Raw genomic sequence first — 63243 nt, forward strand, 5'->3', positions numbered from 1 at the left:
TTTATGTTTGAATTCCTTACTTGCAAGAGCAACCACCATTCACAATGTAGGTGTTAATAGTCAATAGAAACTGCAAGATAGCAATCAATGATACTTCGAAGTTAATAAAGCAATTGTCCCTTCGTTGGTGTGTGTGTGTCACGTCCTTCCGTTATACACATTTCAGAATGCGTAGCATACTGTAGTGTAGCGGTTAGTGCAACACTATTACAGCTCAGGGCCTCAGATTTCAGAGTTCAAATCCAACACAGTCTGTAAGGACTTTGAACACCCTCGCCCGTGAACTTGTGGGCTTCCTCCAGGTGCTCCGGTGTACTCCCATATTCCAATGACAATGAATGAGGATCCCAAACTCTAGGCCTTGAATTCCAGACTCACAGATGACAGTGCCTCAAACTCCATTTTCACGACTCACATACCTAGGAGATCACTAGCCCTCTTGCCTGCACAGAGCTCTGATCATGGAACCCACTGACAACACGATGACCTCGTGGGGGCCAACCATGGATGTCCCATATTCATATCACTGGCCTTCAAACATGGAGAGGAGGTCTAGACTCTAGCTTAACATCTATTTCTCCCACATCCCTGTCCCTAAAAGCTAACTTGATCTCTAACATCCCTCTCAGTCTTAAACACCATTCCTAAAACCTAAGAAACAATTAGAAAGATCTAACTCTGAGCATGACCTAACTGGAGAACACAGCTTGGTAAAACGAAAAAACCACAAAACATAGGAGCAGAATTAGGCCACATGGCCTATTGAGTCAGCTCCACCACTCCATCATGGCTGATTTATTATCCCTCTCAACCTCATTCTCTTGCCTTCTCTCCATAACCTTTTATGCTCTGACTAATCAGAAACCTATCAGCCCCCACAGCCATCCATGGCAATGAATTCCATGGATTCACCACCACCTGGTTAAAGAAATTCCTCCTCATCTTTGGTCTAACTGGCCAGCTTGCTGTTGAATACAGTCTATTCTGAGGCTGTGTCCTCTGGTTCTAGACTCACCCACTATAGGAAACATCCTCTGCACATCTTCTCGAGCTAGGCCTTCCAATATTCAATAGGTTTCAAATAGATTCCCCCCCACCCCATTCTTCTAAGCTCCAGTGAGTACAAGCCCAGAGCCATCAAATGCTCCTCACATGTTAACCCTTTCATTCCCAAAATCATACTTGTGAATATCCTCTGGACCCTCTCCAATGCCAGCACACCTTTTCTAGATAAGGGGCCCAAAATACCAATGCTTTATAAAGCTTCAGCATAACATCCCTGCTTTGATATTCTCATTCTCTGGAAATAAATGCTAATATTGCATTTGCCTTCCTTATCACTGACTCAACCTACAAATCAACCTTGAGGGAATTCTGCACACCCAGTCATTTTGCATCTCTGATTGTTGAATTTTCTCCCCACATGGAAAATAGTCTACACCCTTATTCCTTCTGCTAAAGTGCATGACAATAAATCTTCCTACAAAATTTTGCATCTGCCACTTCTTCGCCATTCTCCAAATCTGACTAAGTCCTTCTGCAGACTCTCTGCTTCCTCAATGCTACCTGCCCCTCCACCGATCTTTGAATTGTCCGAAAACTTAGCCACAAAGCCATCAATTGCATTATTCAAATTGTTGACATATCATATGAAAATCCCAGTCCCAATACCAACTTCTGTGGAGGACTAGTCACTGGTACCAACCAGAAAAGTCCCCCTTAATTTCCATTCTTATTCTCCTGCCAGTCAGCCAATCTTCTATCCATACTAGTATCTTTCCTGTAATTCCATGCGCCATTATCTTGTTAAGCAGCCTCATGTGCAACGCCTTGTCAAAGACATTCTGAAAATCCAAGTAACCTACATCCGCTGACTTTGCTTTGTCTATCATGCTTGTTATTTCCTCAGTGAATTCCAACAGGTTTGTCAGGCAAGCTTTTGCCATCATGCTGACTTCATCATGTGCCTCCATGTACCCCAAAACCTCATCCTTAATAATGGGCCCCAACATCTTCCCAACCACTGAAGTCAGGCTTATTGTCATTTAACTTCCTTTCTTCTGTGTTCTATCCTTTTTAAAGAGTGGAGTGACACTTGCAGTTTTCCAGTCCTCCAGCACCACTCCAGAATCTAGTGATTCTTGAAAAATAAATACCAGTGTTTCCACAATCTCTTCAGTTACCTCTTTCAGAACCTTGTGGTGCAGTCTCTCTGGTCCAGGTGACTTATCTACCTTCAGACCTTTCAGCTTCCAAAGCACCTTCACTAGAAACTACACTCTCTTCTGCCCCCTGTCACTCTTGAATTTCTGCCATGTCTTCCACAGCGAAGACAGATACAAAACACTTACTAAGTTTGTCTGCCATTTCTTTACTCCCCATTACTAATTCTGCAGTGTAATTTTCCAGTGGTCCAAAATCCAATCTCACCTCTCTTTTACTCTTTATATGCCTCAAAAAACTTATGGTATCCCCTTTGATATTATTGTCTAGCTTATCTTCAAATTTCATCCTTTCTCTCCTTATGGCATTTTCAGTTGCCTTCTGTTGATTCTTAAAAGCCTCCCAATCTTCCAAATCCTACTAATTTTTGTTATATGCTCGCTATTTACATTTATGCAATCTTTGACTTCCCTTGTCATCCACAGTTGCCTCATCCTCCCACTAGAATACTTCTTCACTGTTGCAATGTATCTATCCTGCACCTTCTGAGTTGCTCTCAGAATTTCCATTGCTGTTCCACCATCATCCCTGATAGTGTCCCCTTCCAATCCACTTTGGACAGCTCTTCTCTCACATCTCTGTAACTCCCTTTTCTCCACTGTAATACTGATACATCTGGCTTTATTTTCTCCCCCTGAATCTGCAGGGTGAATTCTATCATATTATAATCATTGTCTCCTAATGGTTCCTTTACCTTAAGCTCCCCAATCAAATCTAGTTCATTACACAACACCCAATCCAGAATAGCCTTTCTCCTAGTGGACACAATCAGAAGCTGCTTTAAAAAGCCATTTCACAGGTATTCCATAAGTTCCCTTTCTTGGGATCCACCACCACCCTGATTTTCCCAATCTACCTGCACATTGAAATCTCCTATGACTATTGAACTATTGCCCCTATTACATGCCTGTATTGGTGGGAAAACTCAGTGGGTTCACCAAAAAAAGATGGCAGCAATAAAAGTGAAAAATGAGCTTCCATTTTTTAAAAATTTGCTTGTGGCTTTTTTTGGATAGTTTACTTCTGAAAATATGTACTGTATGTTTATTGTGATAACTGTCAGGTAGTAAGGGATTACCAGGTAGTAAGGGAGACAACAATATCTCTGTCACAATCACAAAAGTAAGGCAGAATAAAAATCTGATCAGGTTGTATATGCTCCATCACTGGTACAACCCTCCCCACCATCAAGGGCATCTTCCACAGATGGTGTCTCAAGAGGGCAATACCCATCATTAAGGATCCTTACCATCTTCTCATTACTGCCATCATTAAGGATCCTTACCATCTGTGCCATACCCTCTTCTCATTACTGCCATTTGAGAGGAGCAGGAAAACTCACATTCAGCATTTTAGAGTTTCGTACCCTTGGCAATTAGATTTCTCAACAGCCCATGAACATTATCTCACTATTCCTCCTTAGCATTATTTATTTATTTTTATCATAGTGGAAAGTGGCCAGAGCGTGAGTGGGCCAGTGAAGGAGTGGAGCTTTGAGGCTTTGACTGGAGAGATTTTGGCAGTTGGTCTGTGCAATCAAGTCAATCAAGATTTGAATAGATCAGCAAAAAGTCATTAATTAGACAATCAAGATTTGAATAGATCAGCAGTAATCATTAATTAGACAATCAAGATTTGAATAGATCAGCAGAAAGCCATTAATTAGACAATCAAGATTTGAATAGCTCAGACTCAGCAGAAAGCAGCTGATTGGGCAATCGAGGTCAGGTGACCAAGCATTTTGAAAAGCTCAAACAGATCAATAGAGCGATAGCTCAAGCGAAGCGGCCTGTGGAAATTGGCCAGAGCGTGCTTGGGCCAGTGAAGGAGTGGAGCTTTGAGGCTTTGACTCGAGAGGCTTCGATGAGAAGAGGCGGGGGACAAGCTAGCTCGCAGTTAGTTTTTACAATGTCCCCTGAGATGGTGATGTGCCTCTCATGTGAGATGTGGCAGTCTTGGGGGAACACCCTTCTCCCGCAGAGTCACATCTGCCAGAAGTGCATACGGCTGGGCGATCTGGAAGACCGTGTAAGGATTCTGGAGCAGCAGCTGGATGACCTTCGACTCATAAGGGAGAATGAGGCAGTCATAGATGAGAGCTATAGGAAGGTAGTCACACCTAGGTTGTCGGAAGCAGGTTGTTGGGTGACAGTCAGAGGGGGGAAAGCGAAGGTGAGCAGACAGGTAGCGCAGAGCACCCCTGTAGCCATTCCCCTGAATAATAAGTTTACCGTCCCGGATACTGTTGGCAGGGACGACCGACCAGGTGTGAGCCACGGTGGCAGGGCCTCCGGCACTGAGTCTGACCCTGTGGTGCAGAAGGGTGGGACGGAGAAGAGGAGAGCTGTCGTCATTGGAGACTCTAAAGTCAGGGGAGCAGACAGGAGATTTTGTGGATGTGAGAAGGACACCCGCATGGTTTGTTGCCTCCCGGGTGCCAGGGTCCGGGATGTCTCTGACCGGGTGCATGACATCCTGGTACGAGAGGGAAAGCAACCAGAAGTCGTGATACATGTTGGGACCAACGATATAGGCAGGAAGAGGGATGAGGTCCTGAAGTGTGAGTTTCGGGAATTAGGCAGAAGGCTGAAGAACAGGACCTCAAGGGTGACGTTCTCAGGATTGCTGCCAGTGCTATGTGACAGAGATGGTAAGAATTGGAGGAGATGGCAGTTGAATGCGTGGCTGAGGAGTTGGTGCAGGGGGCAGGGTTTTAGATTTTTAGGTCATTGGGATCTCTTCTGGGGAAGGTGGGACCTGTACAGATTGGATGGGTTGCACCTGAACTCGAGGGGGAGCAATATCTTTGCAGATAGGTTTGCTAGCATGGTTCGGGAGGGTTTAAACTAATTTGCAAGGGGGATGGGACCCAGAGCGATAGAGCAGTGAAAGAAGTGCATGGAGTAAAGCCAGATCTAACATACAGAGAGGCTTTGAGGAAAGAGAAGCAGAATAAATGGTGTAAAGACAGTAAGGTAGAAGGGCTGAAATGTGTGTATCTCAATGCAAGAAGCATCAGGAACAAAGGTGATGAACTGAGAGCTTGGATACATACATGGAATTATGATGTAGTGGCTATTATAGAGACTTGGCTGGCACCAGGGCAGGAATGGATTCTCAATATTCCTAGATTTCAGTGCTTTAAAAGGGATAGAGATGGCGGAAAAAGGGGAGGAGGGGTGGCATTACTGGTCAGGGATACTATTACAGCTACAGAAAGGGTGGGTAATGTAGCAGGATCCTCTTTTGAGTCAATATGGGTGGAAATCAGGAACAGGAAGGGAGCAGTTACTCTACTGGGGGTATTCTATAGGCCCTCTGGTAGCAGCAGAGATACAGAGGAGCAGATTGGGAGGCAGATCTTGGAAAGGTGCAAAAATAACAGGATTGTTATCATGGGTGACTTTAACTTCCCTAATATTGATTGACACCTCATTAGTTCCAAGGGTTTAGATGGGTCAGAATTTGTTAAGTGTGTCCAGGATGGATTCCTGTCACAGTATGTGGACAGGCCGACCAGGGGGAATGCCATACTAGATCTAGTACTAGGTAATGAACCGGGTCAGGTCACAGATCTCTCAGTGGGTGAGCATCTGGAGGACAGTGACCACCGCTCCCTGGCCTTTATAATTATCATGGAAAAGGATAGAATCAAAGAGGACAGGAAAATTTTTAATTGGGGAAAGGCAAATTATGAGGCTATAAGGCTAGAACTTGCGGGTGTGAATTGGGATGATGTTTTTGCAGGGAAATATACTATGGACATGTGGTCGATGTTTAGAGATCTCTTGCGGGATGTAAGGGATAAATTTGTCCCGGTGAGGAAGATAAAGAATGGTAGGGTGAAGGAACCATGGGTGACAAGTGAGGTGGAAAATCTAGTCAGGAAGGCAGCATACATGAGGTTTAGGAAGCAAGGATCAGATGGGTCTATTGAGGAATAAAGGGTAGCAAGAAAGGGGCTGAGAAGAGCAAGAAGGGGGCATGAGAAGGCCTTGGCGAGTAGGGTAAAGGAAAACCCCAAGGCATTCTTCAATTATGTGAAGAAAAAAAGGATGACAGGAGTGAAGATAGGACCGATTAGCGATAAAGGTGGGAAGATGTGCCTAGAGGCTGTGGAAGTGAGCGAGGTCGTCAATGAATACTTCTTTTCGGTATTCACCAATGAGAGGGAACTTGATGATGGTGAGGACAATATGAGTGAGGTTGATGTTCTGGAGCATGCTGATATTAAGGGAGAGGAGGTGTTGGAGATGTTGAAATATATTAGGACAGATAAGTCCCCAGGGCCTGACGGAATATTCCCCAGGCTGTTCCACGAGGCGAGAGAAGAGATTGCTGAGCCTCTGGCTAGGATCTTTATGTCCTCGTTGTCCACGGGAATGGTACCGGAGGATTGGAGGGAGGCGAATGTTGTTTCCTTGTTCAAAAAAGGTAGTGGGGATAGTCCGGGTAATTAAAGACCAGTGAGCATTACGTCTGTGGTGGGAAAGCTGTTGGAAAAGATTCTTAGAGATAGGATCTATGGGCATTTAGAGAATCATGGTCTGATTAGGGACAGTCAGCATGGTTTTGTGAAGGGCAGATCGTGTCTAACAAGCCTGATAGAGTTCTTTGAGGAGGTGACCAGGCATATAGATGAGGGTAGTGCAGTAGATGTGATCTATATGGATTTTAGTAAGGCATTTGACAAGGTTCCACATGGTAGGCTTATTCAGAAAGTTAGAATGCATAGGATCCAGGGAAGTTTGGCTGGGTGGATTCAGAATTGGCTTGCCTGCAGAAGGCAGAGGGTCGTGGTGGAGGGAGTACATTCAGATTGGAGGATTGTGACTAGTGGTGTCCCACAAGGATCTGTTCTGGGACCTCTACTTTTCGTGATTTTTATTAATGACCTGGATGTGGGGGTAGAAGGGTGGGTTGGCAAGTTTGCAGACGACACAAAGGTTGGTGGTGTTGTAGATAGTGTAGAGGATTGTCAAAGATTGCAGAGAGACATTGATAGGATGCAGAAGTGGGCTGAGAAGTGGCAGATCGAGTTCAACCCGGAGAAGTGTGAGGTGGTACACTTTGGAAGGACAAACTCCAAAGCAGAGTACAAAGTAAATGGCAGGATACTTGGTAGTGTGGAGGAGCAGAGGGATCTCGGGGTACATGTCCACAGATCCCTGAAAGTTGCCTCACAGGTGGATAGGGTAGTTAAGAAAGCTTATGGAGTGTTAGCTTTCATAAGTCGAGGGATAGAGTTTAAGAGTCGCGATGTAATGATGCAGCTCTATAAAACTCTGGTTAGGCCACACTTGGAGTACTGTGTCCAGTTCAGGTCACCTCACTATAGGAAGGATGTGGAAACATTGGAAAGGGTACAGAGGAGATTTACCAGGATGCTGCCTGGTTTAGAAAGTATGCATTATGATCAGAGATTAAGGGAGCTAGGGCTTTACTCTTTGGAGAGAAGGAGGATGGGAGGAGACATGATAGAGGTGTACAAGATAATAAGAGGAATAGATAGAGTGGATAGCCAGCGCCTCTTCCTCAGGGCACCACTGCTCAATACAAGAAGACATGGCTTTAAGGTAAGGGGTGGGAAGTTCAAGGGAGATATTAGAGGAAGGTTTTTTACTCAGAGAGTGGTTGGTGCGTGGAATGCACTGCCTGAGTCAATGGTGGAGGCAGATACACTAGTGAAGTTTAAGAGACTACTAGACAGGCATATGGAGGAATCTAAGGTGGGGGCTTATATGGGAGGCAGGGTTTGAAGGTCGGCACAACATTGTGGGCCGAAGGGCCTGTACTGTGCTGTACTATTCTATGTTCTATTATAACAAATTTCATGATTTACGTCAGTGACAATAAACCCGATTCTGATTCTGATTGCTATTTACATAGCTGTCAAAAGTAGATAAATGGAGAGAAGTGTGGCTATTGTTCTGAACATATCCTATACTGTGGGTAGATAGAACAATAACAACATGGGCTGTGAACATTCTTAACTACATTCATATTTTAAGTAATGCATGATGAAACACTGATTACTATCAAATTATTTTAACCCTATTGTTTATTAAACAATAAATATGCACATTTTTCTTAAACCCAAGTGATTTCATTTGATATAAACTATCTTTAATAAATTATGTCTTACACTGTCTTACAGACGTATTATGTTTTTGAATGATGTCATCAGAATAAAAATTAAAATCTGTTGAAATTGTTTCTCCTTATTTCTATTTCAAATCAAATTGTTAGCTCTCCTTAATAAACGTTGACAATGACGTGCGAAGGATTACATCAACACAAAAATTTTTGTTTTCTGTCCTCAGAGTGCGAAGGAAATATAGAAAAAAAAACCCAGATGACTGGAAAATGATATATTTACCTTAGTAAGAATGATAAAGAAACCAAGAGTGTTCATAATGTCAGTTTTAGAGAAAGAATGACTGATCTATTTTCTTTTAAGTTCTGCAATTTGGCTTACTTTCTTTGCTTCCCTTTTAACCAAGCATTAATCTTGCCTTAAATTTTGTATGTAGCTTTACATACTGATTGGCAAACTCTGCAAATTCTGTAAAATAAGGCAATTAATGGACAACTGTGTTTCTGTTCATTTAATCTGTGACAGTGGGGATCCCCTCTTTGCAGAAATGGGTACAGAAATGTATCTGCAATCCTCTTACTGTATTCTATTAACAGTAGATTCCCTTCTTTCTAGTTTTGAGTTCCCTCTCTCCCCCCCTCTCTCCCCCCCCTCTCTCCCCCCCCCTCTCTCCCCCCCTCTCCCCCCCCCCTCTCCCCCCCTCTCTCCCCCCCTCTCTCCCCCCCCTCTCCCCCCCCTCTCCCCCCCCTCTCTCTCCCCCCTCTCTCCCCCCCCTCCCCCCCTCTCCCCCCTCTCTCTCCCCCCTCTCTCTCCCCCCTCTCTCTCCCCCCTCTCTCTCCCCCCTCTCTCTCCCCCCTCTCTCTCCCCCCTCTCTCCCTCTCTCTCTCTCATTCTTTCAAAAATAATTTTGCTTTATTGACCAAGAGCCTCATTTCTTCATTTACAGCATGAAATAAGTCTTGTCATACACATTTACTTTCATGAAGTTTGAGTAATACCTTGAATGGAATTTTAACATAAATTGACAAACCTTGTCACAAATGTTATCTGCATCAATATGGTATTGAAATGTTAAGATGCATGAGAAATACTTTAAAATAATATATACCTTTAAAGAATTTTAAATGCTACCTCTTACAATGTTTCTTGCATGGAAGTCCTGAGCTACCCCTTCAGTTATGACAAAGATGCTGTTTGGGAGTGTTGCCCCCTCATTTGTGCACACATCTCCAGTTCTTGGAGAGGGGAATGGGCCTGAACTTTACTTTTTCCTTTCACTGGCTGGACTCATGCCCTCTGTTACAATGCTGGAATTATTGGCAGCCAGTGTTGCTTTTTGAAATATTTTCTTCTGTTTTGAGCTCTTATTTCACTGGCTCCTATCCGACGTGCCACTAACTTCTAAATCTTTATTCCGGCCTGTAATTTCTTGCAAAGTGAGTTAATTATAGGTTTCTAAATAATTATTCTTCATCCATTCCTTTATCCCAATGCACCTGCTTTCTACAAATTCACGTCCACTGCAGTCACATCTGTCATTCTCTCAGGAGTTCTCCATTTGGATCTTCTTGTCTTACATCATCTTCCCAATGCCATTTATTTTCCCACAATTGAAAATTTACTACTAACACCCAGTTTGGGTCAATTCTTTCTAGCTTAGATTCTTAAACTTTCTTTTTCTGAGTCATCATTTGTTCTCCTTTTTGACATTAAAATGTGCTGCAGTAAATCAAGTTGTTTTTGGGGTTTCTTAATCCATGTTACCGTTGAAGATAGTAAAGAAAGATGGAGTTGGGGAATACAGGAGGACAATATATTTTCCAAGGAATATTTGTGCCATAGCAAGAGAGTATGACATAAAAGATGAATGTTTCTGTTTATTCACTACACATTATGTTAATTTTTGACCTGAACTGGGTTATATGTAAGCCATATTTACCTATCTATGCGGTTATTTCTGGTTTGTTTATTGTTTGTGTTTCTGTCTGTGTGTTAATATGATTAAGCTGCAATGGGTTAAGAAAAATATCTGCTTACTTACTTGATGTTCTTTAACCAAACTGGCATTTAACTCACAGTTTCAATGCAGATAAGATTATGTTTTTAGTGGTAAGATATGAGTTTTACTCCTTCAGCTTTTACAGACCTTGAAAGTTTTAAGGAATCATCATTACAGTATGTATTACCTGGGTGAATATAATAGGCTTAATTTTTAATTTTAATTTTAATTTTTATGTAGTTTGCTCTTAAGGCTTTTTCTGCCAATGAAGACACCTCTCCTCAAGCAATTCTTGTTTAAACTTAATTTTTGCCTGCAGGGGGAGGGGGACTTTAACACTGTGGTGTTTCATTCATAGATATCTGCTAGCTATTAGCAGCAACTCAGAATTTCAGTAATAAACTGTTGCAAGATTATTTTTAAATGAACAGCATATTAACTTTTACTGAGGAGTTAACCATACTAGAAATTATTAAATTCACTATATGAAGGAACACCAGTCAATGAATCATAATTGTATCTGGATTTGAAGCCTTTGTTGCCATCAGTTGACAGAAGTAACACGTAGGCTCTGAAAGCTTTTCTTCAAGGAATAGCAGTTCGGGGTTTAGGTCAGAGGGATAAAAATATAGTACAGATCACCAATGTATTATCAGTGAAGAAGCAGCATTAAAGAAACAAATGGCTCTTTAGTTTTCAAAATCAGCTTACATTTTTATCTCACAGGCTTGAAGAGTAAATTTGGCAAATCAGGGTAGTTGAGAAAGGCTTGCATAGCCATTATAATATGAAACCCAGACTGTCACATGTAGGTGCTGTCATAAGCCACTAAGGCAGTAGCATGTCAGAGTTATCACTTTTGAGAAGAAAGAAAAACAAAAGGTCTCCATCTCACATCACCAGCTATAACTATTATCAGCCCAGCTACCATATCTCGAGCCGACCATTGGAAAGTAGTTCAACAGAATGGAAAGCTACAGTACATCAATAATACAAAGGAGTCACTTTTCAAGAATTGTCCCCTTAGACGTTCCTTGAAGATCTGTTGGTTAGCTACATTAGTCATACAGCAATGACATAGCTCCTTTGGTCCATTGTGTCCATGTTGTCTATCAAGTACAAATCTCTACATCTATACATCGAGTCATACATCATAGAAATAGGTTCTTTAGCTCACTGTATCTAAGTCTGAGAAATTATGGAAGCTACTTGTGTGAAGTGCCAAAGTTATTCACAGGATACTCCAGCTCTCAGGTATCTTAAATATAGATTTGTTGACAGTGTTCTTGCAAGTTTCTAATTTCCTCTCCAATAGCTACCAATCAAAGGTGATCAATATCGCTTCTACACAATCTCCAAACATATATTTCTGTGGTTTTCAGCGATTGCTCACCAAGAGTGACCTTTAAAAAACATCATCTATAATCGCAAAGTACAGGATTATAGGAAGGCTACAGGCTCAAACAGCAGAAAACTGATTAAGACAAAAATAAATGTTCCCTCAGCAGCTGTGGAATTATGCACTTAACAAGGATATTTACCACCCACCTTAGTTTTCATCCTTATTGTGTGAAGGTAATTTTAAATCAAGAAAAACAAACAGGATTTCCATCTTTTATATGCAAGTGTTTACAACATGTTTATTCTAAAGTTCAAGTCAGAACAGAAGCAGTTTTTGAATCATTATAGCCAGAGGGAAAAATAAATTAACTTCACATCTTCCACTTAAAGGCGGTTGGAAATAATGTTTGACAGATCAAAACTTCTTCTGTATGTACGTGCATGTATGCATGCATGAATAAACATTTTAAGGGGTGGGTATTTTCAGATAGATAATATATAAGAGCAGGGTAGACTGACAATCCATATAGCAATAATGTCTGTGCTTTTTAAAGAAAGTGAATTGTTGTAGATAAACATGAGCATCCAAATTTATATAGTTAGCACTGAAATAATGGAATAAAAATTGCTTTTGAGTAGTGGGTAACTGGTATGTTCTTTAACAAAGACAAACTTGCGTGGGTAAAGACACCAGAACTATTTTATTTATGAATTTATAAAATACCTTCAGCTTGACCACATTTTACTCTGGACACTCCAGCCAACCTAGAGCACGTGTGAGATGTTCACCAACATCACTTGCAGTTCTGGGTGAACTGTCCTCATGGCACGCTGGAGAATGAAGTTCTTTATTACATACACATGTAATAACACATCTTCCCCCTTTAAAGAAAAAACAACACAATACTTTGTCCCTATAAACCTTCAAGAAATAATAATGCTTTCCAACAAAGATATTTACATTAACCTCTATTGTAATGAGCAAATACAGTCCCTTATTCACTCAACAACTTGCAGTCAATCTCTGAGATAGTTTAATGATCCCTTTTGAACTGCTTCTTGTTTGCACAGATGTCTTGCTTTTACTTGCTGCATTAATACAAGTGTCCTTTTGAGAACTCTCATCTACAATTCTTTCACATCATTCTGCCAAGATTATATCTGTTTGTCTCTGTTCTTGTCTTTGCTGTGTGACCATAATTCACTCCACTTGCCTTATAATGGAGTCCTGGACTACATTCATGTGATCAGTGAGTCTTTGCATGAGTTCCAACAGATTATGTCTTCTGTTGGCTGCTTATCATAAGATAGCAACTCCTCCTGTTGGTTTGTGTTGAACTGTTGTTGTTGTTCTGACCTTAGGGATTGCATGGTCTCCCTACCTTCCTTTTTATTTTTCCTCTTCAACTTCAGAGAGAATCATGGAGATATTTTGAACCCTAGCTGCATGTTATGGAAGCAAGACTGGCGACTTCTTCATCATGATCACTCTGTTCAACACTGGCAGCCTGACTGTCATACTGGTATGGATGTCTATGGAAGGTAATGTTCTTGTGGTTCTTTTGCATAACCTCTCCAGATCTCTCGTAGATGCTTTTACAAGCTCCTTGAGTTACATTGGGTAAGCATCTGAGCCCCTCAGAGACATTTGTGTACACTTTATTGAGTGTTGCCTGGTCACCTTTGGTCTGTGAAGCCACTATGAAAACTCTTTCCACCAGGTTGAGCCTTTCACGTGCAGTCACACCCAATATTGTCTGTACTTGCTTTTCAACAATCAGAACCGCTACCTTTAGGTGTTGCCCCTTGTGCTTGAAGGTCACTGTACAGCCCCCTTTTAACTGAAATATTTTCTCCAGTATAGCCTGTCACTTTTAACTTCACTGGGTACATCCTGCTCTTTACTTTGAGAGTCTTGTACTCACCTACAGACAACAGATTTGACAGAGCTCTGGTGTCAAACTTGAATGGAGTTACTGTCTCATTCACAGTCACTGGAATGATACATTCTGTTTTACCAGCACCAGTTGTCTGTAGAGAATCCTCCATTTTCTCAGCAACCATGTGCACCTTTCTCTCGCTAGCTTTGCTGCACTTACCAAAATGACTCCTCTTCCCATAAATAATGTGGGATTTTTCATAAGCAGGACACTTCCATGGGATGTGTCTACCCTCCACATTTGCTGTTTGAGCCTACCCCTTTGCATTGTGGTAACTTAGTGAAACGCTGTGTGTTCTGTCCCTCTGTTTTCACAGCCTGCTCTGTTATTTCTGCTCTGTGCAGCTCTTTAGCTTGTGCTCGTGTGGTCTCCACTGCCTTACACATATTTACTGCCTTTCTAGTGACAATTTATTTTCCATAGAGCAGGCTTTCCCTAAGTCCATTATTTCAGATTCCATAGACTATTCTGTCTTTAACTTGTGATTCCCTCAAATCTCTAAACTCACAGGACTTGCTTAGTGCATGAAGCTCAGCTAACTATTGGTCAAAGCTGTTCACAAGAAAAGAATTTATATCTGTACACAGGAAAATTATTTATATCTTTCAAGCATGATATTTTTACTTGGGATAAAATACTCTTCATTTTTTTTCATCAGAGTGTCCAATGTCAAGTCTGTCTCACCAATTTGAGAGTTGTAATAGATATCCAAAGCATCTTCACCAATTATGTGTAGAAAGATAGATGCTTTCAGTTCTTCATCCATGCTTCTGGCTCTAATCACCACTAACTCGCTGTTTGAAGCTTTTCCAATTGTCAGCTGGATCGCTGGTAAACTGCATAACTATGGGAGGACTTAGGTTATCCATTACAGAATTTTTCGTGCTTCTCTCACCTTGTGTTCTTGGTGAATCCAATGAACTTTGACAGCTTCAAGACTCAAAGTGCTCTCTGGGCAGCAGCTTCTCTCTGTCGGAACCTACGTCTCGTTCTCAGCTGCTTGCGGTATTCAGGTACGCTTCGTATTTAGACCTCGCACCGACTTCAGACACCATGTTACAGAATGGCTTCAGCTCGACCACATTTTACTCCAGACACTCCAGCTCCTCAAGAACACCAGCATCACTTCCGTTTCCCGGCGAACTGTCCTCATGGCACACCGGAAACTGAAGTTCTTTATTATGTACACACATAATAGCACAGTACGTAATTATCATGGTCCTTTACTGTTTTAGAAGGGATCCCGAGGAAATTGTTTGGTGTTCCCATACCATTCTGTCATGCAGCCAGTCAATACACCCTCCACCACACATCTGTAAAAGATTGTCAAGATTTTTGATGACATGCCAAACCTCCACAAACCTCCTAATGAAGTAGAATGAAGGAAAATAAAGGGAAATTGAAGCAGCATTCTATATCCTAGAAAGGGATTCAGATTGTACTTACCCTTGCAAGCATAACAAGTGCTACACCTGCCCCTACACCTCCCCCCTCACTACCATTCATGGCCCCAAACAGTCCTTCCAGGTGAGGCGACACTTCATTACTGAGTCTGTTGAGGTCATATACTGTGTTTGATGCTCCCGGTGTGGCCTCCTGTATATCGGTGAGACCCAAAGTAGATTGGGAGATCATTTCACCGAGCACTTACTCTCCTTCCACCAGTAGAAGTGGGATCTCCCAGTGGCCACCCATTTTAATTCTACTTCCCATTCTGATATGTCAATCCATGGCCTTCTCTCCTGTTGTGATGAAGCCACACTCAGGTTGGAGGAACAACACCTTGTATTCTGTCTGGGAAGCCTCCAACCTGATGGCATGAACATCGATTTCTTGAACTTCCAGTAATGATCCCTGCCCCCTACCCGCTCCTTCACCAGTCCCCATCCCCTTTTCCCTCTCCCACCTCATCTCCTTGCTGGCCCATCACCTCCCTCTAGTGCTACTCCCCCTTTTCTTTCTTCCACGTTCTTCTATCCCACCTATCAGACTCTCCTTCTCCAGCCCTGTATCTCTTTCACCAATCAACCTCCCAGCTATTTACTTCATCCCCACCCACTCCCGTTTCACTTATCACCTGGCTTCTCTCTCACCTCCCCCATCTTTTAAATCTATTCCTCATCTTTTTGACTCCAGTCCTGCCAAAGGGTCTCGGCCCGAAACATCGACTGTACTTTTTTCCATAGATGCTGCCAGGCCTGCTGAGTTCCTTCAGCATTTTGTGTGTGCTGCTTGGATTTCCAGCATTTGCAGATTCCCTCTTGTTTGAGTCAGTTTATTGATTGATACTTTGATTAAGTACACGTAATTACATACTTTGAAGATGATCTCTTGCAGTATGTGGTGCAAAAATCTACTCACATTGCATAAGTTGTGTAAGCGTTCAAAGATCTTACTTCGTAAGAACTGATGATAAATTGGTGAGAGAAAGAATGTGTAGCATCAAGTATTTGGCATGTTAAAGTGTCTTGCTGACATGCAGAAACAAAGCTAAAACAGATGAGGGCCATGTAGTTGACAAAAAACATTACTTTCTGGAGTGGAAATCAGGAATGATTCAGAGTGGAAACCAGGAATGATTCAGAGTGCAGGAGTCACTGAGGTATTCCATGTTTTGCCAGCTTTTGAATCTAACTCAATTCCATAATAAGCTTGGAATTCCTATCCACATAAGACATGTTACAGAGGTAATCTCATTCATTCTGACTCGGGGACACTGTTCAAAAATAAGGGGTCATCTACTTAAGACAGATATGAAACAAAATTCTTTCAGAAGTTCATAAGGCTTTTGAACTCTATTCTTCAAAGGCAGCAAAGCAGAGTCTTTGAACAGCAGCAGTAGTAGATAGATTCTAGGTAAGCAAGGGGTTGAAAGATAGGACGGGAATGATGAGTTAAGGCTACAGGCAGATCAAGTGTGGTCTAATTAAATACAGGAAAAAGCTTCTGCTCTGAATTTGTTTGTATGCTCCCGTGTTAAAATATTCAATCTTCTAAAATTGTTAGTTTCATCCTCTTAAAATTCATGACTGTAAAATTCACGACTCTGTGATTTGATCTCTTAGCAATATTAGTAGCCCATTCTTGTCAGAAAGTTCTAAGATGTAAGGATAGTGCCCGATGATGTATTTTCTCCTGTGCTCATGGACTTCACAAGTTCTGGTAAAGAAAAACAGACTTTTAAAAAAAATCTTGCTTTATTGTGCTTGCATACGTTAGAAGGAGATCTTTCTTCTACATATATTTTCTTAAACTTTCTTCAAAATAGAATGATATTGTAAATTTTTATTTCAAATTAAATGCAATTTCATCTCTGTTTTCGAAGTGGGATCAATTTACTTAGGCACCTTCAGTGGGTCCCTGAGGAGAAAAATGATCATCTTCGAACGTGTATATCTAAACGTGGAGCTCCAGGGTAGGTGATTATAAGATGACTGTTGTGTGGATGGAATGACTTATTAGCAACGTTTCAGCTACAAATGTCAGAAATTTATGTCTGCATTGCGGATGAGGATGGTGGTTTCCTGTGACTTGTTCAGTGAAATTTTTCTGATTAGAATTATTTGGAGTTATTTGCAAATGGTCCATTCCTGATATTAAAATTGTTTATGTAATTTTATTAGGTTAATTAATTGTGATACTTTTGAATTGGTATGTGTTAATTTCTGCCCCAGAAGACGTTTATATTGTCTATATAAAGCAGTAGAATTTGTTTTAATGATCAAAAAAGGCTTTAAACTAAGTGAAAAATTCAAATTGTGGTATAATAACCTCAATTTGAAATTAAATTGCACTTTTCTGCAATTTTTAAAAATATCTCGAGGTACGTCATAGAATTGACACCCAGAAAAAGATAGACATATTAGGAAAGGTCAGCAAAAATGTGGATCGAAATTGAGAGAAGTGCTGGAAGGGTAAAATAAGTTGGAGAAACAAAAACCTTAGGGTAATTGTACAATTACATAGATCATAATGGTTAAGTCAGGGTCATCAAAGAAGGGTTTAAAGAAAAGGAACACAAATTTGGACAGTGATGCTGAGACTTATGAATATTACCAAGCGTTTAAGAAAGTGATAGAAATGAAATCTGATCTTTACATTTTAAACTGAAAGAGAAAAACAAAGTGCAGGTCAACAAGGCTAGGTGTAAAGGTTCAGCAAGGGATGAGAAGGACAATCTCCTTGTGAAAGTGCTACACTTAAAAGGTTATGGAGTATGGGCAGTCGTGAGAGATCATTGAATAAGCATGTGGATGTGGACAAAACCACAGAAGAGGTTGCATGAGTGGAAGTACATAGACTGTGGAATGGAAAAGTGCTGGGAAGCGAACTGAAGAGCCCACAAAGCTTGCAAACTTCCTGCTTCACCCTGTGCCAGAAGCCAGGGATAGATGATGAAATCAGTTCAGGAGCTGTTCAGAATCAGTTCATAATGGGCTAAATATAGTAGTAGTAGTAGTCATACTTTATTGATCCCGAGGGAAATTGGGTTTCGTTACAGTTGCACCAACTAAGAATGGAGTATAGATATAGCAATATAAAACCATAAATAATTAAATAATAGTATGTAAAATATGCCGGGAAATAAGTCCAGGACCAGCCTATCGGCTCAGGGTACCTGACCCTCCAAGGGAGGAGTTGTAAAGTTTGATGGCCACAGGCAGGAATGAATTCCTATGACGCTCTGTGCTGCATCTCGGTGGAATGAGTCTCTGGCTGAATGTACTCCTGTGCCCAACCAGTACATTATGTAGTGGATGGGAGACATTGACCAAGATGGCATTCAACTTGGACAGCATCCTCTTTTCAGACACCACTGTGAGAGAGTCCAGTTCCATCCCCACAACATCACTGGCCTTACGGATGAGTTTGTTGATTCTGTTAGTGTCTGCTACCCTCAGCCTGCGGCCCCAGCACACAACAGCAAACATGATAGCACTGGCCACCACAGACTCGTAGAACATGACTGATATATGACTGGAATTTATGAGCCTCTGCTGCTGACTTTGAGAAGTAGCATTCCACCTTAGTGATTCTTCTGGAAACTTTTACCGGATGGCTTTTAGATTGGGTGGAAGAATCTTGGACTGAGTTCCCTATCAGGAATTACATCTCATTATGTACAGTTCCTGACACACTGGATAAAGTATATGGGCCGTGACGCATAAACAATCTGAACTTTCAGTGCACACAAACTCATTATTGCTTTATGGTGCTAAATGGTCTTTATAATCACACCGGCTCGTTTTACTCTGCCTCTGAAATCTATTCTAGACAGAAACATAGAGTATGACGTTAGGATTCTTGATAACCAATGGTACATTATTAGCCTTTGGGGACAGAAGAGACAACAGATTTTAGAAAGTGGAGCAGAAGAAACAAATTGCTGGAGAAACTCAGATGGGTCAAGCAGCATCTGTGGGGGCAGAGGGATAGTTGACATTTTAGGGTCAAAATGTAGGGCCATTACACAGAAAGGGCACCACAGTAACATAGTGGTTAGCGAGACGTGACTACAGCTCGGAGTGTCCGAGTTCAGCGTTCATCTCTGATGTTGTCTGTAAGGTGTTTGTACATTCTCCCTGTGACCATATGGTGTGTCCTCTGGGTATTCCTGTTTCCTCCCCCAGTCCAAAGACGTACCGATTAGTAGTTCAATTGCTCATTGTAAATTTCCTTTGATTAGGCCAGGGTTAAATAGGTGGGTTGCTGTGTGGTGCAGTTCGTTGGCCCAGAAGGGCCTGTTCCATGCTGTAGATCTAAAAAATAAATAAAAAATCAACCATTCCTTTGTCTCCACAGAATTCGCTTGACCCTCTGAGTTCTTCCAGCAGTGTGTATATTTGCCTATTTTACAATATGGTTTGAGTACAGAACTAAAATTCTTGCTCTAATATATAAGGTCTAGGTGAGACCACAGCTGGAATATTGTGGTCAGGTTTTGTCTTCTTATTTAAAAAAAAGTATGTACTTGCCATGAAGGGAGAACAGAGAAGATCTACTGGACACTTACCAGGTGTGTGTTTGTTATATAAGAACATATTAAGTAGTCCAGTCTGTTTTGACTAGAGATTAGAAGAATCAGAGGAGATCTCGTTGAACTACATATAAAAAAAATCATACAAGGTTTGTGGGGATAGATACAGGGAAAATAATTCCTTAGAGTTAGGAGTCCTGGACCAGGAATCACAGTTTCAGAATAAGAGATAGTCCATTTAGTACTGAAAAGAGGAAAACTTTTTCACCAGAGGATCGTGAATTGTTGGAAGTCATGAAAATGATTGATGTGTGAGATACTGTGTAACCACAGTGCAAAGTATCAAGCTTAAGTAGCTATAACTTCTTACGCGGCAAAAGCAGGATGGGATATTCTGCAGTTGCCTGAAGAGTGCTGCTTTGACAGCTGTCATGAAGCACAACACCATCCAAGATAAAACAGCCCACTTGATACTTAATTCACTCACTGGCATACCAGTGTATTATGACTGCAGACCACACACCTACCAAATGACCAGCCAAGGCGTTTTCATGATCACAAGGTTGTGGAAAAGGACAAAGTTTCAGCTGTGCTAGTTGTGCCTATATTCCATAAATTAGAAATAACTGGCAGAAGAAGGAAAGGCAGAAGAACTTAATAGAATATGCTATGAGCACTGTGAAATTGTTTACTTTTAAAGGATATAAAGTGCATTGGCACCCAAAATGAACAAGGATATAAAGAAATACAGTAGCTGATATGCTATTGTGTCCCTATCATGATCCCTTCCTTCTTCTTCCCCAGCAGTAGCCCTTTCATGGTGTCAATTGTAATATAACTTAGTGTTACTTCTCCAAAGGCATCAGAAGGCATTGTTGCAACAGTACTCAAGAGCCTGTGTGCCCTGCGTTCAGCCCCCTTTAGTAGCACATGGAAGTCCAGTTGCAAAGTTTTGTGTTCCTTTCCCAAATGATGTTTTCTCAATATAAATGATGCTTTGAGTGATCATTATTGTAATAATAACTAATTTTATCATCAGTTTCAATTAACAGAGAATTATTTGAGAAAGTCAAGAGTTATTGGCTGCTGCTGGAATTAACTGTTGAAAGACCACACATGAGCTTCTGCATATTCATACCCATTTCAGATGTTTCACTTCAAAGATCATGCCAATTAGAAAAAGGAAGACTCAGTAAATATATATACCATTTTCTGTCCGGTCTCTGTCCAGGTAATGTCTGAACCTACATCATATTATTGAAAGAATTCAGTAAGAGAGTAATTGAAAAAATAACAGCACTTCTGAACAACAAAACTCCAGGCCTTCTTTTGTCAATCAATACATGGAGTCAGACTATTACTTGCCTTGAGCAATATCAGTTTGGTTGGTAATGTGAAAATTTTTAATGAAGTCACCCATCTTCATTGCTGTAACTGAATGAATATTTTAAGAGGTAACAATCAAAATAAATACTTACTACATAAATACTAAAACTAGGATTGTGTTATTCACCTTTCTTTCATGATCTCAGTGCTCATTAAGAATATACGCCCTGTTGTGAGAACATGTTGAGCAGACATACACGTAGTGTTATTGAGAATTATATTTTAAGTCAAATATCTTACTCAATCCTCGTCAGGATAAAAAAAAACTCACTTAGAATTAGAACTATCCTAAATGGAGTTGATATAAACTTTATGGCTGTGACACTTTCTCTACAAACAGAATATGAGCTCATTCATTCAGACCACATCATAAACAAACAGATGTTTAAGTAGGCGCAGATTCTTTCATGCCGTTATTTTTGCATCATTTTTCCGATTCTTTTTTTAGATTGAACATAATATTAGGGAGCTGCCTCGAAATATTCTCTGAGTCTGAATCAATTTGAATTGTGTAGGTTTTGGATTTCTTCTCAGATAGGAATAGTGGATCTCATTTACAGTCAATGATACTTGATTGATAAGAAATGTAACAGTGTACCATGAAAATACTGAGATAAAGTCTCCCGTTCCTTTCATCCATCCAGCAAACACCCTAATGCTAATTAATTGGTTGTGCATCATGCAATTCTGTGAATTTCAAGTTTACTATGCAGGAAGGGTAAATGTCAGATAGGTCATTTTTTTCATGCTGGTGCCAAATTTGTTCATATTCAACTACTTTCTAGGATTTATTCATTTTGGTAATTTTATTTTGAGAGCTTCAGACATGGAATTCATAACATTTCACAGTGAGGACATTGTAAATAAAAGATAGGCTATCTATTTGTTTCGATGGTTATTCTTGATATGAAATTTAGATTTGTCATTTAGCTGCCTTTCTACTTATTTTCCCTGGTTTAAATCAAATGAGGGGGAGATTACTGGGCTAGGCACCAATTGAGCCTGAAATAGATGATGAAAGTCCAGCATCATTTTGAACTTCAATGCCGATTAACACTTTCTTAGCTTGCTGTGAACAACAGATAGGTGTTAAAATGATGTCTGTGGCCTTTGGTGCCAAGCCACAAGGCCCTCTGAGCTAATATAGTCCTTGTGATGGGGTCCTGAATTACCCCTGTGAACTGTACTTGTTTACCCCTATTAACTGTGCTTTGGAAAAGAGATAGAGAGAGTTATTTAACACGAACTTGTTTTTAAAAGAGAGAGAGAGAGATGAAGACTGTTCACAGGTTGTTTATACTTTCTTCAAGGTCATCACCTGCTTGTATTTCTTACACAGACAAAGGAAGGAGGAATTAATTTGAGTGACAGTTGATGCTCAGCACGGGAAGATAAAATAGGAGGTCAGATGATAGACCTCAGACACATGTTTTGGACACTGAATGAGCTTTGTTGGGCCCGCAGAAAAAGTGGGTTTTTGGAGGATCGATCAGGCAGATCGATCAGTGGCTCTTGCAGTGAAAAGGAAAGGGGTTGACTGGTGGAGAGTTGTCCATGTGTCCAACCTCGCCTGGGTGATAGCTCCACCACAGAAAACCAGTCCCCTTTGTTGTGGGCACAGTCGGTGACTTTTAAAGGATTTCGGAGGACAATGAGAAGATCGACGGCGTCAGCTCACCTGAAGACTCAAATCTCTCCCTCTCTCTCTCTCTCCATCACTACTCAACTCAACACTATGAACTGAACTGGACTTTACTCATCATCGTAAGACTGTATCTTTTTACCCCTAGACTTAAAGAAGCTTGACTTTCATATACTTCCATACCTACTGATTTACTTACTTATATATAATCATTGCTAACCTGTTTGATATATCTACATTTATATTACTGTATTGCGTAGTTACTAATAAATATTATTACTTAATAGCAATACTGGACTCCAAAGTGGTTTCCATCTCTGCTGGTTCTTTATTCCTGTCACGGGGTACGTGACAATCCTCCAGCACTTTTTCTTCTTCTAAGCCTACCTCTTCAATCAAGCTTTCAGTGATTTGTCTAATTTTCCCTGTATGTAGCCCAATATCAAGTTTAATCTGACAACACTCCTACAAAGTGTCTTGGGAACATTTTCCTAAATTATGAGTGCCAAAAACATAAGTAGTAGTTATCACCCAACTATAAGATTGGGTTAGTGGTCCATGACTGCACCGATAATTATTTTCATTGAAATTAATCCACATTTCCATTTTACTTTACTGAAAATGCAAATTAGAAATATATTACATCTCTCAGGAGAAGTCCCATTCTGCTTCAATTGGAATGAAACTCAAGAGATTCTGCAGATGCTAAAAATATTAAGCAACACACACAAACTTGTAGAGGAACTCAACAACTCAGGCACCATCGATAGAGGAAGTCCTGAAGAAGGGTTTGGCTCTGAAATGTCAACTGTTAACGAACTGTGATTGTCCCTCCATAGACAATACTTGATACATTGAGTTCCTCGAGCATTTTGGGAATTAAATGCTGATTATTTTTCTTTTGCAATTGCTAAACATTATAATTTTCAAGATGGCACACTCACAGAGAATTGAGTAATGGGCAGGATTGTCAATGGGATTGTCAATAGAAGAATTGCTTCCTGAATATTAACTGAAAATTGTTGCCAACTCTGGGGTAAATAAATAGACCTTCAGGTTAATAATCCAGTTAAAGAAAGGAAATATATTAAATAAATTCATTCTGATGAAGTTGTGGTGAAGAATCTTCAAAGTGAAACATCAACTTTGTTTCTTTTGAGATTCTGCCTGAAATCTGCTTTGTCAATATTTGTTTTGCTTTCAGATTTCCAGCATCTACAGTTCTTTAACTTTTGAATATTTATTGTTCAGCACTAAATTTGCTGAAATGTACGATAATGTAATGGGTGGTTGGGGGAGTGGGTAGTGTGGATAAGCTCCCTCTGCTTATTAAATGCTCCCAACATTGTGCATCTCAAATAGCCTTTGACCAAGTCCACCTCCTGGCCTCCACGTGGCTTAGCTACTAAGCCTTATGGAACTACTTCTACTGACAGGAGAAGGGCCAAAGGCAGGTTACTGACATCTTAAAACCAGTCCTTTCAGGCAGATGGAGCTTATCAGCTGTGGTTAGCAGGTCATCCAGGTGAAGGAAAATTCTGATCTCAAACCTCTGCTGCCTTGCAGTCATACTCACTCACTGGGAGGGGTTTGGGAGTAAACCCTGAGGAAAAATCCAGAGCTAGAGTCCCAAAGGTGGTCCTAATTTGAGTTTAATTCTCACTGGTAACTCCTGCGATGGCACTGGTGCTAAACTGTATTGGTCTCTGCTGTTTCTTTGGATTTATCAGCTGTGTGGAAAGGGGGAGTCTGCTACATGGACAACAGCTTGCTCTCCATATCATCCTTCCCTGGCTTGTGTATCATGTAGACAGCTAGGATGCCGCATCTATGGTCAACCTCGACCTACGGGGTGCCTCAAGATAGTAAATTTTACATTTGAAAAAAAAGCTCTACTCTGTAAAAATATTCCTTCAACATCTGTCTTCACTTGCATACTACTTCATGAAGCGCATCTTAGTCAGCTGTGCGGAAAATTGAAATAACTTCATTTCTGTGAATATTTGTTGATACGAATCAAGGTTACTGTCTACAACTGACTGACATTCTATTTGATATTTCAGCTTAGGTCAAAATTCCTTAAACCTATCTCAGTTTGCTATTTACACTGTTCAAAAGGTCCAATTAGAAACAGAAATGTCAGTGTTGATTAAATGAATACCATCTAGCATTCAACTAATTGAGCCATTTCAAATATTTGATAAGCCAACTCTGACAGCAGAAAGCTATTTATATTGAAAGTTAATGCGCTGAAGCAATGTCAATTTCTCAGCAAAGAACAAAGAGTACTGGAAAGCAAATAAAAGTAAGCACAAGTATCCCTTCAGACAAATGATACCAATAACACAGATGGCACATTTTTCAAGATTCTTCACATCGTTTGTAGCCACAGAATATTTGGAAGAATTTTTTCACGTTTCTAAGCTTTTCATCGGAATAGTGCGATTTCCTTTCAAAACTCAACAGTCTTAATAAAACCTGCATGAGTGATTCTCTTGAAGATGAATGAGTCTTCTAAGTTATTGATCAGTTCCAGATTCTCCTATACTTTCACCTCGCTCGCTTTTGCCTCCTCTTGGTCCACACATCTACACGCACTGTACCTCCTGTACCAAATAAAGCGACCACTGAGTCTATGTTTGTTCATATGTTCACGGTCTTCTGCTGCTGTAGCCTATCCACTTCAAGGTTCGACGTGATGTGGTGTTCAGACACACTCTTCTGCACATTGTTGTTGCAATGTGTGGTTATCTGAGTTACTGTCGCTTTCCTGTCAACTTGAAACAGTCCAGCCATTCTCTGATCTCTCTCATTAAAAAGATGTTTTCACCTACAGAACTGTCACTCATCAGATGTTTTTTGCTTCTCGCAGCATTCTCTCTAGAGACTGTTGTGCATGAGAATCCCAGGCCATCAGCAGTTTCTGAGATAATCAAACCACCCCATGTGGCACCAACTATCATTCCATGGCCAAAACCACGCGGATGATGTGCTGTAGCTGCATGATGTGGGAGCTGGGGGACCCCATTGTGGTTCCTGGTGACCACATCTGCAGCAAGTGTTGGCTGCTTGAGGAACTCAGGCTCAAAGTTGATGACCTGGAATCTGAGCTTCAAACACTGCGGCATATCAGGGAGAGGGAGAGTTAGCTAGATTCTCTGTTCCGGGAGGTAGTCACACCCATTAGATTAGCTGCCTCAAATTCAGATTGTGGTCAGGGACAAGAGCGTGTGACTGCGAGTGAGGCTGGTAGTGGGATCCAAGAGACAGTGCTAGAGGAGCTTCAACACTTGAGCTTGTCCAACAGGTTTGAGATTTTTGCTCCCTGTGTGGATGGCAGTGGCAGCTGTAGGAAGGATGAGTAACCTAAATGTGCCACCATACTTCAGAGAGCCATTCGAGAGGGGGCAGAGAAGAGAAATGTATTGGTAATTGAGGATAATATAGTCAGTGGAATAGACAGAGTTAACTGTCATGAGGATATAGCATCTCAAAATCTGTGTTGCCTGCCTTGTGCCTGGGTTTGTGACATCTTATCTGACCTGTAGAAGAAGGTCGAGAGGAGAGAGTGCAGCGTGCTGCGCGTGCACAACCCTCTGGTGAAAATGATATTGTATCTGTTAAATAGGGGCCGCGGACAATTCTGATTTGATGGAGACAGGCGTGAAAGCACAGAGGAACATCTGGAGAAATTTCTGAAATGCCTGTTTGCTGCTGTTGTTACTGTGTGATCGAGAATCTTCCAGAAGGAAGGCCTCAAAATCCCCGGCTTTGCCCGCTGTTGGCGACCGAGATTGAGGTCAAATCACTCGGACAGAGATGGTGCTTGGCACTCAGTATCGGAGAGTTGATCGGAGGCTCGAAGTTTTTGGACGACTCAGAGTCGGACTGTGCTCGGGCATGGCAGGGAGAGTTTTTCTTCCTTCTCCCGTCTGCGTGAGATGTGGGACATTTGAGAGACTTTGAACTTTTTACTGTGCTCATGGACTGTTCTTCATCAAGTTATGATATTGTTGCAGTGTTGTAACTATATGTTATAATTATGTGGTTTTGTTAGTTTTTTCAGTCTTGGTCTGTCCTGTGTTTTGTGATATCACACCGGAGGAAATATTGTATCATTTCTTAATGCATGCATTACTAAATGACAATAAAAGAGGACTGCGTGTCTTCATAATCTAAATTTGCAATGGGAGGGGAAATATCCAGCTGTTGTGGTCCATCTGGTACCAACAACATAGGTAGAATGAGGAAAGAGGTTCTGCTGAAGGGAATTTGAGCAGGTAGGGACTAATTAAAAAGCAGAACCAAAAAGGTAGTAAAGAAACATGGTTGCAGGATGGAGAGGACTGGAAATTTAATATTCAAGGATATCAGGTAATATGGAAGGACAGGGAGGAAGGTAAGCGAGATAGGGTAGCACTCTTAATTAAAGATGAAATCAGGGTGATAGTGAGAGACGATATAAGATCTAAGGAGCAGAATGCTGAATCCATCTGGGTAGAGATCAGGAATAGTAAAGGGAAAATATTTCTGGTGGGAGTTGTCTATTGGTCACCAAATAATAACATTACAATGGCACAGGCTATAAATAAGGAAACAGAATGGAACAGCAGTTATCATCGGAGATTTTAACTTGCACATAGATTGGGTGAATCAAGTTGGTTGAGGCAGTCTTGAGGAGGACTTCATAGAATGCATCCGTGATAGCTTTCTTGAACAGCATGTTATTGAACCTACAAGGGAACATGTTATCTTAGATCTGGTCCTGCGCAATGACTCAGGTAAAATTAGTGATCTTGTTGTTAGGGATCCACTTGGAAAGAGTGATCATGGTATGACTAAGTTTTGCACACAAATGGAGGCTGCAATAGTTCGATCTAAAACCAATGTATTATGCCTAAACAATGGAGACTACAATGGGATGAGGGAGGATTTGGTTAGTGTAGACTGGGAACACAGGTCATATGGTGGGATGGTTGAGGAACAGTGGAAGACTTACAACAAGATTTTTCACGGTGCTCAACAGAAGTATATTCCAGTTAAAAGCAAGGAAGTAAGGGTGGGGAGAGCCAGTCTCGAATAACTAAGGAAATAAAAGAAAGCATCAAACTAAAGGCTTGGACGTGCAAAGTCTCCAAGAGTTGTGGGAAGCTAGAAGACTGGAAAAACTTAAAAAAAAACAGCAAAGAACCACAAAGCAAACATTAAAGAAAGGGAAGATAGATTATGAAAATAAACTAGCACAAAATATAAAAACAGATAGTAAAAGTTTTTATAATTATATAAAGTGGAAAAGGGTGGCTAAAGTGAATGTAGGTCCCTTGGAGGACGAGAAGAGGGAATTGATATTAGGTAAAGAGGAAATGGCCGAGGCTTTGAATGACTATTTTGAGTTGGAGGACACGTCTAACATGCTATGGATGTTGAGAGATGTTATGGATGCAGTGGGAGGTGAGGACCTCAATACAATAGCTATCACAAAAGAAGCAGTGCCGAGCAAACTTTTACTGAAAGAAATGGAAGAAGTTATAGTAGAGTGATAATTGGTGATAATTTATCAAAATTCCCTGGACTCTGGGCAAGTCCTGGCAAATTGGAAGATAGCAAATGTCATGCCACTGTTCAAAAAAGGATGTAGGCAAAAGGCAGGTAACTATTGGCCAGTTAGTTGGGAAAATGCTTGAAGCTATCATTAAAGAAGAAATAGCAAGGCATCTGGAAAGAAATGGATCCATCAGGCAGATGCAGCATGGATTCAGCAAAGGCAGGTCCTGATTAACAAACTTACTGGAGTTCTTTGAGGACATAATGAGTGCAGTGGATAGAGGGGAGCAGATGGACATTATTTACTTGGATTTCCAGGTGGTGTTTGATAAGGTGCCAGATAAAAGACGTATCTATAAGATACAGATGCATAGAGTTGGGAGTGATGTATTACCATGGATAGAGGATTGGTTAACTAATAGAAAGCAGAGAGTTGGAATACAGGGGTGTTACTCTGGTTGGCAATCAGTGGTAAGCGGTGTGTTGCAGGGTCGGTGCTGGGCTCGCAACTGTTCACGATATGCATCAACAATCTGGAAGAGGGGACCGAATGTAGTGTATCTAAGTTTGCCGATGACACTAAATTGAGTGGAAAAGCAAATTGTGCAGAAGATATGGAGATTCTGCAGAGAGATATAGATAGGTTAAGAGAGTGGGCAAGGGTCTGGTAGATGGAGTACAATGTTGGTAAACGCAGGGTCATCCACTTAGGAAGGAAAAATGAAAGAGCAGATTATTATTTAAATGGTAAAAAATTGCAGCATGCTGCTGTGCTGAGGGACTTGGCAGTGCTTGTGCATGAATCACAAAAGGTTGGTTTGCAGGTGCAGCAGGCTATCAAGAAGGCAAATGGAATGTTGGCCTTCATTGCTAGAGGGATTGAATTTAAGACCAGGAGGGTTATGCTGCAACTGTGCAGGGTAATGGCGAGGCTGTGCCTGGAGTACTGCGTGCAGTGCTGGTCTCCTTACTTGAAGCAGGATATACTGGCTTTGGAGGCGGTGCAGAGGAGGTTCACCAGGTTGATTCCAGAAATGAGGGGGTTGGACTATGAGGAGAGATTGACTTGACTGGGACTGTACTCGCTGGAATTCAGAAGAGTGATAGGAGATCTTATAGAAACGTATAAAATTATGAAAGGGATAGATAAGCTAGAGGCAGGAAAGTTGTTTCCACTGGTAGGTGAGCCTAGAACTAGGGGACATAGCCTCAAGATTCGGGGGAGTAGATTTAAGATGGAGATGAGGAAGAACTGCTTTTCCCAGAGAGTGGTGAATCTGTGGAATTCTCCGCCCAATGAAGCAGTGGAGGCACCCTCAGTAAATATATTTAAGACAAAATTGGATAGAGTTTTGCATAGTAGGGAATTAAAGGTTATGGGGAAAAGGCAGGTAGTTGGAGATGAGTCCATGGCCAGATCAGTCATAATCTTATTGAACGGCAGAGCAGGCTCGACAGGCCAGATGGCCGACTCCTGCTCCTATTTCTTCTGTTATGCTATCACATTTATTAAACATTCTGATGATTGGTTTGAACAACAAGTGAACTGCTTGACCATGTCTGCATGTTTTTATGCATTGAGTTGCTGCCACGATTGGCTGATTAGATAGTAGCATTAATGAGCCTGTGTACAGATGTACCTAATAAAGTGGTCACTGTGTGTATATATGAAGACGTCCCAAATATATATACTTCCCAACGATCGTTACTTGGTGACTTGCCTCCTTTTCCTGCAGAAAATAATGACCTAAAACAGAAGGAGGGGGAACAGAACATAATACCCGAGCCTTCTGTAAGAAGCAGCTTATAGGTCAATCAGAAGAAAAAGTCGTAAATTTTATGTTCGCAAACAAGATGTCTTTCTATTTTTTATGCCCTGTCATTCAGTCAGGAACCAGGCAACTTCATACTGCATGGAACTTCATGCTTTTCGCAGCTGTGTAACTTATCAATGCCATACTAATTCATCTTTATCCTCACTTTAGGCACTTTCCAGCACCAGGGTTCATCAAATTATAAAACTCCCCAAGAAACATTTTAGTTACTACAAACACTAACATAGATTTCATCACTAAGTGCACTAGAGAAGCATTTGTAAATTGCGTACTGGGGCTGGAGTAGTGTGTGGGTCAGACACAGATATAGTTTAAAAGGGTACGATTGATCAGATTGCAAAATTAAACCATGCTAGATAGCATCATTAAAATCTTACATGCTTACAATTATAAATGTCGCTCTGAATCTATCAGACATAGGATGTGACAGCTAACTTTCCACCTTGAAGAATTTTGTTGAATACACCAAGCTTAAGGAATGATTAGTAACTTGGGCAGTTTGTCATGTTGTGCAGCCAATTTGAGGAGTCATCAGAATTGTGGTGAATACGTAAGTAGATTCTATTTAATTTAAGTAGTGATTTTCTGAAAATAACAAACAGCTCTAGTGTTTTGAAAAGATCAGTAACATCTCTATGCTGACTCACAGGATTTGCAATACTCCTTACTTCATGGAGTAGTGACACATGAAATTGATTTCTTATCTGGAAAGTGAAAACAGCAACACTCAAAGGCTCATAATGTATCATTAAGACAATGAGACAGAGGAGCAGAATTAGGTCATTTGGTCCATTAAGTCTGCTCTGCCATCTGATCATGGCTGATTTACTTTCAATCCCATTCTCATGCCTCTCCCAATAACTTTTGACACTCTTACCAATGAAGAACATATCCCTGTAACCTTTGATGCCCTTACTAATCAAGAGTCTATACCCAATGACATGGCTTCCATAGCTGTCTGTGGCAAAGAATTTCACCATCCTTTTGCTAAAGGAATTCCTCACCATCTCTGTTCCAAATGGACATCCTTCTATTCTGAGGATGTGCCCTCTGGTTCTGGACTCTCCCACTATATGGAACATCTTTTCCTCATCCACTCTATCTAGGACTTACAATGTTCGATAGGTTTCAATGAGATTCCCCCTTATTCTTCTAAACTCCAGGGAGTACAGGCTCAGAACTATCAAACGTTGTATGTTAACAATTTCATTCCCAGGACAGTTCTTGTAAACATCCTCTGGATCCTCTCTAATGCCAGCATATCATTTCTTAAATATGATGCCCAAAACTGCTCATAATACTCCAAATGTGGTCTGACCAATGCCTCATAAAGCCTCAGCATTACAACACTGCTTTTACATTCTAGTCCTCTGGAAATTCAAATCAGTTCAAATCAATTTGTTCAATTGTCATTTAACCACACATGAATATTCATGAATATAGCCAAATGAGAAAGGTAGGTTAACCAACCTGCAGTCAATCCTGCACTAGGGCTCCCAAGACCCTTTACACGTTTGAATTCTGAAATTGCTCTCCATTTTGAAAAATAGCCTACACCTTTATACCTTATATTAAATTGCATGATTGTACACTTCCCTACACCGTCTTACATCTTCCACTTGTTTGCCCATTCTTCTGATCTGTATGAGTCCTTCTGCAGAATTCCTGCTTCCTCAACACAACCAGACCTTCCATCTATTATTGTATCACCTACAAACTTGGCCACAAAGTCATCAGTTTCGTTATTCAGATTATTAACATATAACATGAAAGCTAACCCAACACTGACCCCTGAGGTACACATTCATCACTGTCAATCAGAAAGGGCCTCCTTTATTCCCATTCTTTGTCAGACAATCTTCTTCTATCCATGCTGGTATCTTCCCGGTGATAATGTGGGTTCTTATCTTGTTTAGCACTCTGTGCATGGCATCTTATCAAAGGCCTCTGAAAATCCAAGTAAGCAACATCCACTGACTCTCCTTTATCTATCCCATCTGTTATTTCCTCAAATAATTCCAACAGATTTGTCAGGCAAGATTTCCTCTCAAGGCAATCATGCTGACTTCAACCTATTTGATCACGTGCCTCCAAGTATCCTGAAATCTCATCCTTAATAATGGACTCCAGCATCTTGCTAGCCATTGAAGCCAGGCTAACTGGTTTGTAGTTTCCTGATGTTTTGCTTCCCTTCCCTTCTTATGGAATGGAGTGATATTTGTGATTTCCAGTCCTCCAGTAAAGGCGAAGTCATGGCAGTAACAAAGGAAAGGGAACATCAACTCAGACCATGAGAGGCCTGCGTCGGGCATTTTCATGCCTTACAAGGCGCAGTTTCGAAGTCTGTGTGGCTGCCACTCCTCGCACAGACTAGGGCAATGTGTGATTAAGTGCCTTGCTCACGGGCGCAAACACGCTGCCACAGCTGAGGCTCGAACTAGCGACCTTGAGATAACTAGACGAACGCCTTAACCACTTGGCCACATGCCCAATACAGTAACAAAAATGTCCAATAATTATTTAAAACAGTGATGAACTGCATTGTGTCGAAAGGTTCAATATGCTATTGTAGGAGGTGACCCAAAGGTTAATGCCTCCATTCAGATTTGAAGGTTACCTTTCAGTGTAGTGACAAAGTTACATATGTTTACCCACCCACATCCATTGTACCTATCTAATAAAACTAATATGCAACAATATTGAATAGAAAAGTGAAAATATCTATTTATAATCAGGGTGTAATATTGCTCTAGTTTAATATCACATGCAAGATGCTTGTGTTGCTAGAATCAGAAGGTATAATTTACACAAAATACAAAACTGCAGATGCTGGATACCTAAAGTAACTGTTTCCTTTATATGAATATGATTTAATAGCTAGGTCATGGCAGTAATAGAAGTGTTCATCTTATAATGGACAGAAAACAGAGTCAAGGTAATCACTTTGGGAGCAAAGTGTAATTAGTGGTGTGCCCCAGGTATCATTGCTGAGGACTCAACTATTTGTAATCCCTTTCATTTACTTAAGGGGCAATAGATGCTAAATTTGTTGACAAAAATAAAAATTGGTGGGAAAGGAAGTTGTGAAGGGGACTTTAAAAGTCTGCAAAGATGTGTAAATACTATAAGTGAGGGGGGCATACATTTGCTGCATGGAGTATAATGTGAGGAAATGCGAGATTATCAACTTCAAGAATCACAGGATGCTCATTCCATTCCTGTGAAATACATTACTTGGAGTGGATAATGAGTAAGGGTTCTGTTTTACTCTGTTCTTCCTTCTCTTCTGTGGGAGCACATATTGGAAATATGGGCGATTTTATGCGTGCATTAAGTGTAAAAATTATTTTTTATTACCTGATAATAGCTTTCTCGTAGGTACAATATTTTTTTCACAGTCTGGACTCTAACAAAGTTTAAATTCCTGTAATCAATGGAGAATCATGGGGTTTTCCATGCTAAAGCACCCTTCTCCAGAAAAAGAGCATTTTTTTGAAAAAAAATCAAATTACAAATTGAGAACTCATCAAAGCAACATTACCAATGCATTTTTCTAAATGAAATGAAATTGTCATGCTTCCAAAAGGAGCAATTCAACAATTGAACGGTGAATCCATTAATGAAGTGACCCTTAAAATGCCATGGTAACAATGCTCAGAGATAAGATGATCTCTAATTATAGCAGTATCCAGAGAAAGAGCAAGGCATTTGAAGTTCTCAATCTGATGTTGTTGATATCTCTAGTGCAATCATGTTGAACCAATGTGGTTCTAGATTCTAGCAATTGCAATTAATTGGAAAAACATTTTCTGAAAGAGATAATTTGTAGAATTGAATCAGCATAAGCATTACAGTCACAAATGTAATACCATTTTTGTTAGCTAGGAAAAATAACATCATTGTTAGTAATATGTCTTTCTTCCAAATTATTGTTTTATTCCAGCAATACTTCATGGCTTGACAATGCTGATTGGCAATGTTTAATCGAAAACCTCAGTTGTAAATTCAATGTAAATTCTTTTGAAATTAGTCTGTCAAGTTTTTTTTGTGAGAATTATTGGTCCAAAAAAATTTTGCATCAGTCTTCAGTGTGGAAGAAATTAGCAGTATGCCGGAAATTCGAGAGGGCCAGGAGGCAGCAATGTGTGAAGTTTCCATTACGTGGGAGAAGGTTGTTGGGAAACTGAAAGGTCTAAAGGATGATAATTCACCTGGATCAGATGGTATACATCTTAGGGTTCTAAAAGAGGTGGCTGAAGAGATTGTGGAGGCATTAGTAACTTTCTTTCAAGAATCAATTGATTCTGGCATGATTCCAAAGGAACAGAAAATTACAAATGTCATTGCAAATGTCTTCTGTCTCTCTCCTTCAAAAAAGGAGAGAGACAGAAGAAAAGAATTTATAGACCAATTAGTCTGACCTCAGTTGTTGGGAAGATGTTGGAGTCAGTTGTTAAGGATATGGTTTCAGGGTACTTGGAGGCACATGATAAAATAGGTCACAGTCAGCATGGTTTCTTCAAGGGAAAATCTTGCCAAATAATGTGTTGAAATTCTTTGAAGAAGTGACAAGCAGGATAGACAAAGAAGAATGGGGAATGTTGTGTACTCGCATTTTCAGAAGACCTTTGACAAAGTACCACACATGAGGCTGCGTAACAAATTAAGAGCCCCTGGTATGGCAGGAAAAATACTAACATGGATAAAGCAGTGGCTGATTGGCAAGAGGCAAAGAGTGGGAATAAAGGGGGCCTTTTCTGGTTGGCTGCCGGTGACTAATGGTGTTTCACAGGGGTCTGTTTTGGGACTGATTCTTTTTATGTTATTTGTTAAAGACTTGGATGATGGAATTGATGGCTTTGTGACAATGTTTGCGGACGATAGAAAGATGGTTGGAGAGCAGGTAGTTTTGAGGAAGTAGAGAGGCTACAGAAAGACTTAGACAGATTAGGAGAATGGGCAAAGAAGTGGCAGATGGGGTATAGTGTCGGGAAGTGTATGGTCATGCATTTTGGTAGAAGAAATAAATTGGTAGACTATTTCTGAAATGGAGAGAAAATTCAAAAATCTGAGGTGCAAAGGGACTTGGGAGTTCTTGTGCAGGAATCCCCGAAGATAAATTTACAGGTTGAGTCTGTGTTGAGTAAGGCAAATGTGATGTTAGTATCATTTCGAGAAGACTAAAATATAAAAGCAAGGATGTAATGTTGAGACTTTATAAAGCACTGGTGAGGCCTCACTTGGAGTATTATGAGTAGGTTTGGTCCCTTTATCTAAGAAAGGATGTGCTGACATTGGAGAGGGTTCAGAGGAGGTTCATGAAAATGATTCCAGGAATGATTGGCTTGTCATATAAAGAGCGTTTGATGGCTCTGGGCCTGTACTCACTGGAATTCAGAGAATGAGGAGTGACCTCATTGGGATCTATCAATTGTTGAGAGGCCTCGATAGAGTGGATGTGGAGAGGATATTTCCTATGGTGGGGGAGTCTAAGACCAGAAACACAGCCTCAAAATAGAGTGGCATCCTTTTAGAATGGATGTGAGGAGGAATTTTTTCCAAAGCCAGAGAGAGGCGAATTTGTGGAATTCATTGCCACAGGTGGTTGTGGAGGCCAAGTCACTGGGTATATTTAAGGCAGAGGTTGATAGAGTCTTGATTAGTCAGGGCATGAATGAATACTGGGGAAGGCAGAGGACTGGGGCTGAGAGGGAAATGGATCAACCGTGATGAAATGGTGGAGCAGTCTTGATGGACCAAATGGCAATTCTGCTCCTATAGTTTATTGTCCTATGGTCTTAAATGTTGACTGCTATGTTTCCTGCATTATGATCATGATCACACTTCAAAAAAACTGAAAAAAAACCATTCATAAATAAGCATTTCCTTCTGTTGCCTTTCCAAATCTAGTCCGTCACAGCTTTGTTCCCCTGTCCACTGTTCTTCCAGTTTTAATATTGGGATGCTCATTCACAAGTCCAAATTATTCGCGTGAGCTATGAATGATGGAGGTCTCAGCACATTCTTATGAAGCATCATTTTCCATCTTCCTTCAATCACAACAATTACAATAGACAGCTGCGTAAAAAAAACAGGCATAACATTTCAGGTTAATGATTTGTCACAGGAAATAACTAAAGGTCAACCATCTGAAACCTGAACTTTCATTGAAGTTTCATCGAGGTCGTGAAATTGTGAACGTGAATTTTGTATAGTGAATGGTTATAACAAACTGAGCACCGTGAGCGGTCTTGGGAAAATGCCCAATTTACTGTAAGCATTGCTTTGACTGCTATTTAGAACAATTAATCTGTTTTTGTTTTGTTTCATCGTTAGTACAGCAAACAAGGAAGAGATTCAGCCGCGTGAGCGCATATGTTGCTTTACTCAAAAGTTAAAAGTTTCAAGTACTATTGAAATCACAGCCAGTTTATTTCATATCGCAGCTACATTTAATCCTGAATACTGTTGATTCATTGAAAAAAAAACTCGGTGAAAATGTAAGGATAGTTTAGCTCGCTGAACCAGTATACAGAGCCAAGGGGAATTGTCTCCAAATGAAAGATTCGGGGAAAGAGTCTTTCATAGCGATGAACCTGCTTTACTTTGTGAGATGTATTATTCAAATTACTTTATAGGCATGTTTTCCCCGAAGTGCAATGACATTCCCTGTTCGCATTAAGTTCACAAACTAAACAGTTGAGAACATTCTTACTTTACCGTAGCGTTCGAGGTTATATAATTCAATTACCGGACAGGAGTTGTATAAGTTATGTTCGGGACTCGCTCCCTAATTTTCCAAAAGTAAGGAGCAAGTTCCCGCTGTCTTTGTCGTGCCGATGTGGTACCACTACTTCCAAGGTGACCACGAGCACATCGAGCCGGGAGGTGATGGTTTGAAGAAGTGAGTATGAATAACATATCCAGCTCATCCATTCACGTGACGTTTGATCTTGTCGGCGCTGACGCGCGATTTAATTGAAAAGCTCCCTGAGATGGACGGCAATAAAAGTGCGGACGTCTCTGAGCTGCCGGGTGAGAGCGCGGCGATCATGCTGAACTCCGAGCCGTGCTAGTGTCGAGCAGCAGAGAGAGCGCAGCGTCCTTCACCATGGAGCACCATCATTCCGCCGTCGTCGTACTGGCTCTGTTCCTTCTCTCCTGGGGCTCCTTCTCACAAGGTAGCTCTCCCACTCATCTTCACCCACATTTGCTGTCCCCCATCATTCATCAAATGTTGCTACCATTCCTGTTCAACTCACGTTTCACTTTGGAAATTTTCTCGGTGCTTTTCTTCTGTTGCTTTTGTTATAACCATTTCACTTTGTTGCGCTTCTTAAGCGATTGACTTGAAATGTGTATATCTCTCCCCCCCCCCCCCAGTTTCTCATTCCTTTAGTTGTTGCTATAGAAAACTTTTAAATTAGGAACACCAACAAAAAAGTGCATCTCTGCACATTGGGTAGTATGTTTTATGTGCAGTATTGTGTCAATTTAAAAATCGCGGAGATAATATAAAAATATTCTGTATGTGTACAGGTTGCAGTAATCTATTTCTTGACCCAATATGTCCAGCATCGTTTTCAATCTGTACAAATGAACATGAATGGAGCTTTGCCTGAACGTTGGAATCTATTGGGTATAAAGCTGACTATTAAGTAAAATGTTTTACATACAATACGTTGAAATACAGATTGAGCAAAAGGAAAAGTTATATAATGTTTAGTTATTCAAATAGAAGCAGCAAAGATAAATACATTTTCCATTAAATCTTTGATGCTGAACTTCCCTGTTCTTTCACTCACTACCCTCCATTCCACCCTGTTCAGGATGGTAAAATTTTAGCCAAATTACTGGACTGATAGTTCAGCAGTCTGGCCTCATGACCCACTATTTGCAAAGCTCAAAACACCCCAGAATGCAGGGAATTTAAAACGAATGAATTAATATATATTTAAAAAATGGTAGCAATAATGAAACTGCCAAGTTATCCATTATGGTTTTCTAACACCCCTCAGGGAAGGAAACCTCTAATGCCAGGCTCTGACATGGCCTATTGCTTCTCAATTAGTGTTAAGTGCTGGTCTTGTCCTGGTGATAGCTATGAATGAATTAAAGAAAAGAGACTGTATTTTGAAAAGGAGGGGTTTTCATACAGTAATTCCACAATAAACTAAGCTTGAGGATTGCATTGGTTTAATTGACTAGAATAACTCATAATTATTCTGTATGATGAAAAAAATACCCCTTTGATTGGCTGAGAATATTGTAAGTTTATTTTTATGTTTTATTTTTTCCATTCTTTAAATGGACTTTTTTAAGTTGCCAATAGAGACTCTATTTAAATAAAGAAAACTCATCCTGGAACTCACAGGAAGATTAGGTAAGTAAAGAAAATGGTGTAACATTACTTTCTTAAACTTAGGAGAAAGATTGTTGCTCCTATCTCATATGCAAGAATATTCCGGCTCCCTATATAAAATAAATGTAGTTGGTTCTTGGGACAGGGGAATACAGTCAAAAGTGATCATTCACAGAACAGAAGCATTGAAGTTTTGAATGTTTGCTTAGGAAATATATACATTCTAATCATGCTATTCAAACTCCTAAATTAGGAATGTTTATAAAGTCTTGATTTTTTTTTTCAAAATGGGCAGCCATTGTTCGTGTATTCCTTGCTCTGAAAGAAAGTTTTGAGATTGTATTTTAAAAGTAGCTGTAGTTTGGGTAATAATTTATAGACAGCATAGATATAAATTACTATCTAAAACAGAACTACCTTTAAAATTAGACATGCCTAACATGATTGTAAATTTAAAGATCTAAGGATAAACCATTTGGGATAATGGTGCATGGTGCTTAAATATAAGCTGCAATGTACAGAAAGCAAATAGCTCCCCCCCCCCCATCCACTTTAAGAGTAGAACTCAAATTATTCTATAGAAGTAGTTTTAGAATTGTATGCACATCATCATATTCCATTGTAATTTTCATATAGAAAGCTAAAATGCAAATAGAGTAACCAAAATAGCAACTAAATGTTGAAATATTATTGCCCATAATTTTAAAATTTTATTATTTTTACTACTTCAAAATATAATTGTATAATTATCACAGATAATTTTGTGTATAAAATGGAAAAAATAATTGAAAAGTATAATCATATCTCCCAATTTTTATTTCCACTGATGTTGCTGTTTCCCATTCACATTTTACATTATTGTATCAACATTATCCCTAATTCTTAAAAATAATATTGAAATACTGAAGACATTAAAAATATTTGCTTTGTCAATTACTTGCAGTTTGTAGGAGTTTATGGATTTCCTAAATGCTGGTGTAGGTAATCGTGTGTTGTGTATTCTATAGGTGCTCCTACATTGCCACAGAGGTTTGTAGAAGGATACGAGTTACACCTATGGAAAGAGGTAATCATAAGTAAACAGAGTTTGAAGGAGAATCTAAATAATCTCAGTTCTTTTGTTTTTAACATAGCAAAGCAAGGAGAAAAAACATTTTGTGTCACATGTCACGATAGTTATCTGCAGACACAGAAGCCAGTACTTTCTGGAAATCATTGCTTAATTGGTGCTAAATTGTGTAATTTATCAGTAATGTAATTAGTTATCATTGTCCATGATGATAAATGCATTTATCCTACATTCTTTGCAAACTCATTTTTGACTCGCTCGTAGAAAGTGGTTTTAATGGTGATACTATCGTAAATCAGTCTAGTTCTGGGAATCTACATCCTACTCTGTTTCTTATTCCATAAGAGAGATGTTTTAATGAGTATAAATGGATTTCTGTTTTACTGTACAGTTTCCCATTTCTGTTCATTCATTTGTAAGCTAGATGAGTGCAGATCTATACAGGCGTTTACAGTGATTTTCTATTGTGATTTTCTATGGTAATAAGTATTTGAAGATTATTTTAATTATTTTACTTTTTTAAATCATTATAATGAATAATATTAATATATATTGAATTTTTAAAGGAATCTCATATTCATGTCTCGTACTTTATATATATTTCCCCACAGTTATCTATCATTAACATTTATTATCCATATGTTCAGATGATACAGGAATTCTAGTAATTCTCATGTCACTTGCATCTAGTAAATTATATGAGAATTGCAGCTAGGGAACATTTACAATATTGCTTTTTTAAATGAAGTCTTTCCAGGTTAGTTTTTTTTTTCTACATTATTTACCCTATGGTTCACTTCCACTTCGAAGTTTTGTTTGTAGTGACCAGATTATTTCTGTGAAAGTTCAAAGAGAGTGCAATTTAACTTTTCCTGTTTTGGAAAAGTATTTGTTTAAATTTGTATGATGTTGTTTAAAAAAATTTCATGAACTGATATTGTGGAGTCCTCCCTCCATTTGTCTTAGAAAATAATTGTTTAGATACATCAGATGTTTCTGTTATAGTATTAATCAACATTAAATCAAATAGAGGAAACATTTTCTAACTTCTGCATTATCTCTTTCAGTTAGATGATCTGTGCTCATCCTTTCTCTCTGACAATCGTCAGCAACAGGTGAGAACCAAATAGTTGTGTTGGACATTTATGGTATTCATAGTTTTATAAAAGATTTTAAAAACTCTGATGAATTTACATTTTGCTTTACCAGCCAAGCACTACATTTGAAGAACTGTGTTATATGGCCTGGACAATTCTACAACAGGTATTTGTTCCTTTACAATGCACAGAAAGAATTACGTATAATGAACCGGCTTGAACCCAATATACATTTGCTTTTTGTGGGTTAAAATATCTGACAATGAATTTCAATGTTCTCTCTTGTTCTGTAAGACTCTAAACCAGGAGCTGAGAAGTGGGATTAAGGTGGATAGCATTTTTTAGTCCTACTGTGCCAATGGGCTACATGGCCCTTTTCTTTGTTGAAACTTTCTTGGTTTAGCTCATTAAATGACTGTGGAGTAAGAGATAAATGTATGACTTCTGCTCTCAAAAAATAAGTTGTCTATCAGATATTTCAGAATTGGATAACTATTGATTTTAGTTTTATTATATTGCAAATTCTAGAAAGTATTCATTGCCATTTATTCAAATCAAACAAAGAAAAGTTAGTAGCTGAACTCAAAGATTCTCTTACTCTGCATGCCCCTCAAAATGATTTTTTTCTTGCAGATACAGTATATGGGAGAGACCTGATTACGCTTCTTCCTCCCTTATAAACTTGTCTGCACTTAGTTTCTTTCTCAGTTTTGATTTGCCTAGTTACCATTTTCAAATATTTTCTAATACCTTATGAGGTGATATTATCCATTGTAATGCCGAGGGAGGGCGGTTTCCATCATTACCAGGTTTTGCAGTTTTGTTGGTCTTGTCTCACCTTGCTGAAAAATGTATTAAAATCTAACTGGAGAAAACCAGGCCTTCAGCAAATGGAAAATACACATTGTCCGGTAAATGTGGCCTGTAATGGGAGAGGTTTGAGCACATTTAAAATATGAGAAAATAGTAATAAATTGAGAATGTTTTCAAGATAGTGGTGTAATGCTGACAGAATTGCCTTCATAAACTCAACTGCAGGTTTCTGTCCAAATGAACATATGGGCCAACTGTTAACATTGAGAAAACTGATTACGGATAGTTTGTTTCACAAGCAGTAATCTTCCAGGCCAATATAATTCCTTTTCAATACCGACTGGGTGAAAGTTAGAAGCTTAATATCCAATTAATAGGCAACAATCTATAAATAATTCCCCCATAGTGCACAGGCAGTGTCAGATGTTAAATGAATTCTCCACAACTACAAGATTTCTATGTAATATGGTGAATGACTTTATAAATCCATTAAAAGATAAATATTATATATTATTTTTTGATTTGTAACTTTTTAAGACAAATTTGAATTTCACATTGTGCTTACTGATTTCAGACATATTTTAACATTTTTTTTCACTTTGAAAATTTGTTGCAATGGAAATTAAATTATTAAATCTGTGAATTCAATTTTGGAAGCCGAGAACAACATAGAACCACTCGTGCTGGATTTTGCTTTTTTTTTCTTGAGCTCAGCTTCTCATGGTCATATCCGAGATAGGGTAGATTGTACTTTGACTGCAGAAGGTCTTGCAATTACAAATCAAATCCAGTTTTTGCTTTTGTGCATTTCTAAAACTGAGAAAACAGCAATGAATTAAAATGTGATATGAATTAATGGAAAACAATGCTCCACTTTTTTCTTCCTGCATTAATGGATTGATAATAGGAAACTTTTATGACCTCGTACATCATACTGACCAAATTATTACATTTTCTCAAGTTGTACTTGTAGTCACAGCTGTGTACTTTTAATGAAATCCGAGCAACCTGCATGTTTTTGATCTTGTAATTAAAATGCTTTTTCATTCCCTAATGAATCTCTAATCCTTCTCATAATTGATGATAACTTTCTCCTTTGACATGGATGTGCATTAAGTGTTGCTAACAGTTAAAATCACATGATATTACAGAACTTAGATGGAGAGTAGGAGGGAACCAAGAAGAGATGGTTTGGCAATACCCCAGAGGTAAAGGTTAAAGTGCTAACTCAGTGTGGGTAATAATGTTGTTACCAATGAATTAATATGAGTGAAGCTAGGTGAGTATGATCCAATGCAAATGGATAATGATTTAATTTTACTGTACAGATATCCATCATACTGTTCAGTTCAGTTTTAATGAATAGATGAATATTCTTCTTTCATTGAATATTGTGTACCAGCTTTTTTTTTGCTCTCTAAAGCCATTTTATATTAATGCTGCACAATGTTTGCAGGATTCAGAAGATAAAGGAGAAAGCAAAAGGGTAAGCAGTATATTTTGCAGTGTATGAAGATAATGATAATCTAAAAGCAGGTATAAGTAATTTGTATATGCTTTAGTAAAATATTTCTCCTTTTTTTGTATAGTTCTTATTTCATTATTCTAAGACCCATGATTCTGGCAATTCTGATTTTATGGTAAGTGGTTTGAATGCTATTCTGAAATTGTCTAGAAAAGTATCAGTTGTTTCCAGTTCTGACTTTAATTTAAAATTAGATAACAGTAACTATAGTTCAGAGGCTTAAAGGGTGTTGTTTCCCTATTCATTGTTGAAACTAAGTGACTAAAGAGAGTATTGGTGAAAAGATCTGAAATACAGTGGATTCTGGTTAATTGGGTTACATCAGAGTGGTATATTTTGTCCCAATTTAGCAGCTGCCCCAATTAGCCGAAGTTTCATGGAAATAGTTAAAAAGATATAAAAAGACAAACTGCCATTTAACTGTTTAACAAATTATGCATTTAAATGAAATACAGAAAGACTTGGAACACTGACAATACTACTACAGTACCATAAAACTCTGTATTAGTTCCTAATAGTTATCGATGAAGGATACCATGATTTTTGATTGACTGTAAATGAACAAAATCAGCACAGACACCTAGTGCAGATAATGGATTACTCTCATACAATGCTTTAAACTATTGCATCCTCTAAATGTTCATTTTCATTGTAACATTCAAGATGCTTGTCAATATCTTCAAATTCTTCATAGTGAAGTAGTGAAATTGTTTCATTTTCACTTATGGCTTTTTCTGGCATCTCCAAGCTTGAATGCTTGAAACTGCAGTGAGAAAAACAGTTCTGAATTGTCTTGCTGCTTATTTCTCGCCAACTGAGTGACAAAAATCACTGCTTTTTGAACACAAGTGCATGCAGCTGACACTATTTGAAAAACTGTTCGCTCTAAGCACGGTATAGTGGCTAACAGCCACACAAATGCACGGAACTGTGCTAGTTAGAAACTGTTCAGCAATTAGTGGCATAGTGATCTAAATAAGTGAAAGGAATCCTGGCTATTTTCTCAATTAGCTTTTTGTTCTTTGAGAGTTGTCTCAAATAAGCAGCTGCCCTGATTAACCAAGGGCCCAATTGACCAGAATCCACTGTACTGGAAATAAACATCACGTAAGAAAATAGTGATTCCTTTATTACAACTGGCAAAAGTTAGATGTAACAGAGTTCAAGTAAGGGAAAGGTAATTTGGAAAGAGGAAAGAACAAAAAATTGGGAGAGATGGAAAATTTAAATGACAAAAATAATATTGAAAGGCAATGTTAACTGTAAGAAGCAAAAGGTGGGTCCAGGGTTGATGCAAATTGGAATAGCAGAAACATGACACACAATGTTATCTGAGAAAATTGAGACACTGTTCATTTTCTGAAATTGCTGTACAGCCCATAAAATTGCATAATCTCTGTTCAGAAGCTGAAGTGCTTTCCCTGGACCTACCTTGTTTCAATGTAGAAAACTGAAATGTCAGAATGGCAATGCCAGAGGGATAGAGAATTAAAATGACAGAGGTTGAGAGTTATGCTTGCAAACAGGTTGAAGATTGGGCAAAATGATAACCTAATCTAGGTTTGGCCTCCCACATGTAGAGGATGCTGTACCATATGCAACCAACCCGGATCACTTGAAAGAATTACCAGATTCTTTCACATGGATAGTCATGGATATTATTTTTTGAATAGAAGGAAGAGTCAAAGCAAAAGGGCATACATGGCAGAGTATCAGAGGAGGGGAGAAAGAACTGTTGATTGCCATTTGAAAGTAGACTAGTGTGTTGCAAAGGATATAATGAAGTGAACAAGAAGGGATAAAGGGAAGGTGACCCATTGGATTTGGAAGCTAGCAAATGAAATTGAGGACAAGGAATGCAATCTTGAATTTGAGCAAAGGTGAAGGAATGGGAAAAAAAAAGTGAGAAATGAGATTCACAGAGTCAATAGCTCCTCTAATTGCAATAAAAGGCAATCCTCAATTGAGAGGGGGAAAGCTGAAAATACGACATTAGTCTTGAAGATAAAGATATGAGAAGAAATGGGATAGAAGTGGAAAACTGTTGGAATAGAAAAATCCTGTCAGGAACTAGGGTATGCAGAATTGTAAGTCCAACTTTATGTTGTCATCAATAGACCCATAATGCATCTGTAACAAAGGTCTTAGCCCCAGTAGCTTCAGAGAAATTGAAGTAAAGGAAGAAAGATGGTAATGGACCGTGTAAAACTGAGGGAAGGATAGAAGTTAGAAGCCAATCTGAAGAGGTTTTCATGTAGGGCAAGAGTAAGAAATAGAATTCATGCAGTCATCAATGAACCAGAAAAAATGTGAGGGAGGGGATTAAAACCACAAGTTTTCCACATTTCCTGAAGGCCCTTGTAGAGGACCATAGCCTTTAATTAATTCATCAAATATATGAATTTATCTTGATGTTAAATTATAATTCAGAATCTATTGACAACAGAAACCTGCTATATCTCTGTCTCTATCTCTAACTACCTTCAGGCCAGACACATAATTTGGGAAAACAGGGACAAAAGATCTGTGAAGAGGAAAACGTCATTCATTATCTCATCTTGGGAGGTGTGTTTGCACACCTCTCCAGGCTATCACAACATCCCAAACTGACATCATTTTGTCTTTGAACTTCCATTTTATTCTGGCATTAACTCTTTCCTTACATCAAGTGACAGGTAGGAGTCAGTGGGCATTCTGAGAAAGACGAAGAAGTCAATAAAAGAGAAGAAAAAGTCAGGAAAGCTAAAGAATGATAGAAACTGGAAACAAAGTTAATGATATAGAACATGTAACTGTGGTAAACTATATATATATATATATATGTTGTGACTGGGTTACCTGTCTGGACACGCCCCTCTGTTGACTGCTCCTGTGGCTCCTCCCACAGACCCCTGAATAAAGGCGATTGTGCCATTGCTCCTCTTCTCAGTCCAGGGGCAGATACTCAGCATGGTGGAGGTCACATTTTACTGCTAATAAAAGCCTTTCAGTATTTACTCTACTTCCAGTCTTTTGGAGTAATTGAAGGTGCATCAATAACACAGAAGAGTACAGCACAGGAACAGGCCCTTCGGCCTGCAGTGTTGTGCTGAACCAGTTAAATTGGTAATCGAATGGCTTACTGAACTAATCTCCTCTGCCTACACAATGTCCATATCCTTCCATTTTCCTGACATTCATGTGCCTACCTTTGACATTTTTGACTAAGATATTATATTAGAAAAAGTGTTGAAGGTGGGACTGATGAGAACTGGAAAAAAGAATATTCTGTGCATCCCATGAAAAGGCATCCCTACTCAGCATTTATATATGTTCCTATAGTGAAAACATTTAATAGGAGTGAAGGAGAGTTAAACTAAACCGAGATCTCTGTGTGGAGTTTGCATGTTCTCCCTGTGATGGCAAGGGTTTCCCTTGTTTGTTATGATTTATTCCTGCAACTCAAAGATGTTCTGGGAGGTTAATTAGCTACTGTTATTTGCCCTCGTGTAGATAAATGGCAAAAGAATCAAAGTGAAATTGATGATTACAAGAGTGAGAATAAATGACAAGAAAATAAAAGTGCAACTGATGTGATTATGCTGCTGGAGCTTGTATGGGCCAATTGAGGTGAATGGCCCCCTGCATTGTAATGACTAGGTAAAGTTAATCAAAGTGGGGACTGTACAGAAGTCATGGCCTAACTCAGCTATTGAACATTTAAAAGGATTTTGTGTGAAAAGGACACACTGATTGCAAGCATGACTGATCTTCAATGTCCCTCAGTATTGCAGCTATGTGTAAGAATTAACTGTGTGATTGATTTTTCTTTACTCGCAAATTGCTTATTTCTCAGTTTTTCCTGATGGATAAAGACATGTAATTTTTCTTCATAATGCTGCTGTTATAATGTATGAGAACAATTAACTTAATTTTAAAAATGCCAGTTTGCTAAGTATTCAGTGACACTGTTTTTGATTTATCATGTAATTTCCTAGTCAATAATCCTAAACTGAGACAGATATTGCCATGTGTGATTGATTCATAACTGTTGAATTGAATACAGGCAATGGTCAACCTGTTAATCACACTGATTTCAGTGGCCAAACAACTAACTACCCTACTGATTAGCTGGACATGACAAGAGGGTGCCAGTATCACGGGTGACCTCGGGTCAGATAGGTTAACCATTAACTATAGAGGTTAATTTATGTTGCTTAAAAGGGATGCACACAGTACTGAGGACTCAGACTAGGGAAGGGAAATGGAAACGAGCAATGCAACGCTGACTGCAAATGCAGCAGGCTCCAGTGATTTTTAGTGCTGGACTGGAGGTGTTAGTGAAAATACTGAGGAGAAAAAGCCTAAAGATCAAAGACAATGAAAACACATGCTAGATAATGCTATGAATCAAGCAAGGAGACCCCAAGACAGAAGCTGCAGAAAGTTCATTTACCTTGCGTGTGACCAGTCAGTGAAATATCTTCAAGATTAAAATTTCAAAGTAAATTTATTATCAAAGTGGATATCTAAGATTCATTTTCTTGTAGGTATACTTAGTCAAAACCATAAGATATAGGAGCAGAATTTGGCCATTTGGCCCATTGAGTCTGCTCTGCCATTTCATCATGAGTGATCCACTTCCTCTCTGTCCCAATCTCCTGCCTTCTCCCTGTATCCCTTCGTGCCCTGACCAATCAAGAAACTATCAACCTCTGCCCTAAATATACAGCTGCCTGTGGCAAAGAATTCCACAGATTCACCACTATCTGGCTAAGGAAATTCCTCCTCATCTCCATTCTAAGAGGACACCACTCTATTCTGAGGCTGTGTTCTCTGGTCTTAGACTATCCCACCATAGGAAACATCCTCTCCACATCCACTCTATCAAAGCTATTTAAAATTTGATAGGTTTCAATGAGGTCACTCATTCAGAATTCTTCTGAATTTGAGTGAATCCAGGGCCAGAGTCATCAGATGCTCTTCATATGACAAGCCATTCAATCCTGGGATCATTTTTGAGAATCTCTGTGAACCCTCTCCAGTTTCAGCACATCCTTTCTAAGATAAGAGCATAAGACCATAACACATAGGAGCAGAATTAGGCCATTTGGCCCATTGAGTCTGCTCCACCATTCAATCATGACTGATCTTTTTTCCCTTTCTCAACCCCATTCCCTGGCCTTCTCTCCATAAACTTTGATGCTGTGTCCAATCAAGAACCTACTAAGCTCTTCCTGAAATACTCCCAGTGACCTGGCCTCCACAGCTGCATGTGGTAACATATTCCATAATCTGACAACCCTCTGGCTAAAGAAATTTCATCGCATCTCTGTTTTAAATGGATGCTCCTCTATCCTGAGGCTGTGCCCTCTTATCCTAGACTCTCCCACCATGGGAAACATCCTTTCCACATCTACTCTGTCTAGGCCTTTCAACATTCGAAAGGTTTCAATGAGATCTCCCCTCATCCTTCTAAATTCCAGCGAGTACAGATCCAGAGCCATCAAACTTTCCTCGTATGGTAACCTTTTTATTCCCAGAATCATCCTTGTGAACTGCCTATGGACCCCCTCCAATGCTAGCACATCTTTTCTAAGATAAGGAGCTGAAAACTGTTCACAATATGCAAGGTGAGGCCTCACGAGTGCCTTATAAATCCTTAGCATCACATCCCTGTTCTTGTATTCTAGACCTCTTGAAATGAATGCTAACATTGCATTTGCCTTCCTCACCACCGACTCAACCTGCAAGTTAACCTTTAGGGTGATTTGCACAAGGACTCCCAAGTCCTATTGCATCTTAGATTTTTGGATTTTCTCCCCATTTAGAAAATAGTCTTCACATTTATTTCTACTACCAAAGTGCGTAACCATCCAATTTCCACCATTGTATTTCATTTGCCACTTCCTTGCCCATTCTCCTAATCTGTCTAAGTCCTTCTGCAGCCTACCTGTTTCCTCAACGCTACCTGCTCCTCTACCAATCTTTGTATTATCTGCAAAATTGGCAACAAAGTAATCTATTCCATCATCTAAAGAAGTGGTCCCAACACTGACCCCTGCGGAACACCACTAGTCACTGGCAGTCGACCAGACAAGGGTCCTTTTATTCTCACTTGCTGCCTGCTACCAACCAGCCAATGCTCTAACCATGCCAGTAACTTTCCTGTAATACCATGGGCCCTTAACTTGGTAAGCAGCCTCATGTTTAGCACCTTGTCAAAGACCTTCTGAAAGTCCAAATATACAACAACCACTGCATCCCCTTTATTTATTCTACTTGTAATGTCCTCAAATAATGCCAATAGATTTGTCAGTCAAGATTTTTCCTTAAGGAAACCATGCAGACTTTGTCCTATCTTGTCCTGTGTTACCAAGTACTCCATCACCTCAGCCTTAACAATTGTCTCCAACATCTTCCCAACCACTGAGGTCAGGCTAAAGAGTGGAGTGACACTGCCAATTTTTCAGTTCTCTGGCCAGAGTCCAATGATTTTTGAAAGATCATTGCTAATGCCTCCACTGTCTTTAATGTTACCTCTTTGAGAACCCTAGGGTGCAGTTCATCTGGTCTGGGTGGCCTATGTATACCCTTGGGTCTGTCAGCTTTTTGAGCACTTCTTCCTTGTAATAGTAACTGCACTCACTTCTCTTCCTTCACACACTACAACATCTGGCACACTGCTAGTGTCTTCCACAGTGAAGACTGATGCAAAATACTCATTTAGTTTACCTGTCATCATCTTATCCCCTATTATTATTTCTCTGGCCTCATTTTCTAGCAGTCCTATATCCACTCTCATCTATCTTTTATTTTTTTTACAAACTTGAAACTTTTACTACACACTTTAATATTATTTGCTAGCTTACTTTCATATTTCATCTTTTACCTTTTAATGATTCTTTCAGTTACTCTCAGTAGGGTTTTTAAAGCTTCCTAATCCTCTAACTTGCTGCTAATTTTTGCTTTACTGTATGCCCTCTTTTGTTTTTATGTTAGCTTTGACTTCTCTTAGTTTAGTTCTCTTGAATAGTTTAGCTCATGGAGGAGCTGTGGAGCAGACTCGATGGGCCGAATGGCCTACTGCTCCTTTGTCTTGTGATCTTGTCAGCCATGGTTGTACTATGTTGCCATTTGAGTATTTATTTGTTTTTGCAATACACCTGTCCTGCACCTTCCTTATTTTTCCCAGAAATTCATGCATTGCTACTCTGCTGTCATCCCTGCCTGTATCTCCTTCCAATTTACTTTGGCCAAATCCTCTCTCATACCACTGTCATTTACTTTACTCCACTGAAATACTACTACGTCAGACTTTCTCCCTATCAGATTTCAAATTTAACTCGGATTGTGATCACTGGCTCCCAAGGGCCCTTTACCTTAAGCTTCCTAATCACCTCTGGTTCATTACATAACACCCAATCCAGTATAGCTGATTCCCAAGTAGGCTCAACAACAAACTGCCCTGAAAGGCCACCTCATAGGCATTCAACAAACTCGTTCTTGATATCCGTTATGAACCTGATTTTCCCAATCGACCTGCATATTGAAATCCCCCATGACTATCATAACATTTCCCTTTTGACACGCCTTCTCTATTTGCTGTTGTAATCCGTGGTCCACAGCCCAGTTACTGTTGGGAGGCCTGTACGTAACCATTATCAAGGTTTTAAGCCTGTTCACAATACTCAAGAGAAGCCTTGCCAGAGCTTTATAAAGCCTCAACATTACATTCTTGTGTTTATATTCTAGTCCTCTTAAAATGAATGCCAACATTGCATTTGCCTTCCTCACCACAGACTCAACCTGCAAATTAACCTTTAGGGAATCCTGCACAAGGACTCCCCAGTCCCTTCACATCTCAGTTTTTTGTATTTTCCCTCTATTTAGAAAATAGTCAACCCTTTCATTTTTTTTTCTATTGAAGTGCATACCATACACTTCCTGACACTGTATTCCGTCTGCCATTTCTTTGCCCATTCTCCTAATCTGTCTAGGTCCTTATGTAACCTATCTACTTCCTCAAAACTACCCACCCCTCCAGCCATCTTCATATCATTTGCAAACTTTGCAATAAAGCCACCAGTTGCATCATCCAAATCATTGACATACAATGTAAAAAGAAGCTTTCCCAACAAAGACCCCTGTGGAATACCACTAATCACCGGCAGCCAACCAAAAAAGGCTCCCTTTATTCCCACTCTTTACCTCCTGCCAATCAGCTACTGCATTATCCGTGCTAGAATCTTTCCTGTAATATCATGGGCTTGTAGCTTGTTAAGCAGCCTCGTGTGTGGCATCTTTTCAAGGGCCTTCTGAAAATCCAGGTACACAACATCAACCAATTCTTCTTTGTCTGTCCTGCTTGTTCATTCTTCAAAGAATTCCAACAAACTTGCCAGGCAAGATTTTTCCTTGAGGAAACTGTGCTGACTACAGCCTATTTTATCATGTGCCTCCAAGTACCCTGAGTCCTCATTGTTAATAATTAACTCCAACATCTTCCCAACCACTGAGATCAGACTAACTGGACCATTGTTTCCTTACTTCTGCCTCTCTCCCTTCTTGATGAGTGGAGTGACATTTGCAATTTTCCAGTCTTCCAGAACCATTCTAGAATCTAGTGATTTTTGAAAGGTGCCTCCATGATCTCTTCAGCCACCTCTTTCAGAATTCTGGAGTGTACACAATCTGGTCCAGGTGACTTATCTACCTTCAGACCTTTCAGTTTCCCAAGAACCTTCTCTCTTGTTATGGTAACTTCACACACTTCCCACCATACTTCTAGTGTCTTCCACTGTGAAGACTGATGCAAAATATTTAGTCAGTTAATCTACTGTTTCGGAGTCCTCCATTACTACCTCTCCAGCATCATTTTCCAGTGGTCTGATATCCACTCTCACCTCTCTTTTACTCTTTATATATCTGATGAAACTTTTGGTATCCTCTTTAGTATTATTGGCTAGCTTACTTTCATATTCTATCTTTAAGTTAATGACTTTTTTAGTTGCCTTCTGTTGGTTTTGAAAAGCTTCCCAATCATCTAACTTCCCCCTATTCTTTACTGTATCATATGCCCTCTCTTTGGCTGTTATGTTGGTTTTGACGTCCCTTGTTAGCCACGGTTGTGTCATCTTTCCAGAAGAATACTTCTTACCCTTTGGGATGTATATATCCTGTGCCTTCTGAATTGCTTCCAAAAATTCCAGCCATTGCTGCTCTGCGGTCATCCATGCCAGTGTTCCTTTCCAATCATCTCTGGCCAATTCCCCTCTCATGCCTCTGTAATTCCCTTTACTCCACTACAATACTCCTACTTCTGACATTAGGTTCTTCTCAAATTTCAGGGTGAATTTGATCATATTATGATCACTTGTCCATAAAGTTTCTTTACCTTAAGCCCTTTGATCAATTCCGGTTCATTGCACAATGCCCAATCGAGAATAGCTGAACTTGTAGTGGGCTCAACCACGAGCTGCTCTATAAAGCCTTCTCATAGGCACTCTAGAAATTCCCTCTCCTGTAATCCAGCACCAACCTGATTTTCCCAACCTACCTGCATATTGAAGTCCCTCATGACTATTGTAACATTGTCCTTTTGGCATGCATTTTCTATCTCCTCTTGTGGACAACATCCCTGCTACTATTTGAGGGTCTGTATACAACTCCCATCAGGGTCTTTTTACCCTTGCAGTTTCTTAGATCTATCCACAATGATTCAATACCTGCTGACCCTACGTCACCTCTTTCTAATGATTTTGTTTCATATTTTACCAACAGAGCAACGCCGCCCCCTTTGCCTTCCTGCCTGTAATTTCGATATGGTGTGTATCTTTGGACATTAAGTTCCCAAATATAATCTTTCAGCCATGATTCCGTAATGCCTACAACATCACACCTGCCAATCTGCAACTGTGCTGCAAGTTCATAGACCAAGAACCATTAAAAAAAAATCAGTGAAAGACCACACCCACCAGGGTGGGCAAACAACTAATGTGCAAGAGACAACAGACTGTGCAAGAACAAAAGAAAAAAAAGCACAATAATAAATGGCAAGAGAATGAGATGAAGAATCCTCAAAAATGAGTCCATAGGTTATAGGAACAGTTCAGTGATGGGGCAAGTGAAGTTGAGTAATGTTATCCGCACTGGTTTAAGAGCATGATGGTTGAGGGGTAATAACTGTTCCTGAACCTGGTGGTGTGAGTCCTAAGGCTCCTGTAGCATCTTCTTGATGGCAGCAGCGAGACGAGAGCATGACCTGGGTGGTGTGGGTCCCTGATGATGGATGCTGCTTTCCTGCAACTACACTCCATGTAGATGTGTTCAATGGTGTGGAGGGCTTTACCTGTGATGGACTGGGCCGCATCCACTATTTTTTTTTTGTTTTTTTGTTTGTAACATTTTCTGTTCAAGAGCATTGGTGTTTCCATACCAGGCTGTGATGCAATCAGTCAATATGTTCACACCATACATGTATAGAAGTCTGTCAAATGCCACCTATTGGCTTTAGATACGGTTCATTCCAGCACAACCCCAGAACTTATACCCTCAACAGGAGGCAAGCCTGGACTGTATGTGGTCCAACAAACTCTCTCATACTTGGAACTGCTTTTCACCCACATCTCTGAATTTCCACACACAACTTCCTGGCTGTTAACTCCTCCTGCATCTGGAAGCAGTAGGAGTTAACGGGCAGGAGGTAAAGAAGTCTCAGTACCTATGTCAGAGCAATTGCTGAGGCAGTGGCTAGTGGTAGTGCTAAAACCAATGATAATGACTGTGTCCCCATATCTAATGCTCTTTCTCATATCCACCACCCCATCAACCTACACTATCTAATGTGCTAGCTGAGTATAGCAGCAGGACCTCAGACTGATGTCATCATGTCTGTGGATTAGAGTGTGCAGTGAAGTCCAACAGCAGTTCAGTAACATATTCTCCAGTTAATTACCTGGATTGATGAGGCACCACCTTGGAGTAATTACTGTATCTCTGTAGAGCACAAACATACTGTCTCCACTCAGAAATACCACACTTATGTAGGGGAACAATTCTCCATAAGCTTGGACAGAAGAGGCACCTGACTTGAGCCATTCTGTTCTTCCTTTTCCTCGTATATCCATGTGTCCTCTGCTCATCTTCCTATGCATTTTAAATTCCAAGGGAATTGTTCACTATTATAAGCGATTGGTGCTGAAGCCTGAATTTTTTTAGTATCTTTCAGCAGATGAAACATCATTCCACGTAGACTTGCTTTTTGAAGTTAAATATTGAAAGTGCCAGAATCTTGTAGAAACAAAGTTCAGGTTAAATATATTATTGAAGTATGTACATAACACCATATACCTTGAGATTCATTTTCTTGCAGGCATTCACAGTAGAACAAGAAAGTACAATAGAATCAATGAAATTCTAACTTAACAGTCAAAATAAGTCAACCGGCAACAAACCTATTCAAAGAGTTAGTGAGAGTGTCCTACCTGCCATGTGATCAATGGATTGCATTCCTGGCTGTGAAAAGCTTGAAGATTAACACACACAAAATGCTGGAGGAACTCTGCAGCTCAGACAGCATTAATGGAAATGGGAGCAAGTTACCTTGTACAGCATACTCTAAAACAGCAGTACAAACATTAACCTGCATTAATTGCTTGTTGATATCATGACGTGCCTTTGCTGCCTATATCCAGCAGGCATTTATTGTGAATTTCAAAAACTTCCACCATCATAGTTTAGGGCCAATTTTACCACACCTTTATGTAGGAGCCACCATTGGTGCTGTTTTAGAAATTCAAAAGTATATTTTTTCTTAAAAACTTGAGCCAAAATTATCTCAGTTTTTTTCAAGGATATAGTTAATGCTGTCTTAAAAACCTTGTGGAATAACAAAACTATTTTTAAGGAATTAAAATGAGCTTTGGCTTCATAATTTTAATTCTTTAGAAAAATCTCTTGAACGAAGTGAAAGACATACAGGTATGTCATTGTGTGTTGTATTAGCTTATGAAGCAATCAATACTGTCTGCCAGTAATTGATTCCAAACCTACTGGCACAAATCTTTCATACAAGTTGTAACTTTTCTGCATAGATCATTACCCCCTGCCTGTTCTGCTTTGTCCTACATTATGTCTGCTTAGCTTCCTTTGAGAATGTATTGTTGTAATGGTTGGTGAGATGATCATTGTTCCTCATGTGCCACTGTTCATGTCCTCTCAGTCCTCTGTCCTGCATCCTCTGCTGCAGCTTGTCCCTGAGCTTCATCTGAGAAGAATGAAGAAAGGCAGAGGTGATGTACGTAACTCTTCAGTAATCCTGCCAGCATTGTCATATCACAATTAACATTTCCGTGTTGCCACAAGATCAGAAAGTACTTTCGGCCTATGTACAGGTTGAGCTGATAATGGATCGCTAAAAAGCATGAAATCCATGTATGCAATATTTTAATTGGGCCCTACAATGCTCTTTATAGTTTGCAAGGGATTCAATAAACATGTTTGAAGCTTGATGTTTAAAAACTGCAGAACATACACTAACTTTAAAACTATGACCTCATTAAACATTTGTTCTTTGTCTCTTGCTTAAAATAATTCCCAGGCTATAGCTACACTCCAGGTGTTAAGTGCAGACCAACCCAATCATCTTAAAAATAAATAAGTTGGAGTGAGGAAGGTGTTACTGTGTTCTCCTATAACCTAGTTAGTAAATCAGACTTGGGCTCTTCCTGATTTTCTATATCATTTTAAATAAGTGAAATTGTATAATAAGTTAATAATGCCCAATGTTTCTCACACCTTAGTTAGGAACCTCATACTGAGGTGATATCACAATTATTCAAGTACCTAGAATTGGAGGAAGGGTAGTCTTTTACATTCAACAAGAATTAAATTCTAAATAAGTTACTTGCTTATGTGTTCTATAATCCACTAAGATCACTGTAAGATCTAGGAATGTATAGCATTAATATTGTTTTTACTCCATGACTTTGGATATCCTAAAGACGTTTAAACTATCATATAATACATTTGACCTTCTATTACTCTTTCTATTCCAAAAAATGTAGAGACTTTTGAATTTAATGAAGTGTAACAGATCAATTTTACTGGAGAGAGAATTTAAGGCTACTCTGAATTATCAATCCATTCGATTCCCTTGTATATCATATTCTTCTGAAGAAATAGAAACTACAGAATAATGCATGAGTAATGGCAAAGCAGAGAAATCCACCATGGAAAACTAAAGGACTAAAGTTAATTTTTTCCAAGTATATTGATGTATTCCCAATAGTAGCGCATTGATAACAATGAACTCACTTTAACATTTTTAAACTGCAAGCATTCTAGTTGAAGTAGATATATTTGTTTGAGATAGATTGCAGTCAAACTATTACAGAAATGAAACATCTACAAACCTCAGGAATTCACATTTATAATCTTCCATTATTTTTATGATTGGATACCGAAGATAAACTGCTTATGGATATGAATCCATTTGACTGCTTACAAGACATCAGTGGCATTGAGTTCAGGAGAGTATCTAATTTGGATCCAAAATTTATAATGGGGATATTGTTATAACCATATCCTCAGAGACCTTGTGTCATTTTTGTTCACATTCAACGGTAAGATGATAGAAGTTCAAAAAATGCAGAAAATACTCAGCAGGTTAGTAACATCAATGGAGAGAGAAAGAATTGATAGCTCAAGTTATTGTGTCATCATCAGAACTGCGTAAGGTTAGAAATTAAATAAAATTTCAATATGGAGTGTAAGCAGCAATACATGGAGAGACCAAAAAGGAAGGTCCGTGAAAGGATAAGAAAAGATTGTGTACCACAAGTGTTGTGGAGCCAAGTGAAGACAAATGCATTTCTTTGGGAGAAGTGTAAGTAAGAGACAAATGAAATCTGAAATGCCAGAAAGGCAGAGAGGAGACAAGTACATTGCTAGAAATGTTACTAGATTTGATGTTGAGTCCTGAAGGCTGCAAAAAGCAATGTCAGAAGATTAAGTAGTGTTCCTTGACCTCTTGTTGAGTTTCAGTGCAGTGGTTGAGGAGACCAGGATGCTGACGTCAAAGTGTCAGGTGACTGAAAGAACAGGGCCAACCTTGCGAATCGAAGAGGGTTGTCCTGCAAAGCAGTTGCTCAATCTGCATTTGATTTGCCCAGAATTAAAGAAGACACTTGGCGAGCACAGAATGTGGTACTTTTAATTGGAAGAAGAGTTAGGAAATTACTCCCTGATGTGCAATAGCTGATGGTGTCCTTGAACAAAAGGAAGAGATGAGGTACAGTTCTTCCACAACTCATCATTAAATTCAACTGTTTCATTCCAGCTAATATTGAATCTCACTTTTCCATCGTTTGTTTTATTTCAATCCTCTCCTATTCATGCCTCTTCAATATATAATATAGTATTACCCATCCTATTTCAGCTGGATCTACCACCACTTGGTGTTTTTCTCCCCTAGTCTTTGCCCTATCAATATCTTCCCTTTTGTGCTCCCTATTCCTCCTCTACACTTAAAGCTTTCGTCACTTCTGACATCTCTGGTACAATGAAAGGTCATCAGTCGAAATGTTAACTCTCTCCATAAGTGCTACCCGATTACTGAATATTTCCAGCGTTTCCTGTTTTTACTTGAGAAACTCATCATGGACAAAAGAAGTCTAGTCATCACAGGTATCAATTTTCTCCGTTCCATTAGAAGAGTTCTCTTCATTACCATTGCTGCATTGAGGCACTCTTACATCACTTAGTAAAGTAAAGCAGTGGTCCCCAACCACCGGGCCATGGACTGCTACTGGGCCGCAAAGCATGTGCTACCGAGCCGCGAGGAAACGATATGAGTCAGCTGCACCTTTCCTCATTCCCTGTCACGCACTGTTGAACTTGAACATAGGGTCGCCAACTGTCCTGTATTTGCCGGAACGTCCCGTATCTTGGACTAAATTGGTTGTCCCATACGGGACTGCTCTTGTCCCGTATTTCCCCCGCTAAGGTAGGGCATTCCTATGAAACCTTTCGTGCCGAAATGGCGTGAAGCGAAGAAGCAATTACCATTAATTTATATGGGAAAAATTATTGAGTGTTCCTAGATCCAAAAAATAACCTACCAAATCATACTAAATAACACATAAAACCGAAAATAAATAACACTAACATATTGTAAAAGCAGGAATGATATGATAAATACACAGCCTATATAAAGTAGAAATAATGTATGTACAGTATAGTCGAGAAGATGAAGGCAAAACCGATTTGTGGGGGGAAAAATCGGCACGTATGCGCATGCGCACATCACATGCGCACACAGGTGCCCGCGCAAGGCTTCATGGTCATGGTAGTCTTTCCTGGCGTGAAGTGTCCTGGGATTTGACTGCTACTTTTGTCCCTTATTTGGGAGTGAGAATGTTGACAACCCTAACTGTAAAAGACATGTTGAGGTGAGTTTAACCCTGCTTGAACATACCCCACCCCCCACCCCGGTCAGCCGGTCTGCAAGAATATTGTCAATATTAAACTGGTCCGTGGTGCAAAAATGGCTGGGGAGCCCTGAAGTAAGGGAATGATAATAATAAAGTTGTATCATTTTAATTATTGCAAATATATAACAAAGGAGATGTGGAAAAATCATTTTGTACTTTATGTGGATTAATAATACTTTTGTTTGTTTTCACTTTAGGATGAATATCAAGGACTGGGTTTAATACCAAGCAGAGGTTATTTTCTGTTTCGGGTATGCATCAAAATTGGAAACTTATACTTGATAATAGTTATCAACATCAAGAATCCCAATGCAATAAGTTCAGTGCTCCCAGTGGAGCTGCAAACAGAGTACAAGGAAGTTGTGACTTACTTGAGCTATCAATGTGGAAGCAAATTGAGGATAGAGTATAGGTTAATGGAGGCCAAGTAATCATGTTACATGTGTAGTATATTTTGTGTTGTAATTCTAGTATTGTGGGTCTTATTGATGAGAGGCCTTGGTTAGTAGTGGATTATTTCATACTGTTTTCTTATAGAAAAGAATGATTCTGTCTTCAACCAATGCTTAGTTAAGGAGAAGTAGAGGCACTCTGATATCTGATATTGTCGAACAATTACAATCAGAGCTCTTTTTTTAAATCTCTAGCCACGAAATGGAAGGAGCTCGCCTACTTTTCATTAACAGGTATTTCAATTTTATTATCCAGTTAATTCTGTGACAGAGATCATGCCTCAATTTATTTGGCATAGTTGTTTAATAATGACATTAATCAGGTCGTTATTTTCAAGTCATTTTGCTGCACAAGTCATTGGTTAATTTTCAGTTGTGTGTTTAATTACAGTTATTCAGATGTGTGTTTAATTACAAAAATAAAATACTGGAAGTCTGACAGAAAATGTTGGAAATATTCAGTGGTTCATATGGAGTCAAAATCAAAGTTAACATTTCAGTTTAATAAACTTTCATTGCAACGGTGCAAAGAAATGTCCTGGTTTTAAAATTGATTTAAAAATATGGTAGGGTTGAAGAGAGCAAAAAGAGTGACTGAAGTTTAGAAGTGGTGATGGAGTCAGCTGAAAGATGATAGTATATGCCTGTGAATGAGTAAAAGGAAAAAAAAAAATTGTCTGGTGAAAGTGTATGTAGGAAGAGATCAATTAATTCTGAAGCTCCCATAAGAAGAAAGGGAAAACCTGCTGGAAAAATGAGATACACAGTTGGAACTGCAGTTCATCTGGAATAGTTGAACTTATTCTTGAGACCAGTATAGAAGGCAGTAATGTAAGCTGTTCCTAGAGCCTGCATTGGGATTTATTGGGATAAGTACGAGTCCAAAGACAGAGCTCAGAGCTGAAGTTGGATGGAGGTTAAAGTGAAAAGATTAAGTGCTGAAAACACTCACCTTTGCCAGTGCAGGTTGAGGACTTCATCACTATTTGTAAAAATTAAAATGATTGAAAACTACAAAGTCAGGGTCACTCTTGTAAACTAAGTAGAGGTGTTCTACAAAACAAACTGTCAATCTGCATATGGTATCTTCAGTTTTGAGGAGATCATACTGTGAGTACTGATATGTTGAATATATCATAAGTTCTGGAGGATATATTGATGAGTGAATATTTACAGAGAATTAGCTACCATTTAACCGAAGGAATATGTTTTGATCGGCATTATACAGTGGTGCTAGAAAGTTTGTGAACCCTGTAGAATTTTCTCTAATTCTGCTTAAATATGACCTAAAATGTGATCTGATCTTCACACAAGTCCTAAAACTAGATAAAGAGAACCTGGTGAAATAAGTAACACAAAAACACATTATACTTGTTTATTTATTCAGAAAAATGATCCAATATTACATATATTTGTTGGAAAAGTATGTGAACCTTTGTTTTCAGTAACTGGTGTGACCCCCCCTCCCCCCCCCCCAATGCAGCAATAACTTTAACCAGACGTTTCCGCTAACTGTTGATCAGTCCTGCACATCGGCTTGGCAGAATTTTAGACTATTCCTCCTTATAAAACTGCTTGAACTCTGGGATGTTGGTGGCTTCCTTGCGTGAACTGCCTGCTTCAGGTCCTTCCACAACATTTCTATAGGGTTACGATCATGACTTCGACTCAACCATTCCAAAACACAAATGTTTTTCTCTTTAAACCATTCTGTTGTTGATTTACTCTTGTCTTTTGGATCATTGTCTTGTTGCATTATCCAACTTCTATTAAGCTTCAGGTGATAGACTGCTACCTTGATATTCTCCAGTAAAATGGCTTGATAAAATTTTGAATTCATTGTTCCCTCGACGATTGCAGCTGTCCAGGCCCTGAGGCAGCAAAGCAGCTCCAAATCATGATGCTCCTTCCACCAAGCTTCACATTTGGGATGCGGTTTTGGTGATGGTATGCAGTAGTGTCCTCTTTTGTCGAAACATTGCAATGTGCATTTCTGCCAAAAATTTCAACTTTTGTCTCATCTGTCCACAGAACATTGTCCTATAAGTGCTGTAGCACACCCAGGAGGTTTTTTGCAAACTTGAGACATGCAGCAATTTTTTGGGGGGGAGCAGTGGTTTCTTCCATGGTGTCCTACCATGAACACCATTCTTGTTCAGTGTTTTCTTATAGTGGACACATGAACAGAGACTTTAGCAAGTTCTAGAGGTTTCTGCAGGTCTTTTGCTCTTACCCCTGGGTTCTGTTTCACCTTCTTCAGCACTGCATGTTATGCCCTTGATGTAATCAGTGTAGGATACTCCGTCCTAGGGAGCATAACAACAGTACTGAGTTTCTTCCAGTTGTAGACAATTTCTCTGACTATAGACTGATGAACACTCCAGTCTTTAGAATTGCTTTTGTAGCCTTTTCCAGATTCATGCATCTGTGCAGATCTTCTCCTGAGGTCCTATGAAATTTACTTTGATAGAGGCATGGTGCACATAAACAGATTTTTTTTTGAAAAGGAACAGGCTCTGTCAGTAACCTGACTTTGTGTGTCCTTTTTATAGAGAAGGGCACCTCTACAACTCACACCTCCAATCTTATTTCATTAATTGGAATACCTAACTCCAAATAACTTTTGTAGAAGACATTACGCCAGAGGTTCACATACTTTATTTTTCCAACAAATACATGTAATATCGGATCACTTTCTCAATAAATAATTAAAGGAACAAGTATAATGTTTTGTGTTATTTATTTAATTGTGTTCTCTTTATCTAGTTTTGGGACTTGTGTGAAGATCTGATCACATTTTAGGTCATGTTTATGCAGAAACAGAGAAAATTCTACAGGGTTCACGAATTTTCTAGCATCACTGTACGTCCTTATTACATTGAATGGATATTTTTCTTTTAGCTCCTTGTTTCCATGCCAGTTATCGTACATTTTTCTATTGTAATTGATTCTGCCATATAATAGATTGGAGTTGTAAAATAATTACATTGTAGCATTTAAAATATGTTTCTGTCTGTTACTTTTTCATGCAATCTTTAAACTTGGAGATATTGGTTATTTACAGTATATAATAATGTTCAGGTGATTTATTTTATACTCTGGTTAAGATTTGAGCAACAGGATCACAGTTATTTTGCATCTTCTGATTTGTAGTTTCACTGGTAACTAACAGTTTGACTTGGTTTAGACTCTTTATTGGGTTTCTGTCCAGCATTACGTGCTTTTGTCCATTTCAGAATGGAGTTACATTAGAGATTTCAGGGTTAATTTGTGGATCCAAAAAGTGGCTATATACAGTTGAAACAGCAGAGTAATTAAGATTATGATGTGGATTTTAAGGACCTTGTTAGTGTGAGGATGAGGTTTTATGTTGGTTGTAAAGTATCAGAACTTCTTTAATGGTTGAGGATAGGTTCGAAGACAAGGAGATGGAATTAGGGGGATGTTAATTTAGTCTCTAGGGGTACAGACTTTGAGAGTCCAAGGTTCAAAGTTCAAAGTAAATTTATTATCAAACTACATGCTGTTTATGTCACCATATACAACCTGAGAATCCTTTTCTTGCAGGCATGCTCAGTAAATCCAAGCACCATAATATAATCAATGAACGACCATACCTAACACGGCAGATAAACAACCAGTGTGCAAAAGACAATGAACTGTGCAAATACATAAGATAAACAGACAAATAAATAATCGATAAATAGTGAGAACATGAGATCAAGAGTCCTTGAAAGTGCGTCCACTGGTTGTGGGAACAGTTCAGTGATGGACAAGTGAAGTTGAATAAAGTTAACCCAACTGATTCGAGAGCCTGTTGGTTGAGGGGTGACTGTTCGTGAACCTGGTGGTGTGAGTTCTGAGGCTCCTGTATTTTCTCTTTGATGGCAGCAGCAAGAAGAGAGAATCACTCGAGTAGGAGGTCCCTGATGATGGATGCTGCTTTTCTGTGACAGTGCTCTGTGTAGATGTGTCCAATGGAAGGGAGGGCTTTAACCACGATGGACTGGGCCATGTCCACTACTTTTTGTAGGATCTATTTGTTAGTCCATTTAAGGATTAGGATTTAGTGTTTGGAGTCAGGTGTCATGGTTAGATTTAGCTACCGGGGCTAAGAGTCTGGGAGAAGATTTTCATCAGAGTTCATAATATTGTTTTAAGGTATTGGCATTGATTTATTATTGTCACACATACCAAGATACCCTGAGAAGTTTCTCTTGCCTACTGTTTGTGCAGATCAAATCATTCATTGTTTATTAAGGCAGAATAAAGTAAAACAATAAGGATGATAATTTTGAAATTATGAATGGACAGGGTTATTCTGCTTCATTAATAAGAAATGATTCAAAAATTTCTTGACTACTTTATTTTGGAATTGTGATTTTCAAATGATGGAAAATACTCAGAATTAATATTTTGGCATTTCAACTTACTTTGCTGTGGAAATTTCCCAGGGGTGTGTACCACA

The 63243-nt window shown here is 39.4% G+C and overlaps 1 protein-coding gene across 1 annotated transcript; it reads left to right on the forward strand.

The window, feature by feature from the left end:
• Nucleotides 1-13141: 13141 nt before the first annotated feature.
• nmu (neuromedin U) lies at nucleotides 13142-59006 on the forward strand. Its single transcript, XM_072251829.1, has 10 exons — nucleotides 13142-13202; nucleotides 16926-17015; nucleotides 39354-39412; nucleotides 40483-40530; nucleotides 40625-40678; nucleotides 42782-42811; nucleotides 42915-42965; nucleotides 55053-55127; nucleotides 58521-58574; nucleotides 58971-59006. The coding sequence occupies exons 1-10, from the start codon at nucleotides 13142-13144 to the stop codon at nucleotides 59004-59006; spliced, it is 558 nt and encodes a 185-aa protein (XP_072107930.1).
• Nucleotides 59007-63243: the final 4237 nt, after the last annotated feature.

The sequence above is a fragment of the Mobula birostris genome, chromosome 3 (genome assembly GCF_030028105.1).
Source record: "Mobula birostris isolate sMobBir1 chromosome 3, sMobBir1.hap1, whole genome shotgun sequence".
Classification (NCBI taxonomy): Eukaryota; Metazoa; Chordata; class Chondrichthyes; order Myliobatiformes; family Myliobatidae; genus Mobula; species Mobula birostris.

Coding starts and splice junctions, on each gene's coding strand:
- nmu (XM_072251829.1), top strand. CDS start 13,142: ATGATCACTCTGTTCAACACTGGCAGCCTGACTGTCATACTGGTATGG. Junction 39,413..40,482: donor AGTTACACCTATGGAAAGAG/GTAATCATAAGT, acceptor TATCTCTTTCAG/TTAGATGATCTGTGCTCATC. Junction 58,575..58,970: donor GAGGTTATTTTCTGTTTCGG/GTATGCATCAAA, acceptor TTAAATCTCTAG/CCACGAAATGGAAGGAGCTC.